The sequence below is a fragment of the Misgurnus anguillicaudatus genome, chromosome 23 (genome assembly GCF_027580225.2).
Source record: "Misgurnus anguillicaudatus chromosome 23, ASM2758022v2, whole genome shotgun sequence".
Classification (NCBI taxonomy): domain Eukaryota; kingdom Metazoa; phylum Chordata; class Actinopteri; order Cypriniformes; family Cobitidae; genus Misgurnus; species Misgurnus anguillicaudatus.
In genome coordinates, this window is record NC_073359.2 from 27,436,294 (window position 1) to 27,508,382 (window position 72,089).

Genomic DNA, 72,089 nt, shown 5'->3' on the forward strand with positions numbered 1-72,089 from the left:
CTGTTCGAGTTACGTTCAAATAATTTTCTTCAAAAGAATTATGCTCTGGCTCTGACTCGATTGAGGTTCATTACCTAATTCCGTCTTCGGGTTCGGACCTCTCGAGCGGTAAGTTAAGCAGGATCTTTCGCCACAAGTGTTGTATTGCCATGATGGGCTTACAAATGCTCAGACAGGTTGCTCATCGCGTTGTCAGCAGTTGAAAGACACTTGTCGTGTGGGCATAGTGTGCATTTCACACGAATATTTTTGTACTTTCAAGCAATACGCTGAAAGTAATGTGAATATCGCCCCAGTGGCTGAAACCCTCCGTCTTCATTTCCCGCTCCCCTTTGCACCAGCAGCTACGTCAAATCAATCTCTATGGCAACGGCACACGTACAGGGACACGCATGCACGCACCACTTAAACAGACAGAACTTTACACCCAGGCAAACACTGCTTGGGTAACGCAGGAAAGCGCGGTCCTATAGTCTAGTAAAGTAGTGTAGTTACCAATATTATTAGTGTAATGCGTTACTTTACTTCGTTACCCAAAAAAGTAATATAGTTACTGTAATCCGTTACTTTGTAACTCGTTACCCCCAACACTGTCCCCGTCCCCCGAGCGTTTCAGCCAATCACAGCACTGGTGCTAGATATTGAGCCTTCCACCAGCTTCTGGCAGTATGAGCTCACCGTTGGTCAGGTGAGTAGCGCAGATATGATAAGATAGGAATGTGACTGTGTTTTGATTCAGCTCGAAATGTTTAGAGTGTTTAAAGGACGTGTTACCGTGTTTTCATGTGTCCGTGGCAAAAAAAAATTTGTGGCAGTTTTCTTATGTTGTTGCTTGTGATTGGAGTTAGAACAACTTTCTGTTACATAAAATGACATCCTCACCTTAACCCCAACTTCTGGGTTATTCTGATAATTAAACATATAAGCCAATGATTAAAATGATATCCGCATTTATGCCAAACGCAACTTTATCCTCGTACGAAAGCCACAATTCTAAGCCCAAATCGACAATGGTAAGAAATAGGAAAAACAATTGCGCAACCAATACATGAAACCGGCACGAAAAAAATTTGCTACAGACACGTGAAAATGCGGTAACACGTCACTTAAAGGGGTCATAGCGTGAAAATCAGATTTTTTTCATTTTTAAGTGCTATAATTGGGTCCCCAGTGCTTCTATCAACCTAGAAAATGTGATAAAGATTAACCCAGTAACTTTGTTTGGGTAAGCCATTTACTGAAAGCATGTGAAAAATTAGGTCGTTCAGATTTTGCCTGTTTTGTGAGGTAGGTAGTAAGGCGAATTATAATAATACCGCCCCCTTTATCTGCAATATCCAACCACAGCACTGCCATAGTGCAGAGAGAAAGAGAGAAAGTAAAAAGTACTTGACAGCACAATTGAGTTTCAATTACAACAAATCACCATCATTGTGATCAGTGTTTGCACTTCATCCGCTCATTTGCATTTTAAACGACACACCCAAAAACGGCTCACTTTTGCTCAGACCTACAAATTATCAATTTTTACATGCTATAATAAATTAGCTGTGGAGTATTTTGAGCTAAAACTTCACATACACACTCAGGGGACAGCAAAGATGTATTTTACATCTTAAAAATATGTCATAATATGACCCCTTTAAGGCTAAAAGTAGCTCCTAACCGGCGAATTTAGGAGCAACTCCTAAAAAATAATGGGCGTGTCACTCCTAACTTTAGGACTCCTAATTTTTTTCACTAAAAGTAATTCACGAAGCATTTTAGCCCTAAAAGTAGCACCTAAGTCTGGGACAGCTTAAAAGAAGTCGAGAGGACTCCTAACTCACTAAGACCTATTCACAAAGGATCTTAAAATGGCTTAGGTGCTGATCCTCCTTAACATGGACAGTTTCACCAACTCAAAAGCATTGCCTAGACTTAAAAGCACTTTAATGTAAACATATTGTTTATGACATTTGTTTCATAATTCATTCATGACAAGCAGGAAGTTTTTAGAATTACATGAAACAATAATGATATTAAATATTTATAACCTGTTGCCATGCTTGCCCGTTTAAAGGCTGCAATCTCAACCCTTGACTGTGATTGCCTCTCGCAGTCGTCCGGGGTCCGCGACAAAAGCGGGAATGCTGCATTGATCTGCAAACAAATCCTCTCCCAGTGATACGCGGGGTTGATCCGAAATGAGCGGGTGCCTGCGGTTATGAGTCATCCAAAAATATTTTTCATGATATTCGGGTCGCGGTCGGTCGGGTCATTTGAAATAAACCCACCTCTGTCTACAAGTAAGATGAAAATGCCTCAGTGTTACTTTTTTAAAGGGGTCATATTATGACATATTTTTAAGATGTAAAATAAATCTTTGCTGTCCCCAGAGTGTGTATGTGAAGTTTTAGCTCAAAATACTCCACAGCTAATTTATTATAGCATGTAAAAATTGATAATTTGTAGGCCTGAGCAAAAGTGAGCCGTTTTTGGATGTGTCGTTTAAAATGCAAATGAGCGGATGAAGTGCAAACACTGATCACAATGATGGTGGTTTGTTGTAATTGAAACTCAATTGTGCTGTCAAGTATTTTTTTCTTTCTTTCTCTCTGCACTAAATGGCAGTGCTGTGGTTGGATATTGCAGATAAAGGGGGCAATAATATTGTAATTCGCCTTGCTCACACAACAAGCAAAATCTGAACCGAATTTTTCACACGCTTGCAGAAAATGGCTTACCCAAACAAAGTTACTGGGTTGATCTTTTTCACATTTTCTAGATTGATAAAGACACTGGTGACCCAATTATAGCACTTAAAAATGGAAAAAGTCTGATTTTCACGCTATGACCCCTTTAACACCCTGTAATGTGGATCTAAACACTGAACAGCAATAATTTAACTCTGGGGATTTTGCAGTGTACATTAGCTCCACCAAGAAATGTTGATTTATTTTTTGTAGTTGTTGTGGTTCTGCTGGTCTTTTGTCTTTATTCTCTTCTTGTTCATCTTTCTTTAGTGATTCTGTTTATTAACAGCAGGTGTTTCTCATTAATGGTCAATCATCACTTCATTCATCTCTTCATTATCTAATTAACTTCATCACTTCTTCAACCCAACCACACCCATACTTGACTTTGGTTTAGTCCACATTGGCTTTTGTTTCTACAGAAGGTTCATGTGGGCTAAGTCAGATGGGGCCAGCATGAAACCCGGGTGCAAGACCAACATGGGGCCCATATTGCAAAACCATATGGGCCCTACATTTGCCCCACCAAGCACTGCTGGCTGGGAGGTCAATGCCATGTTACTAAACTTCTACTGAAGTGCAATATAACATTCTAGCACATGTCACTTTTGGTCTCATTACACAATTTTTCCATTATTAAAGGGGTCATATCGTGAAAATGTTAGCATTGCCACTTTGTAGGTGTGAGCAAAAACAGGTCATTGAAATTTGGCTTTCCTTATGATGTCATAAGGATATCTTATTAGAATAATACCGCCCCCTTAATGTGCACTAGCCAACCACAGCACTGCCATTTGTGCAGAGAGAAAGAAAGAGAAAAAATAATTGACAGCACAATTGAGTTTGAATTGCATCAAACCACCATCATTGTGATCAGTGTTTGCACTTCATCAGCTCATTTGCATTTTAAAAGACACACCCAAAACAACACATTTTTGCTCAAACCTACAAAGTGGCAATGCCAACATCTTCACGATATGACCCCTTTAACATTTGGCATCTATGCTCCACTGTCAATTCCAACACACGCCACTTTGTGTTTCATTGCAAAATGAAACATAATGTTTACATCTATAAACATTTATGCTCTATGCTGCATTGTGTTGTGTTTTATACTATATTGGCTACTTCGTTGTGATATAGTGTAATAGTCTTGTGAATATTGTAAATTGTACAGTCATGCTTAGTGCTTCTAGTCTAGTGTATGAAGCTTATGTACAGTTTTAAACATAAAAACTGATATATTTGTATTTATTATAAAAGGCATCTGGAGCTTGCTCCACCAGAATGTGCACATGTACAGTGAAAATAAAGATCTTATATAATCTATCAAAACAAGTAATTTCTCTATTTAGTCTATATGTATGTATATTGTGTGAGCTATTGCATATTGATGAAGTGGAACAAATGTTTAGAAAATTAAATGAAAATAAACTCATGAAAATATGTTAAGCATTACATTTACAATACTAAAAATTAATGTCCACTTAAATGTAAACATTTAAAACTTGTTTTGGGTATGTTACAACTGATCGTATAAAATGGGAATTTATATCATTACATGCTGTAAAGGAATAAGGTAAAGCAAGCATACGTTATTGTTTATGAAATTAGCTCCGTTTATAATGTTTTTATCAAATTGGGTGAGGGTGGCCTAGATTTAATTTATGTCATACTAGTTTGGATATCGTTTACAAATATAAGAATACGTGTATTGTTAAAACGAAATATAACATTTTATTTAGATGATTCCAAGATTGCTTCAACATACTTCGATAAGATTAGCGGGTTTCCGTAAGGGGAACCACGCTTTGCCATATATGAGAGTCACGCGGTGACGTATTGGACATGGGCGTGGCATCTGGTGTGACACTTGGATGTGGGCGGGGTTGGATGTCCACCGCCGGCTGCTACGATTGATGGATCCGCCCCGTAGTCTACTGCTATCATGAGCACTGCTACAGTAACACTTTCACTTTGTGGTGAAGTTTTCTCCCTTTCTCCCCGTACTTTGACCTCATACTGCACGCCGTGCCTCTGCGCAACGCCGGGTGAAGTCTTGGGATGACACGACGCCCTTATCAACACGGAGACACTAACTTTAATTTATATACTTGGATTTTCTTCCAACGTTACATCAGTATGAAGAATTCATTTTTCTACGTTTTGCTTTTGCTGTTTAAGAAAGGTAAGAAGCGCTTACTTTCGTTTTCACAGAATTACCTTATGAAGCTTAACCATTAAGAAATGGCTTTTGTGGTTACCATTGTAGTAAACATGTTTTTTGGTGCCAACTGTAGACAGGAATGGCAACACAATGTCGTTTCTCAAATCGGAGGACGCATTTGTAGGCTACGTCTTATTTCAGAATATTAACAATAATTAAATTGACATATATTTTTAGTTAATCGTTGATTGTTGTAATATGCGTATTACTTGCGAATGTAATGCTTAACTTAAATAAACCAGACTTGTTGACGTGCAGCCTGCATTGGACCTCGGGAGCCTGCAGCCTTTCGATTGAGAAACGCCCAATACCCCAGCTAGAAATGAAAAGTTCTGGGAGCGTTCCCTGAAAGTTCCCGAATGTTCCCAAAAACATTCTGCCAACGTTAAAAGCGGCTAGTTTTTTTAAAGTTCTAGGAACGTTTCTGTTGTCTGAACGTTAGAGTAATGTTACATTTTACCATTTTTAAACGTTATGACAATGTCATGTTTTAATGTTCAAACAATGTTTAAAACAACAGCTGTTTATTATATTGACTTGTTTAATTGTTATGTAAATGATAGAGAAACATTGCATTTTATTATTTTATAAAACATTATTTCTGTATGCAGTAAATATATTGCTGTAGAAAACTCAATTCACTTACTAGGTTTAGATGTTGATGTTTGTTTCATTTTAAGTCACCCTTATTGTGATTAGTGTTTGTTTTAGTTGGTCTCTTGACACTTGACTTTTTGCTTGCTAGTTTTTTCCTGGTTGTGTTAACTTTGTGTTTATGCACCACATTTGTTATGAACATGCCAAGTTAATAGTGTTATTCTGTGGTTGTTGGTACATAATGGTAAAGATCATCACCTAATTCATTTACAAATCAAAACTTTATTTTCTGTCAAAAATGTAAATGAGATCCAGCAATTTCCCAGCATTTTGTCATTAAGGAGTTTTAGAAACTTTGGACAAAAAATATCTGCTGTATAACTGGGATGCACAAACATCAAGAATCAGACTATGAATCTCAATCATGGTGACAATTAAATGAAAAACTTCATGCTGCAATGCATGCTGGGTATTAACAAATTACAAACCTCATTCAGGACTCCCAGCATGCACTGCAGCATGGATAAATAAGGATTTTTTTTAACAATTTAATTGTCACCATGGTTGAGATTCATAGTCTGATTCTTGATGTTTGGGCATCCCAACTATACAGCGGATATTTTTTATCCAAAGTTTCTAAAACTCCTTAATGACAAACTGCCGTGAAAGAGTTGGATCTAATAAACAATATTGGCAGAAAATAAACTTTTGATTAGTAAATGAACTAGGTGATGATCTTTGCCATTGTGTACCAACAGCCACAGAAATACACTAATAACTTTTCATAACAAATGTGGTGCATTACCACAAAGTTAACACAACCAGGAAAAAACTAGTAGGCAAAAAGTCAAGTGTCAAGAGACCAACTAAAACAAACACGAATCACAATAAGGGTGACTTAAAATGAAACATCAACATCTAAACCTAGTAAGTGAATTGAGTTTTCTACAGCAATGTATTTACTGAACATTCAGAAATAATGTTTTATAAGGTAGTAGGGTGCAATGTTTCTCTGTCATTTGCATAGCAATCAAACAGGTCAATGGAATGGGCGGTTGTTGTTTTGAACATTGTGTGAACATTGAAACATGACATTGTCATAACGTTTAAAAATGGTAAAATGTAACATTACTCTAACGTTCAGACAACAGAAACGTTCCTAGAACTTAAAAAAAACTAGCCGCTTTTGACGTTGGCAGGGTGTTTTTGGGAACATTCGGGAACTTTCAGGGAACGTTCTTAGAACTTTTTATTTCTAGCTGGGACATTGGTTACATAACATTTTGTCTTCCGGTAAATATCCTTGTAAATAGCTTCTGAAGAGCAATGGCAAATAAAAAAGATCTTTAAACATAAATTTACACCAATCATTGTGTTAAGGTTTACAGCTGCCTCCTAATATAGATTTTTCTGGGCAGTAGCCCCTAGACCAGCTGGTAGCTGGCTTTAACTGATTTGGGGCGTGCACACCAAGCTTTTACGCCCACGGCCTGCGCATGTTCAATTGTTTCAAATGGAAGCTCTGCGTTTTTCAAATAAGCCAGCAACTAGCGTTTTTTTCCGCGATCGGCGCTGAACGTAGAGAGTTGAAAGAGTTTCAACTTTGGGATAAAGCTCTGCTCGTCAATAGGGTTGTTCGACTTCATGCGGCGCCGCAAGAACCGACAGCCGCATGACGTCATAGTACCGCCAGAATGATTTCAAAAATCATATTTCATCTCGCTCTCGCGATACTTTGACGTCATCCGGCTGTCGATTCTTGCGGCGACGCGTGAAGTCGAACAAGCCTAATGTCAGTTCTCACACGGCCGTCAAATTACAGTGGAGGAGGGGCGGGGCATTACCACAGCTACCAAAGCGCCCAGCTGAAGAAAGCTGGGACTCAGCTGAAATAACAGCTAGCATTCGGCATTGTCCAGGCGTTTTCAGCCGTGTTTAAAAGTTTTGGTAGCTGGTTTAAGCTGGTCCTCCCAGCCTGGCAAAGCTGGTCAAGCTGGTAGGTCAGCTGGTCTTCCAGCCTGACCAGCTAAGTCCAGCTAGTCCAGGTCACCAAAATAGACCAGCTTAAAATGATCAAAACAAAGCTAGACCAGCTTAAAAAGTGACCAACACACAGCTAGACCAGCTTGCTACACCAGCAAAACCAGCTAAAACCAAGCTGGTAAACCAGCTAAAACCACTTATCAGCTTATGCTTGGATTTTTCAGTAGGGGGCTACTAAACTAATAACAAACTGTGATTTATATGACCCGTCGTTATCTTAAATAGTAAAAATTGATGGATTCTGGAGGGTCCCAGCTAGAAATAAAAAGTTCTAAGAACGTTCCCTGAAAGTTCCCATGTTCCCAAAAACATTCTGCCAACGTTAAAAGTGTCCAGTCTTTTTAAGTTCTAAGAACGTTTCTGTGTTGTCTGAAAGTTAGAGGAATGTTACATTTTACACTGTAAAAAAAAATCCGTAGTTTTTACAGAGAAATACTGGCAGCTGTGGTTACAACAACAATTCTGTCCGTAAAAACAACAACACCACAGTTGTATGCATTACAGCGAACTTTTGTAAATTTTACAAATCTTACCTGTATAAAGAATTTCTTTGGTTTATTAACTGTTTGGAAACTCTTGTCTTTTGATGGTGAGGTGCGGATGTGATTGCCGGAAAACCACCTTAAAAATATATGAACATGTAAACAACTTTTTGTGTTTCATTGATTAGAATAATTTTGTTCATGTTTTAATATATGCAGAAAACCACTATAATCCAGGTGATGCAGACAGCTGCACAAAGAAACAAAGTTTGTTGTGAAATTACTACAGATTGTTTTCTAATTATTTGACAACAATTTAAAAAGAGACAGTGGTCATACACAAAGATTGTATCATACAAACAAATACAAAACAACATCAGGGTAAGTTATTAAATCGCTCAGTGTCTACATGAGTCCATTTTACAGAGTTAAAAAGTGACACTTAAAGGGGACATATTATGAAAATCTGACTTTTTCCATGTTTAAGTGCTATAATTGTGTCCCCAGTGCTTCTATCAACCTAGAAAATGTTAAAGGGGTCATATGATGAAAATGTTAGCATTGCCACTTTGTAGGTGTGAGCAAAAACAGGTCATTGAAATTTGGCTTACATTATGATGTCATAAGGATATCTTATTAGAATAATACCGCCTCCTTAATCTGAACTCTCCAACCACTGCACTGCCGTTTAGTGCAGAGAGAAAGAGAGAGAAAAGAAGGACTTGACAGCACAATAGAGTTTGAATTACAACAAACCACCATCATTGTGATCAGTGTTTGCACTTCATCCACTCATTTGCATTTTAAAAAACACACCCAAAACGACACATTTTTGCTCAAACCTACAAAGTGGCAATGCTAACATTTTCATCATATGACCCCTTTAAAAAGATCAACCCAATAACTTAGTTTTGGTAAACCATTTTCTGCAAGCATGTGAAAAATAGGTCATTGTAATTTGGCCCTTATTGTGATGTCAGAATAAGGTAATACCGCCCACTTTATCTGCATTATCCAACCACAGCACAACCATTTAGTATGGAGAGAAAGAGAGAGATAAAATATTTCACAGCACAATTGAGTTTCAATTGCAACAAACCACCATCATTGTGATCAGTGGTTGCACTTCATCCGCTCATTTGCATTTTAAATGACACACCCAAAATGGCACACTTTTGCTCAGACCTATTTTAGACTTAGTTTACATCTTAAAAAAAATCTCATAATATGTCCCCTTTAAGTGCTATAATTGTGTCCCCAGTGCTTCTATCAACCTAGAAAATGTGAAAAAGATCAACCCACTAACTTAGTTTTGGTAACTATTTTCTGCAAGCATGTGAAAAAATAGGTCATTGTAATTTGGCCCTTATTGTGATGTCAGAATAAGGTAATACCGCCCCCTTTATCTGCACTATCCAACCACAGCACAACCATTTAGTACAGAGAGAAAGAGAGAGAGAGAGAATAATTCATAGCACAATAGAGTTTCAATTGCAACAAACCACCATCATTGTGATCAGTGTTTGCACTTCATCCGCTCATTTGCATTTTGGATGACACACCCAAAACGGCACACTTTTGCTCAGACCCTTGATTAAGATTAAGTTTACATCTTAAAAAAATCTCATAATATGTCCCCTTTAAATAATGACATGATGAATGAACATTAAAGGGGTCATATGATGAAAATGTTAGCATTGCCACTTTGTAGGTTTGAGCAAAAATGTGTCGTTTTGGGTGTGTTTTTTAAAATGCAAATGAGCGGATGAAGTGCAAACACTGATCACAATGATGGTGGTTTGTTGTAATTCAAACTCAATTGTGCTGTCAAGTCCAAAAATGTGTCGTTTTGGGTGTGTTTTTTAAAATGCAAATGAGCGGATAAAGTTCAAACACTGATCACAATGATGGTGGTTTGTTGTAATTCAAACTCAATTGTGCTGTCAAGTCCTTCTTTTCTCTCTCTTTCAGAGTTCAGATTAAGGAGGCGGTATTATTCTAATAAGATATCCTTATGACATCATAATGAAAGCCAAATTTCAATGACCTGTTTTTGCTCACACCTACAAAGTGGCAATGCTAACATTTTCATCATATGACCCCTTTAATGATGAAATAGAGAGCAGTCAAAACACAAGTACAACTGAACTACAGACAAAATGAGACAAGATCTCCCCATAGGAGAATTAAACACAAACACCATTAACATCTACACTTATTACAAACCAGTTTGACTTATTTCTGTCATACATTTACATAATCTCTTATTGAGAATTAGTAGTGGGTTAGATGATGATTTATCAAAAATGTTGTGTTTGAAGTCACCATTATGGTGATCAGTGGTTGTTTTAGTTGGGGTCTTGAGCCTCAATGGTTAATTACTTCCTTTTTCTTTTTGTCAATTGTGTTAGTGGGTTACACAGAGCACTTATTGACAATGAAAGGGTTTGTAAAAACAATGCTCCAACAGTTTTTTGCTTTTAAAGGGGTCATAGTGTGAAAATCAGACTTTTTCCATTTTTAAGTACTGTAATTGGGTCTGCAGTGCTTCTATCAACCTAGAAAATGTAATCAAGATTAACCCAGTAACTTTGTTTGGGTAAGCCATTTTCTGCAAGCGTGTGAAAAATTTGGTCGTTCAGATTTTGCCTGTTTTGTGAGGTAGGTAGGTAGTAAGGCGAATTACAATAATACCGCCCCCTTTATCTGCAATATCCAACCACAGCACTGCCATAGTGCAGAGAGAAAGAGAGAAAGGAAAAAGTACTTGACAGCACAATTGAGTTTCAATTACAACAAATCACCATCATTGTGATCAGTGTTTGCACTTCATCCGCTCATTTGCATTTTAAACAACACACCCAAAAACGGCTCACTTTTGCTCAGACCTACAAATTATCAATTTTTACATGCTATAATAAATTAGCTGTGGAGTATTTTGAGCTAAAACTTCACATACACACTCTGGGGACAGCAAAGATTTATTTTACATCTTAAAAATATGTCATAATATGACCCCTTTAAGAGGTTTGATTTATCCACATGAAAGTTGTGATTGACTTTAGTTATTGTAGTTATAGTAAAATAGAAATGGTTTAATGTCTGGTCTTGTGGTCTTCTGCAAACATAGCTGTTGGGCTAGAAAGAGTTTTGTAAAGTAATGGTGTAGGGACTGGTTAAAAAAGTTTTTTGACACTTCATATTCATATCAAGATTCAACCTACAAATCTCAATAGTGGTGACCATCAAAAAACTAATTCAGATTAAGTGCAATGCATGCTATAAGTTTGTACTATGGTAATACCCAGCATGCATTGCAGCATGCAGCTTTCATGTTTTGGGTCACCGTTGTTGTGATTTGTATGCTGATTCTTGATTTCTAGACTGATTTTGTTTAGTCACGGAATTGTCTGACATAATTTTTACTGTTTTTAAGTCTAATTATCTAAATGCATTGCCACTCTGTAACATCGTCCTACAAGAAAACATTTGTATGGGGAAGAGAAAAAAATTTATGTTCATATTTAGAGTTTTTTTGAGAACACCTGCTTGGTAAACTTTAAGATGACTAGATCATCTTGAAAACTCTACTCAATATTACTTGATTTATTACATTATTTCAGCTTCTTAGACCATAGCTTTTGTGTATTGACACATTATTCAAACAGTCAGAGAAAGCTTGACCCAAAGACCTACGAGCCAAGTGCCCCATTTAAGGAAACAATGATCTCCATAATGGTGACTTCAAACAAACCAAATAAAGTCAAACTGGTTTGTAATAAGTGTAGATGTTAATGGTGTTTGTGTTTAAAGGGGCCATTCCATGAAAATGTTAGCATTGCCACTTTGTAGGTGTGAGCAAAAACAGGTCATTGAAATTTGGCTTTCATTATGATGTCATAAGGATATCTTATTAGAATAATACCGCCCCCTTAATCTGCACTATCCAACCACTGCACTGCTATTTAGTGCAGAGAGAAAGAGAGAGAAAAGAAGGACTTGAAAACACAATTGAGTTTGAATTACAACAAACCACCATCAATGTGATCAGTGTTTGCACTTCATCCGCTCATTTGCATTTTAAAAAACACACCCAAAACGACACATTTTTGCTTAAACCTACACTCTAAAAAAATAATCCGTAAAAAAAACAGATAATGTCCTGGCAGAAAATTACCGGTACTTTTTCCGTTATGTTTACAGAATTTCTGTTTATTCAAAAACTGAACATTCTGTAGATTTACAGAGAAACGTCCGTAGATTTACAGGACATTTTCCGTAGCCTTTAGGGACACTTCAATCTGCCTATGAAACACAACAATGGTGACAATCAACAACAAAGCTTCATGCCGCAATGCATGCTGGGTACCAGCATTGTAGAAAACTCTCTTAACATTTACTCTCACCATTGTTGAGATTTGTATCCAAAGTGTTGATATCTTTGAAGCAAAAACCGCACTGACAAATTTGCAGTAATTTTATTCAATACAGGATGTTTTTAGATCAGCATAGAGTGTCACTCTTATACATTTCTGTTCTTTATTCTTATTTTATCATTTTATATTGAAATGTTAGGCAGCAAAACATAAAAACAACCAAGCTTGTTTGACATCATAGACAATTCTCCTTCCTCAAGCAACAAACAAGTTGTAATTGCTACAAGCAAAAACACTGTTGCAATGTTAATAGAGCAGAGTCAGTTCTGTGAAGGTCACGGGACAAAAGCCTAACTAAAGGGAACACTAATCATCATAGTGGTGACTTCAAATGAACTAAAACAAACACAAACTGGAGATTTAATGTGATAAATGTTGTGGTAAATATCCATTTGACTTACACGTCACGTCAGAAAGAAGATTTGTCTACTAAATCACTTGTGTCGATGCTGGAATAGTTGAACACTTGTATCTTGTTCTGACAGCATTTGTTTAGAAGTTAAACATCATCCATGTTAGAAAATAACTCTGCAAGCAAGTTGTAATTTTAGGTTTCAAACAGAGATGGTGATAGAGAGGCAAAAGTGAAAGATTGCAGCAGGGGTTATTGCACCCATAATGCAACATGTTATTAAAAAAAAAACGGATAAATGCCTGCACTCTAAAAAAAATCCGTAAAAAAACGGACAAAGTACTGTGTAAATATGAAGGAATTTTCCGTATTTATGTTTTACAGGCATTTATCCGTTTTTTTTTTAATAACATGTTGCATTATGGGTGCAATAACCCCTGCTGCAATCTTTCACTTTTGCCTCTCTATCACCATCTCTGTTTGAAACCTAAAATTACAACTTGCTTGCAGAGTTATTTTCTAACATGGATGATGTTTAACTTCTAAACAAATGCTGTCAGAACAAGATACAAGTCTTAAACTATTCCAGCATCGACACACGTGATTTAGTAGACAAATCTTCTTTCTGACGTGATGTGTAAGTCAAATGGATATTTACCACAACATTTATCACATTAAATCTCCAGTTTGTGTTTGTTTTAGATTCATTTGAAGTCACCACTATGGTGATTAGTGTTCCCTTTAGTTAGGCTTTTGTCCCTTTACCTTCACAGAACTGACTCTGCTCTTTCAGCATTGCAATAGTGTTATTGCTTGTAGCAATTACAACTTGTTTGTTGTTTGAGGAAGGAGAATTGTCTATGATGTCATATAATCTTGGTTGTTTTTATGTTGTGCTGCCTTACATTTAAATATGAAATAATAAAATAAGAATAAAGAACTGAAATGTGTAAGAGTGACACTCTATGCTGATCCAAAAACACATACACGTATTGAATAAGATGGCTGCAAATTTGTTAGCTGTGGTTTTTGCTTCAGAGACATCATCACTTTGGATACAAATCTCAACAATGGTGAGAGTAAATGTTAAGAAAGAGTTTTCTACAATCCTGGTACCCAGCATGCATTGCGACATGAAGCTTTGTTGTCGATTGTCACCATTGTTGCGTTTCATAGGCAGATTGAAGTGTCCCTAAAGGTTACGGAAAATGTTCTGTAAATCTACGGACAGTGTTCTATAAATCTACAGAATGTTCAGTTTTTGAAGAAACGGAAATGTCTGTAAACATAACGGAAAAGGTACCGGTAATTTTCTGCCAGGACATTATCCGTTTTTTTACGGATTATTTTTTTAGAGTGTGTAAAACATAAATACGGAAAATTCCTTCACTCTAAAAAATATCCGTAAAAAACGGACAAAGTACTGTGTAAATATGAAGGAATTTTCCGTATTTATGTTTACTGGCATTTATCCGTTTTTTTAATAACATGTTGCATTATGGGTACAATAACCCCTGCTGCAATCTTTCACTTTTGCCTCTCTATCACCATCTCTGTTTGAAACCTAAAATTACAACTTGCTTGCAGAGTTATTGTCTAACATGGATGATGTTTAACTTCTAAACAAATGCTGTCAGAACAAGATACAAGTGTTCAACTATATGTGATTTAGTAGACAAATCTTCTTTTTGATGTGACGTGTAAGTCAAATGGATATTTACCACAACATTTATCACATTAAATCTACAGTTTGTGTTTGTTTTAGATTCATTTGAAGTCACCACTATGGTGATTAGTGTTCCCTTTAGTTAGGCTTTTGTCCCTTGACCTTCCAGAACTGACTCTGCTCTTTTAGCATTGCAATAGTGTTTTTGCTTTTAGCAGTTGCAAACTGTTTGTTGTTTGAGGAAGGAGAGATGTCTGCATTGTCATCTAAGCTTGGTTGTTTTTATGTTTTGCTGCCTAACATTTAAATATGAAATGATAAAATAAAAATAATGAACTGGAATGTGTAAGAGTGACACTCTGTGCTGATCTAAAAGCACACTGTATTGAAAAAGATTGCTGCAAATGCATCAGCTGTGTTTTTTGCTTCAGAGACATCAACACTTTGGATACAAATGTCAACAATGGTGAGAGTAAATGTTAAGAGAGTTTTCTACAATCCTGGTACCCAGCATGCATTGCAGCATGAAGCTTTGTTGTTGATTGTCGTAGATAGGAGTTTTCCTTACTCAAACATGTTCTGAGGGCAGAAAGAATGTGATTGGTTCACAAAAACGACCAATCAAAATGCTCGTTACTGGTTTAAGCCCTCAGCGGAGCCTCCAAGGCAGCTTCTGCAGTGAAGCAGTTTGAGCTCACCGTTGATCAGATGAGTAGCGCAGATATGGTAAGATAGGAATGAGACTGTTTTTGAATTCAGCTCGAAACGTTTCGAGTATTTCAGTGACGCGTTTTCACGTGTCCGTGGCACGACTTTCTTTTTCGTGCCAGTTTTACGGATTGGTTACTCAATTTTTTTTCCTTTTTTCAAACCATTGTCGATTGGGATTGGGGTTAGATTTGTGGTTTTCGTCACATTTTTAAACTTTTCTCGCGCGAGGATAAAGTTGGGTTTGGGTTAAAATGACATTGTTTATACATTTATTTGTCAGAAAATTAAATTATTCTTGCTTGGAGTTGGGGTTAGAGTTGGGTTAGGGTGAGGATGTCATTTTATGTAACAGAAAGTTGTTCTAACCCCAATCCCAATCGACAATGGTAAGAAAATAGGAAAAACAATTGAGTAACCAATACGTGAAACTGGCACGAAAACGCGTCACTTAAATTCTCGAAACGTTTCGAGCTGAATTCAAAAACAGTCTCATTCCTATCTTACCATATCTGCGCTACTCATCTGATCAACGGTGAGCTCGAACTGCTTCACTGCAGAAGCTGCCTTGGAGGCTCCGCTGAGGGCTTAAACCAGTAACGAGCATTTTGATTGGTCGTTTTTGTGAACCAATCACATTCTTTCTGCCCTCAGAACATGTTTGAGTAAGGAAAACTCCTACGTGCTTGATTGTCACCATTGTTGCGTTTCGATTAAAGTGTCCCTAAAGGTTACGGAAAATGTTCTGTAAATCTACGGACAGTGTTCTATAAATCTACAGAATGTTCAGTTGTTGAAAAAACGGAAGTGTCTGTAAACATAACGGAATAAGTGCCGGTAGTTTTCTCCCAGGACATTATCCGTTTTTTTACGGATTATTTTTTTAGAGTGTTCATTTTTACACAGTACTTTGTCCGTTTTTTTACGGATTTTTTTAGAGTGCAGCTGCCACACTCTAAAAAAATAATCCGTAAAAAAACGGATAATGTCCTGGCAGAAAATTACCGGTATCTTTTCCGTTATGTTTACAGACATTTCCGTTTATTCAAAAACTGAACATTCTGTAGATTTATAGAACATTGTCCGTAGATTTACAGAACATTTTCCGTAGTCTTTAGGGACACTTCAATCCGCCTATGAAACGCAACGATGGTGACAATCAACAACGAAGCTTCATGCCGCAATGCATGCTGGGTACCAGGATTGTAGAACACTCTTTCTTAAAGGGGACATATTATGAGATTTTTTTAAGATGTAAACTAAGTCTAAAATAGGTCTGCGCAAAAGTGTGCCGTTTTGGGTGTGTGATTTAAAATGCAAATGAGCGGATGAAGTGCAACCACTGATCACAATGATGGTGGTTTGTTGCAATTGAAACTCAATTGTGCTGTGAAATATTTTATCTCTCTTTTTCTCTCCATACTAAATGGTTGTGCTGTGGTTGGATAGTGCAGATAAAGGGGGCGGTATTACCTTATTCTGACATCACAATAAGGGCCAAATTACAATGACCTATTTTTTCACATGCTTGCAGAAAATGGTTTACCAAAACTAAATTATTGGGTTGATCTTTTTAACATTTTCTAGGTTGATAGAAGCACTGGGGCCACAATTATAGCACTTAAACATGGAAAAAGTCAGATTTTCATAATATGTCCCCTTGAACATTTACTCTCACCATTGTTGAGATTTGTATCCAAAGTGTTGATATCTCTGAAGCAAAAACCACAGCTGACACATTTGCAGCAATCTTATTCAATACAGTGTGTTTGTAGATCAGCATAGACTGTCACTCTTATACATTTCAGCTCATCATTTTTATTTTATCATTTCATATTTAAATGTTAGGCAGTATAACATAAAAAACAACTAAGCTTATATGACATCATAGAAAATTCTCCTTCCTCAAGCAACAAACAAGTTGTAATTGTTACAAGCAATAACACTGTTGCAATGCTAAAAGAGCAGAGTCAGCTCTGTGAAGGTCAAGGGACAAAAGCCTAACTAAAGGAAACACTAATCACCATAGTGGTGACTTCAAATGAATCAAAAACAAACACAAACTGTAGATTTAATGTGATAAATGTTGTGGTAAATATCCATTTGACTTACACGTCACGTCAGAAAGAAGATTTGTCTACTAAATCACATGTGTGGATGCTGGAATAGTTTAACACTTGTATCTTGTTCTGACAGCATTTGTTTAGAAGTTAAACATCATCCATGTTAGAAAATAACTCTGCAATTTGTAATTTTAGGTTTCAAACAGAGATGGTGATAGAGAGGCAAAAGTGAAAGATTGCAGCAGGGGTTATTACACCCATAATGTTATTAAAAAAACAGATAAATGCCTGTAAAACATAAATATGGAAAATTCCTTCATATTTACACAGTACTTTGTCCGTTTTTTTACGGATTTTTTTTAGAGTGCAGTATTTCTCCGTAAAAACTTCGGATTTTTTTTACAGTGTACCATTTTTAAACGTCATGACAATGTCATGTCTCAACGTTCACACAATGTTCAAAACAACAACTGTTTATTACATTGACTTTTGACTGTTATGTAAATGATAGAGAAACATTGCATTTTATTATTTTATAAAACATTATTTGTGAATGTTCAGTAAATACATTGCTGTAGAAAACTCAATTCACTTACTAGGTTTAGATGTTGATGTTTGTTTCATTTAAAGTCACCCTTATTGTGAGTAGTGTTTGTTTTAGTTGGACTCTTGACACTTGACTTTTTGCCTGCTAATTGTTTCCTGGTTGTGTTAATGTACCACGTTTGTTATGAAAAGTTTATAGTGTGATTCTGTGGTGCTTGGTGCAGAATGGTGGAGATCATCACTTAATTAATTTACTAATCAAAAGTTAATTTTTTGTCAAAAATGTAAATGAGATCCAGTGCTTTCACAGCAGTTTGTCATTAAGGAGTTTTAGAAACTTTGGACAAAAATATGTGCTGTATAACTGGGATGCACAAACATCAAGAATCAGAGTATGAATCTCAATCATGGTGACAATTAAATGAAAAACTCCATGCTGCAATGCATGCTGGGTATTAACAAATTACAAATCTCATTCAGGACTCCCAGCATGCACTGCAGCATGGATAAATAATGATTTTTTTAAACAATTTTATTTGTCACCATGGTGGAGATTCATAGTCTGATTCTTGATGTTTGTGCATTCTAGTTATACAACAGATATTTTTTGTCCAAAATTTCTAAAACTCCTTAATGACAAACTGCTGTGAAAGTGCTGGCTCTCATTTACATTACTGACAGAAAATAAACTTTTGATTAGTAAATGAATTAGTTGATGATCTTTATCATTATGTACCAACATCCACAGATTAACACTATTAACTTTGCATGTTCATAACAAATGTGGCGTATTAATACAAAGTTAACACATCCAGGGAAAAAAATTAGCTGGCAAAAAGTCAAGTGTCAAGAGACCAACTAAAACAAACACTAATCACAATAAGGGTGACTTAAAATTCAACATCAACATCTAAACCTAATAAGTGAATTGTGTTTTCTACAGCAATATATTTACTGAACATTCAGAAATAATGTTTTATAAAATAATAAAATGCAATGTTTCTCTATCATTTACATAACAATTAAACAGGGTCAATATAATAAACAGCTGTTGTTTTAAACATTGTTTGAACATTAAAACATGACATTGTCATAACGTTTAAAGGGGACATATTATGAGATTTTTTTTAAGATGTAAACTAAGTCTTAAACTAGGTCTGAGCAAAAGTGTGCCGTTTTGGGTGTGTCATTTAAAATGCAAATGAGCGGATGAAGTGCAACCACTGATCACAATGATGGTGGTTTGTTGCAATTGAAACTCAATTGTGCTGTGAAATATTTTATCTCTCTCTTTCTCTCCATACTAAATGGTTGTGCTGTGGTTGGATAGTGCAGATAAAGGGGGTGGTATTACCTTATTCTGACATCACAATAAGGGCCAAATTACAATGACCTATTTTTTCACATGCTTGCAGAAAATGGTTTACCAAAACTAAGTTATTGGGTTGATCTTTTTAACATTTTCTAGGTTGATAGAAGCACTGGGGACACAATTATAGCACTTAAACATGGAAAAAGTCAGATTTTCATAATATGTCCCCTTTAAAGGGGTCATATGATGAAAATGTCAGCATTGCCACTTTGTAGGTGTGAGCAAAAACAGGTCATTGAAATTTGGCTTTCATTATGATGTCATAAGGATATCTTATTAGAATAATACCGCCTCCTTAATCTGAACTCTGAAAGAGAGAGAAAAGAAGGACTTGACAGCACAATTGAGTTTGAACTACAACAAACCACCATCATTGTGATCAGTGTTTGCACTTTATCCGCTCATTTGCATTTTAAAAAACACACCCAAAACGACACATTTTTGGACTTGACAGCACAATAGAGTTTCAATTACAATAAACCACCATCATTGTGATCAGTGTTTGCACTTCATCCGCTCATTTGCATTTTAAAAAACACACCCAAAACGACACATTTTTGCTCAAACCTACAAAGTGGCAATGCTAACATTTTCATCATATGACCCCTTTAAAAATGGTAAAATGTAACATTACTCTAACGTTAGACAACAGAAACGTTCCTAGAACTTAAAAAAAACTAGTCACTTTTAACGTTGGCAGAATGTTTTTGGGAACATTGGGAACTTTCAGGGAACGTTCTTAGAACTTTTTATTTCTAGCTGGGGTGTTGTAAACGTAACAGCACAACTGTACTGTACATGTCGTCACAAAATGCCCTGCAATGTGAGCACTGCCTTTTTAAACATGTTGAAATGTATTAAATCTATTAACTGATCTACTGAAAATGAGATTGTAATTGAGTAACTACTCTACGTATGTTCTCCAGGAGTGTTTGATGAAGAGATCCAGGAACAGAGGAATGTTGATGTGACTCTATCAGTGATGGAGGGAGTAACTGTGACTCTTGAATCTGCTGTTACTGAAATACAGGGTGAAATGGTACTTTGGATATTTCAAGAATACACTCCCATAGCTAAGATGATTACAGAGTCAAGTATAATAACTTTAAATGATGGTGATAATGGGATGTTTCGAGGCAAACTACAGATGAACAATCAGACTGGATCTCTTACCATCAGAGACATCAGAACTGAACACTCTGGACTTTATCTTCTAGAGTTTCATGGTCTTGGGGTTACATCCAGGAAATTCCAAGTTACTGTCAGTGAGTAAGCTACTGTTGATATTGTTTTTTTATATTACAAATGAGGTGTTTCTACTACTGCCTGACTGAGATGATTGAAAGAAAAATTACACATGTCAGCGCCTGGACTCAGTAAACTTATGTGAGCATGCCAAACAGAATGATAGTCATAGATCCATGAACATATCAGACCCCTGCATCAAGATGTCTTAGAGTGAGAAAAACATTTAGATGTATTATCAAAAAAACTTTCTATTTTCTCATGTTTTCCAGCTCCTCTACCTGTTCCTGTCATCAGCAAAAACTCTTCATTATCATCAAGTTCAAAATGTGTGTTGTTGTGTTCATCAGTGAATATGAGAGATTTGAGTCTCTCTTGGTACAAAGGAAACAGTTTATTGTCCAGCATCAGTGTGTCTGATCTCAACATCAGTCTCTCTCTACATCTGGTGGTGGAATATCAGGATACAAACACATACAGATGTGTACTCAACAATACCATCACAAACCAAACTCAACATCTCAACATCACTGATGTCTGTGGCTTCATTCCTTTAGGTAACATTACCTGTGATATTACTATGAGTCTCTCTATTAAGTTTCAGTTACAATAATGTCTTTCTTTCTCTTTTATAGCTTCTGGTAAACAGCCAATTTATCATTGGGTAATACCTGTTTGTGTTGTGGCCTTGCTGGCAATAATTATGGCTGTGTATGGTGTCTGCTATTTCAAGTCTGGTGAAGCAGGTCAAAGAGGTATGTTTTTATATATAATACTTTAAAAGAATAGCTCAACATTATAAGACATTTAAATAAATATCATATAGTTTTATGTAAAGAAGATCTATTTATATTGAAAAAAGAGTTATACAAATATGAATTAAATTTCACTTGTATAAAGGTCACATCTTGTAATGGGAAGAAAATGACTGATTGGTGTTTTTTTTAAACAGACCAACCCACTCAAGAAGAGCTAATCCATCTAAATAATGGTAAGATATTGTACTTACTATTTTACTTGTATTGTAAAACACCCAAAAACCCAAGCAGATTCATTAATTATGAAAACAAAGGCTACTTACAGGCTGTGGATCATAAGCGGGTGGAATTATGATAATGACCGTCGTGTCCACGTCAACAGGCTTCAGAAGTAAACTTGCATACAATCCTCTTGTTCGTTGTAGTCCAAGAAAAGAGATTTCAGTTGGATTCGTAAATTTGCAAATGGTTAACATGTACTAACACACACTAACACACCAAAGGAAAAGTAAAATTGTAAATCGGATAATAAGTGCTCTTTTCTGTCTATTGCTGAATTAGATCTAGTAACCCAAATAATGGTAAGATATTGTACAACTGAATTTCGGTGTGCGCAATTAATTGTGTGTTTATTGCAAAACAGGTCAGAGATCAGTGAATGTAGTTGATGAGCCAAATAATGGTAAAATATGATACTACTGAATCTCTTGTGTGTTTGTGCAAATCAGCATTACCAACAGATTATGATGTGTGTTTGTTTTTAGTGACAGGTCAAAGGTCAACCCAGGAGGCAGATTTACAAAGCAGTAAGTTAGTGAACAACTATGTGTATACAAATGCAATATATTTCATTGAATTAAATCAGTGTTTATTGTTAAAACAGCTCTGATTCCTGAAGAAACTGATGATCAGCCAACAAGTGGGAAGATATTGTCCCAATGCCTAGCCCAGTTCATTCCTTAGGATCCAAACCAACATTTTATTTTGTGCCACCATACTTCCTCGTGTATCTACTCATGTAACAGTCTTTAAAGGGACTGTAAGTAGGGTTTTAAGTGTTTTATTAATCAAAATCAATGTCTTTATTCATAAATATGTCCTCATTGGTGTCAAATGTCATCTGTCAGTGATCTGACTTTTCTTTGTAAGCTTAGAATTTCTCCTCTTTACTTACAATGAATGGGTAAGTCCAAGAAGGCATCCATGTCGTTCCGCCGTATTGATAAACTATAATAGCAGAGGGGGATTAAAAGCACTAGCCGAACAACGCGTTTCCACAACGCATTTTCATTCAGAACACGTGAACTATCTGCAACGGACAAGGAGATCAGTGATTACATAATGACTACCATAGTTGCAACACACATTTGGAAAGGCGAGGCGCTAGAGACTACTATTCGTTTGAATGCAAATTACAATTTCACCACTACATGGGGGTAAATCCTACTTATTGTCCCTTTAAATAAAGAAAACATGTTTGGTGGCTTATAAATTCATCCATGTTTGGATCCATAAGAATGAATGGGGCTAGGCTAAATGCTAACACATTCACAACGCGCTGTACAAAGATTAAGTGCGCAAATTGAAAAAAGATAGTTATGTATTAATTTGTCTAATTTGAGGTAAGAACATAGTAAAATATTGAAAAACTGTGCTGTTTTCCTTTAATAATTCAAGAGTTTATCAGAGTTACGGTTGTTAAAGACACGGGTTATTAGTCAACATCCATTTCTCTGTTGCTCTACTGCATTTCACTTAATGTAATTACTATTAATTATATTTTTGTAATTTTCTAATGCAATTTGAGCTATGCATGCATAAAAAAAGTTGGGCGACTACACCACTTGTGACACACCGACTGGAAGTGATGTATTTTAGTGCGTTCCAATCAAAACACTGTGTGTATTAATCCATTTTTGTTCAGCTTTATTAGTAACACTTGAATCCTTTAAAAACAATTGATTACTATCAGTGGCGGCCGGTGACTTCTTTTTCGAGGGCGCAAAGTGAGGCTCATCAAAACATGTATTTGTGTAGCGCGTCAAATGCTTCAAAGGGGTTTATGATGAAAGAGATGCTGGTGTTTGTTAGATACTCAATCTTATGTGTAATCAGAGTTTAGTGTTAAGTTAGTGTCTTACGAGTATTTGTGAACTTGAGCCTCTCTTTTATCATAAACCCTTTATATGCGTGTGCAGCAGGCACTTTTTTATGCATATGGGTCAAATGAGGCAACGACCACATATTTTTACTGTTAAGTAAATTATTAAGTATAAATATATTCGTAGATGAAAGGCTCTTACACTGGAATGAGCTTCTCTATCATGTTGACAAAGATTTATGATTAAACTGAAATTTTATTACGACTGCCACTGGGGGCGAACTCCGACAATTGTGTCCAAATGTAGTGTACAATTAACAATTTGGTTAGGTAATGTTTACTAAAACATACAACCATGTCTGCATTTGTGGTTATAGCATTGACAAACAACAATTGCTTACATTACTCTGCACTGCTCAAAACTCATGTTTGAATCATGATTTGAAATTTGAAAGGGTTAATTGTGTGTTTATTGCAAAAACAGGCCAAATATCGGTGGATGTAGTTGATGAGCCAACTAATGGTAAAATACTATACTACTGAATCTCTCTCTGTTTGTGCAAATCAGCATTAACAACAGATTATGATGTGTTTGTTTTACTGACAGGTCAAATGTCAAATCAGGAAGCAGACTCACAAAGCAGTAAGTTACTGAACAACTGTGTGTTCTTCACTGTGCGTAGAAAGTCAAAATATTTTTTTGAATTAAATCAGTGTTTATTGTTAAAACAGCTCCGAACCCTGAGAAAGCTGGTGATCAGTCAACTGGTGGTAAGAATGTGTGCATTAAATGCTTATGATACAAATTAGCATTTACAACTATGTTTACAAAGTTTTACAAATATAATACTCTATTTATATTTACATAGTTTAGAGGTGAAATTGTGTAAATTAAATCTCCATAACAGTGTATGATGTTCTTGATTGTTCTCCAGGTGGGATTCGTGTGCATAAAGATTCAGTAAAGAAAATAAATAAGACAGAGGGAGACTCTATCATGCTAAAGCCTGATGATGCTATAACTGAGGAGGATGAGATATTTTGGAAGTTTGCTAAACATAAAGAATGTCACCATACAGTTCAGTTTGAGATCATAGCTGAATGGATGAAAACGAATGGGGAGAAATTAATAAGTAATAGATTCAAAGACAGATTCCAGCTAGACAATCGGACTGGATTACTAACCATCACTAACCTCAACACTGAAGACACAGGATATTATAAAGTGCAGATCTCCGACAAAAACACAAAGATATTCCATGTTGTTGTTCATGTAAGTATTTAATGTAATAATTGTCTTTTAAATATGTTTTTAATTTATATAAAGTTTTATGCAAATGTTTGTGCACCCCTCTGATTCTGCATAATACGCTCTTTCTTTATAAGAAAAGATTGTAGTGATATGCCATCTTGTTTCTAGACAACGTTATATGATATAATGTTTTTCTGACAAAAATTCTTCGTGTAGCTGTATTGAGTTGTATGAAGCAACATCGAATGTGGAAAATAGGTTGTTTAAAGATTTGGGTATCTTTTCAGTTGCAATGATTTTGTATACCATGTAGATTGATTGGGTGATATGAGGCTATGTGGCAAGCACAGGTATGGAAAACCTTTTAATAATTACATTTATCATAAAATTATCGTAATTACTTTATCAGATGTGCACAAACTTTTGCATTATCTCTTTATATATTAACTAATATTATCAATCTAACATGAACTATACAGTGCAGTTTAATTTATCAGATTGAGCCAAAAATTACAACCTTTTTTCTCAGGCAAGAGTGTCAATCCAGAGGATACATACCACTGATGACAAAACAATATGGGTAACTTTATAAACAGTGCAAGTGACAGGACACGTAAGCAACATTCATATCGTTTGACAAAAGATGTGACTCTGGAATTGTCAGTTTATAGATGTGCCTTGAATACTATTTCTATGAACAAATAGGTCAAGCCACTTGTGCAGTGCAAAATATCCCTCATTGTATGAGGTGACGCAATTAGTTGTCCAGCACGGTTCGGTTTCCGAAATACAGGTTTACAAATTTTTTACAGGTTTTACAGTGTATATCTAAATGGGGAACTTGACTCTTTCTGTTATTGTTACAAGGTTTTAAGATCTCAAGTTCATACACAGGAAAATCCCCAGTGTTAAATTAACTCTACCAGTGTTAAATCAACACTATTTGGTGTTTATATAATCCACACCAAGATCGGTGTTATAATAAAGAAAGACAAATTATTAAATGCAATAGATGAATACTGTTGGGTGCCTCCAAAAGCTGCAATCTTTCACGTGCAGAGTTATTTTCTAAATGGATAAGTTTAACTTCTAAACAGCTGTCAGAACAAAATACAAGTGCTCAACTATTCCAGCATCCACACGTGTGATTTAGTAGACAAATCTTCTTTCTGACCTGATGTCTCACAAGTCAAATAGACATTTATCACAAAATGTATCACATTAAAGGGGACATATTATGAAAATCTGACTTTTTCCATGTTTAAGTGCTATAATTGTGTCCCCAGTGCTTCTATCAACCTAGAAAATGTTAAGAAGATCAACCCAATAACTTAGTTTTGGTAAACCATTTTCTGCAAGCATGTGAAAAAATAGGTCATTGTAATTTGGCCCTTATTGTGATGTCAGAATAAGGTAATACCGCCCACTTTATCTGCACTATCCAACCACAGCACAACCATTTAGTATGGAGAGAAAAAGAGAGATAAAATATTTCACAGCACAATTGAGTTTCAATTGCAACAAACCACCATCATTGTGATCAGTGGTTGCACTTCATCCGCTCATTTGCATTTTAAATGACACACCCAAAACGGCACACTTTTGCTCAGACCTATTTTAGACTTAGTTTTCATCTTAAAAAAAATCTCATAATATGTCCCCTTTAAGTTTGTGTTTGTTATGAGTTCATTTGAAGTCACCATTGCTGTGATTAGTGTTTCCTTTAGTTAGGCATTTGTCCCTTGACCTTCACTCATCTAACTCTCCCCTTTTTAGCAATAGCAACAATGTTTTAGTAAGACCGCTTGCTCATTGCTTCATGTAGAGGGAAGCCCTTCCAGACATTCTCAGAATGATTATTATTATTATATTCTACTCTACAAATCATTGAAACATTTGATCACAAATTAAATATGAAGAAACAGGCATATAAAAAGCTCTATGCAAACGACATTGTATTGAATAAAACTGCCGTCATGCTTTAGTGTGTTTTGTTGTTGTTGTTTTTTGCTTAAGAGAGACTTCATGATTTCTGAAACAAATCTCAACAATGGTGACAGTTAATGGTAAGAAAGTTGCAAAATTTTTGTCATGTTGCAATGCATGATGGGATTTATGAATGAGTTTTCTACAATCCTGGTACCCAGCATGCATTGCGGCATGCCGTTTTGTTGTTGATTGTCACCATGATTGTGTTTTATAGGCTGATTGTTGATGTCTCAGTGTGTCTGACTAACACCACAGATTAGATTTGGGTAAACAATATTTAACTCTTCAGGGTATGTGGACTTTTACAGCACTGCTGGATTTCATGGGAGCTTCACAGGGTTGGCAGAACATAAATAAACACTTATAATCAGTGATTACTTTTTTATGATATCATTGAATCCCAAGACTTACACTTTCATAATAATTAACACAGTAACAGTTACAGACTTCATTTCTCTCATCTTCCTCTGCTTTAACAGATGTGTTTTATAAACACACTGCCACAATTAGCAGAAGAAAACTAACACTAAACTTCAAGACCCAGGTACCCAACTAAAGGAAACACTAAACGGAGCAATGGTGACTTACTTTATTAACCAGATTTTCAGCAGTTCTTTAGAAGTTAAACCTATCATCCATGTAACTCTGCAAGCAAGTTGTAATTTTAGTTTTCAAACAGAGATGATGATATTGTTCATTTAACTATGGGGATTTCATCTATTGCATTTAATAATTTGGCCTTCTTCCTCATTTTAGTATTACTTTCTACAGAAAAAGAGTCAACAAAATAAAAAATTTAAGACAGGAACAATTCCAAAATTGAGTTGATTTGACACGGAATGACCAGCAGGTGTTCACTACTAATGACTCAATCACTTCATTATCTTATTAACTTTAACACTGATTGAGTGTTTTTTTAACACCAATCTTGGTGTGGATTATATAAACACCGAGCAGTGTTAATTTAACACTGGGGATTTTGCTGTGTACAAACAGGTCGTAAATTTCGATTTTAAGTCAAAGTGTGTTTTAGAAAGTAATGACACAATCAACACTTGTTTGTGGTCATTATGTGACATGATTAATGTGAATAATTTTAGTGCTGCAATAATTCATTTTAAATGCAGCTACAAGAAGCTATGAAGGGACCAAGCACCCCGATAAGAAGAATGAAATAGCTATAATAAATTGTAAAGCTGTGAGTGTAATCCAAGCAACAATGTGATTTTGTTTTTACACTACATTGGTACTTATGAAAGGGAAACATAGACTAGCCAGTTTTTACACATTAAGTTATCCAATGTGTAAATCATGCTTTTTTAAAATAATTTCAATATGCGCCAGTATTGACACTATACAACCGTACTTCCCATTTGGAAGCTTTACCATTAGCTTTGTTAATTGATTTTTCTTGTCTTAAGAATATAAAAGGCATGATAACTGTGTGTGGTACGGTTTCACATGACTCACATTTGCTGAAGACTGGAACAAATTTTTACAGGGGGGCATTAAAAAATAAATTTCTACAAGAATTCATAAACAACTCAGGAAAAACAATGTTACAGAAGACCTGACCGAAATTGTGTCAAAATGTTTGCTCATTATCTGCCTTCAAAACATTTTATATAATGTTTTCATTTCTTGTAGAGTTGTTGTCTAAACTGTAATTTGAATTATTCACAATGGAAAATATGTGTATAAAATGTAACTGTATATCATGTTAACAATTACAGTATTTTCTTAATTCTACAAACAACTCAGATGGTGTACATGCATTCGTATGTGCCTTAATTTATAATTACAATATTTGGTTTTTACAATTTCCAAAGCCATATGAGATGAGGTTTATAGTTCCAAATGAATTCAAGCTGTTCATGTTTAACATTGAGAAATGTATTTTTAGTATGCAAATATGCTACGACAATGCACTGGTGTTTTATATTCATGTTTATAGTGTGCTATTGCTTTTTGTCGAATTGGGATTTTAGACTTAACTTGCATGAAAATAAAAAAATCTAATTTTTATGCATGTAGTTTGCCTTTTACTACCCACCACACAGATTATATAAAACTACTTATTAATGATGTTATGACAGATAATATATAGCTAATATATGGGTTTGACATTAAAAATAGCATTTTAGATTTCTGTGTGAGACATATTGTATGTGTAATGTATACTTCATCTGCTGTTTAAGAGCAGTGGTGCTATAAGTGGAAATTTGTGACTCAACACTGCAGTACAAAAAGTCTTATTGGATTACAGGACAGAAAAACTTCAATACTTTAATGTTAAAGTTTTGGATGATGGTTGAAGGTTATTGTGGTAACATCTCATGACAGTCTGCAAGTTAGGACATGGTCTGTGCTGTTGCAGAACAAGTTCTTTAAAGCATCTTCTTTAACCCAATAATTACTTTTTTTGCACATTAGCTTGAACATTATTCAAATTATTTTTTATATTTAGTAATGCTACACCAAAATGGAAAAATCATAAAAAAGAAATCTATACAGGTTTATAACAACATTAGAGTGAGAAAATAATGAGTTTTTTGAATTTTCATTTTTGGGTGAACTATCCCTTTAAGAATAAAAACTGCTGTGCTGTCACAGCGGCCATTTCTCAATCCGAAGGCTGCAGCCTACGGAGGTCGCATTTGTAGTCTGCATACGTCATCAAGACTCTCTTATTTTATAATATTAACAATTATTAGGTTTACTATTATTTTTAGTTAATTGTAAATTGTTGTAGTATGAATTGCGAATGTAATGCTCGGTAAACTTAAATAAACCAGGCATGATGACGTAGGCAGCCTGCATATGTGACTTCCGGAGGCTGCAGCCTTTCGAAATGAGAAACGGCCATCGACTCAAATCAGAAAGTACAACTCCTGAAGTTTGAATTCGTGACATTAAGTGATCGGTATTTTTTAAGTTGCAGGGTCTTTGTGTAAATTATGATCGATTTGCAAACGTTGAAGTTGAATCAGAAACCGCCTCCACAGTGGCACCTACCTGTGTCAGAGATGTGACTATAAACATGATTTGGTCTTATGACATGAACACATGTTAATTGTTTGAAGATTTGTATGTTTGCTGCACATTTTGCTAATCAAGGTTATAAAAACAAATAACCTAACAACAGTTGTCTGACAGTGAAGTGTGTGAATTATAAACTATATTTACCAATCTACTCTCAAATGTTTGTAGTGTTTCCTTAATATAAATCTCAGAGCATATAAATGTATATGAGCATTTATTTGAATATGTAACTCAGATGTGTGTACTTACACCCACATGAAATAATATTATGGCATAATTATAGTTCTTAATAATCAGGTTAAAAACACTATAGGATCTCATGAGAAATGAGTTTTAGCTAGATATTAATATTAAAGACATACCATGCGTCACTCTGCGCATGCGCACTGAAGACTTACGTCACGTCATAATGCATGTCACCGCACTACAGACTGCAGCGAGGAATACTTAGCTGGTGTAGCACTTCTTGTCAAGTTCTATAACCACTGGCGTTGTATGAGCACAGAACCGGAAGCGATCGTGTTTTGCGGTTTGGTTTGGTCAAGTGACGTTCGATATATATACCATATTCGTTATAACTTTACATTATACATTTGGATTTTATTCTAACTACATAAATATGAAGAATTTATATTTCTCTTTTTTGCTTTTACAGCTTATGGAAGGTAAGATGCGTTTACTTTCGTTTTCACATTTGAGTGCCGGTTTCAGAAGGGTGGTTACGTGTTAACGCTGAAATTAGTTTTCCGTTTCAAAAAATGATAGGTATGTTAAACCTGAGACAGGGTAAGTCTTAGTCAAGCCTGTTTAGGAAGGTAACCTGTAAGCTATAAGCAGGCATGGAAATTCCTTTCGGCGAAATTCGCCGTTTTGAAGCCAAAAAAGGGAGAAAGGTGACCCACGTGAATCGTGTAGATTCGATGAGAAAACATTTTTGGCGGGGAGAGGGGGTATGCGCGCGTTGTTTGTTTGTAGACGCGCCCTTTGCCGTCAACATGTATCTGGAGACATTATCTGTGTCTGAAACCGTTCACTCATTCACTATTCCCTATATGGGGAATGACAATTGAGTCCACTATAAGGGGAAGAAGCAAATGAAAATGAGTGAGCGATTTCGGACACTGACGTAAATATCATGCAGAGATTCATCATAAACACCTGTGTGACTTTATTGATTGTGCTGTGAAATGATAAAGTTTATTTTCTTACACATTTGTCATTCTAAAGAGAGCAAAACAACTGCTTATAATATTTATTTACTGCTGTTTATTTATTGTTTCATAAAAATTTGTATTAGATTTAAATAAAAGATAATGCAATTATTTTTCATTTGTTTATTTTCAAAAAGTAGAAAATAACTGACAACAAGAAGTAACAAAAGTGTATAAACCTAAATGTTTGGTGTTTACTGTCAGTATCCTTCAGCTGATTCAAGTTACGCGTTCGTTTCCCATTGCATCATGGGAAATATGAGTGAACGAGTGTGCATCGAATGTACCCTTAAAATCAGAATGCATTGTGGGTAAAAAGAAGTGAATGAATGTAGGAAATGAAGTAAGTGGACTGCGAAGTGGACTTCACAGGGCATTCTGCCATCTTAAGTGAGATTCCAATCCGAAGGGAGCGAACATTTTCATTTCGAAGGGCACTGCGCACGGCATAAGGAATCAGGAAACATCGATACATCACTTCACAGGAAGTGGAGAGCGATAATCACCCAACTGTCATTGTCATCACGTGATCACCAGTCAGAACGGTCAGACCGCTATGCAATTGTATGACAATCGTTTAAAAACACATAAATACACATAGTTAACCAAATAAAAGTTAACTTTCATATTTACGTGACAGTTACAGCAGGGCTTCAATTCTGTTAATAGTCAAGTAATAGCAGCAATAGTCAATTTAAAGGCGGAGTCCACGACGTTTGAAAAACGCTTTGGAAAAGAAGACGGGCCGACTACCAAAACACACGTATAGCCAATCAAATCAAATCATATGCCGGGTTGCGTATGTGTGGGACAGGTCTATCAACAGAAGGTCCAGATTCTATTGCACTCTAAAAAAATTATCCGTAAAAAAACGGATAATGTCCTGGCAGAAAATTACCGGTACCTTTTCCGTTATGTTTACAGACATTTCCGTTTATTCAAAAACTAAACATTCTGTAGATTTACAGAAAAATGTCTGTAGATTTACAGAACATTGTCCGTAACCTTTAGGGACACTTCAATCTGCCTATGAAACGCAACAATGGTGACAATCAACAACAAAGCTTCATGCCGCAATGCATGCTGGGTACCAGGATTGTAGAAAACTCTCTTAACATTTACTGTCACCATTGTTGAGATTTGTATCCAAAGTGTTGATATCTCTGAAGCAAAAACCACAGCTGTAGTGATGTTACGTTCGTGAACGAATCGTTCTTTTTGAACGAATCTTTTAGGTGAACGAATCATTCCCGTTCACGCCATCCATTGACTCATATTTCTCGTTCACTGCAATTTCCCTCCCTTCTTGAGGAGCACGGACAAATGAAGCGCGGCTTTCTTTCCGCCTTCAAAGAGTGACAAAACTACGAGCCAATGGCAATCGAGTATAAGCTGTGGCCGAGCATATGATTGGCTCAACGTACTGAATGAATACGCCCTTCACTGACCGAGCCGCTGTTTTGAGTCTGAACGAACGAGAGAGAGATCGCGTTCTTAAACAAACTGAATGACTGGTACAAGTTACAACCTAATGAATGAGAGGGATCGTATAGAAAGCGAGTGCAACGTAAACAATCTTGTGAAAGAATCATGTGGTTTTATTTTAGTAAAGTTATAGTAGCCATGCATGTTTAGGCGGACTATTTACCTTAATACAAATGATAATCAAGGTAATTACTGTTGAAAAATGTGGTATTTCTGTTTAATATAGTTTTATATATATAGTTTAATCCACCCTTTCACTGAACTTAAATCAGTCATCTGCGTCTGAACGAATTCTTGAACGACATGACCGAAATTATATGATTCGTGAACGAGGATCTGATGACTGACTGAACCAGAGGAGACATGCACGGGAGTCTTTATTTACAACAAATCCAGATTAGATGTACTATAAATGTACGTGTGTCTTAATATATTCTGTAGCTTGATAAAATTATGCTTAGTATTTCACAATTTGAGCTTTATTAAAAACTAATGAGTTTTTGCAAAAAGTCTTTCATTGTCTTATAACACATAATGACACACATCTTCGCCACCTATTGGCGTATTTATGTAAAATTAAGAAATGGTCACTGAACGAATCAGTGAACGAGTCTGAACGAATCATTTTGGTGAACGAACTGAAAATGAACGAGTCACCTAAATGAACGAAAATTTCCATCACTACACAGCTGACACATTTGCAGCCATCTTATTCAATGCAGTGTGTTTTTAGATCAGCATAGAGTGTCACTTTTATACATTTCAGTTCATTATTCTTATTTTATCATTTCATATTTAAATGTTAGGCAGTATAACATAAAAACAACTTATTTGCTATTTTGACATCATAGACAATTCTCCTTCCTCAAGCAACAAACAAGTTGTAATTGCGAGAAGCACAAACACTGTTGTAATGGTAAAAGAGCAGAGTCAGTTCTGTGAAGGTCAAGGGACAAAAGCCTAACTAAAGGGAACACTAATCACCATAGTGGTGACTTCAAATGAATCTGAAAGAAACACAAACTGGAGATTTAATGTGATAAATGTTGTGGTAAATATCCATTTGACTTAAACGTCACGTCAAAAAGAAGATTTGTCTACTAAATCACATTTGTTGATGCTGAAATAGTTGAGCATTTGTATCTTGTTCTGACAGCATTTGTTTAGAAGTTAAACATCATCCATGTTAGAAAATAACTCTGCAAGCAAGTTGTAATTTTAGGTTTCAAACAGAGATGGTGATAGAGAGGCAAAAGTGAAAGATTGCAGCAGGAGTTGTTGCGTTGTACCCATAATGCAACATGTTATTAAAAAAAACAGATAAATGCCTGTAAAACATAAATACGGAAAATTCCTTCATATTTACACAGTACTTTGTCCGTTTTTTAAAAGATTTTTTTTAGAGTGTGGGGTAGGGGCGTGTTTGTTTAGGTGATTTCAAATATCAACATTGGCTTTAGTACTCAATGTTTTTTTATTATTGTATAGTGTACATATTTTAAATGTGATAGTAAATAAAAATGTCGCCATTTTGTGCCGCCATGTTTCTACAGAAGCCATTAACGGACAAACGTTTTTTTTACTAAGTTGTCTCCAACGATGACATGTTTTTCCGGTGGCGGCTACCGTAGCTTCTCTATGCTTTTCAAAAGCGAGGGGTGAGCAGTGGACTGAGCCGTTGGTTGCAATTTGCAACCTTACCACTAGATGCCACTAAAATTTACACACTGCACCTTTAAAATAAATGTGTGTACAGCACTGATTTGTTGCAAATAGTGTTTACCATCAATATGAAAGACTTTATATGATGTAATGCTTTTATGTATATAATATGTTGTCTTTGAAGTATTCTTAAATCTGTGATTGAGATTTTTTTTCACCACCTATGTATATATGCATGTGTATACTAATATTAAGCATTAATGCTAAAACCATTGTTTTCTTTTTATATATAGATTTTGTTAAGAAAAAGGCCTTCTAGGGAACTGGGATGAAAATAGACATTGCATGTTTTTCTCTCCTTTTGCTACAATCATATTTCTCTGTACCTAGGTAAGCCGATATGTATTGAAGTTTAGTTAGGTATGTCAGTAGTAATGTTTTGAAAGTGTCAAGCAAGAGTGATGTTACATGAAATACATATTATTCCAGTTCAATAATAATAACCAGCTTTATTTAATTATTATTTTAGTTGTTTTCTAGTCCCGTATGCCAGAGAATATCTAATTAATATAATCAGACAAAAGCACACTAAAACAAAATGGATATAAGTTTGAGTTTATTACATTTGTATTTACGTACACAAATCTGTGTTTCATGATATCTAGGTCCCAGCAGCTGGATTGTCCTATCAGCAGTGGTGGTTGTGTTCTTAATTCTAGCAGTAGTAGCAGCTGTCAAATACTGGAAGACAAATAAACAAACAGTACAAGACCGTAAGTATTACAACAAGGATACTGGATACTGTTGACAGCCTCTTTACTGCAAGAGTTTTGTTATCATTCTCATGTTAGACTTAAATAACTCATAAAAGACTTTGGTTAACCTTGATGAAATCTGATTGAGTTCAACTAACTCAACACTGCAGAAAGATGGCGGTATAGAGCTGTTATGAGCACCTATACCTACAGCACATCAACAACAAATACTTGTCTTTTACATTTTTTCAATTGATGGTTTTATTGCATATATTTTTATTACTTTACAGATCAAGAAGCAGAAAAGAAACCAATGAATAACACAAACAATAATATGGTAAGGTATTGTGTGTGTGTGTGTGTGTGTGTGTGTGTGTGTGTGTGTGTGTGTGTGTGTGTGTGTGTGTACCCTATGTTTTATCCAAGTATGTTTTTAATGCTTTTATATGTAAATGTTATTAAAGCAATAAACCCCAAGAAGCAGTGGCTTACCAGTGCATTTTATAACAGCTAATGGTGCATTTACACCAACCGCGCTAGAGGCGTGAAGCGCGAGTGATTTCAATGTTAAGTCAATGTGCAGACGCGTTGACGCGCGTCAGGAGGTCCCGCGGCGCGGGAGAGGCGTTCGGCGCGGAGCGGAAGACGCGTTTCCGCCTCATTCGCGCGTGAAGCTCGCGCGAAAGGCGCGAATTGAGCGTTGTGCGCGGTATGCGCGAATGGTGCTATTGTGCATTTTGCGTTTCACGCGAATTTGCGGCTGACGCCCGAGTTGAAAAATTTGAACTTTGGCGGAATTTCACGCCGCGTTAACCAATCAGGAGCCTGCCTGCTGCTGTGGTGGCAGCCCCGCCCGGAGTCACTCACTCAAGCAGTCACTCGGAGCTATATGACACAAGTTGTTATTTCTATTAAGAGACAGGAATAAAAAGGACCTCGCTTGGAAGAGTGTCAGTAAGGACTTTTGGCAACCTGGTACGTTGTAATACACACTTCACTTTTGAGTCAAGTGACGTTTATTCGACCCGCGCCGTTTATTTACCCCCTATAGTAAGGTTACCCAATACAAACTGGTAACTCTCTTGATAAATGCACAATCAACATCAGTCATCTTGCAAACAGACACTCGCACAGCAGTTGCCCCTCCCACAAGAAGCGGATTTTGCCTCGGACGCGCGTCAAATGCTTGCTTTTCCGCGCGTCTACCCCGCTCTACACGCGCGAATGCATTCAAAGTGTTCAAGCGCCAAACTAGGCGCGGTAGACGCGATTTTGACGCCCAAAACGCGTTTGGTGTAAACCCTGCATAAGGGGTGTTGTTAGGCATGACGTGAAGCGAAGTGCCTAAAACCCCCTTAGCTGTTATAAAATGCACTGTAACACTGCTTCGTGGGGTTTATTGCTTTTATAAAACTGTTACTTCATAAGCATAGCAGGATTTCATAAAATAAAACACAAATAAGTTGTAATTATATTAGTACAAATATTACTCTTCCGCCGAACAAAGTAGTTCCTCAGAATCAAGTGTGGCTGCAATAGAGCGGAGAGCGCAAGTTCCCAACCAACACAGATGTAGCAAAGACACAATGAAAATATGATTAAAGACTGTGTTTATTTTTATAAATCAACATTTATCTAATTATATCGTGCAACTGTTGAAGTGATGATCAAATGCTTGGAAGCATGCTTAACTCTTTCCCTGTCAGAGTTTTTTTTTAAGCTGCCACCAAGTTTTAGTTGAATGACTTACAGAAAAATTATCTTCTTTTAATAAACATAAAATATCAAATTAAAAAACAGATGCTCCGCTTTAAAAAAAAAAGTTTCATCATACCGTCATTTGTTTTCTTATCACCTCTCAAATTTTCAGCTAAAAGTGGAGATAATTCCATTTTTGTGAAGAACTTTTGTATGAGATCAGATTCAAAGCCATCAAAACTTACACGCTGTGTTTTCAGTGTTGAGTGAATGCGTCAGTGTTTAAGTTGGGTAAGATCGCTATCTAGTGGATAATAGCAGACGTATGAACTTGAGTTGGAAACTTCTCAGACAACGTTTTCTCTTTATCGACGAGATGATTCAACAATATTTATTTACATTTATCTGGATATCGCCATAATTGTGCAATTGTAGAAAAAAAATATGATTAAAGACTGTGGTGTTTATTTTCATAAATCAGTACACGGCAACAGTGGCGCAGTGCTACTTATGTAATACGGTCTGAACCGTGGGTTTACCGGGGTATTTTATCACGGCATAGAACGTGTTTCAACCAATCAGAAAGAAGAACCAGAACGAGCCTTTTATAATATATGATTTAAAATAACATATTTAGATTAACAGTCCCTTACCTTTTTACCTTGTAACTGGTTCTGTGTTTTCTTTCAGGAACCTGCCATGACTGAAGTTATTGTGGAAGGACCGATTTCAAATGGAGTTGCTGTCCACGATATATGAGTATTATTTGAAAGATTTTACTTATCTTAAAATGCATCATGATCACGCAGTGCTTTGGTTTAAGTGCTACTTCTGAATTGCTATCTGTTTATCAAGTATTTAAATGTCATCTTATAGAAAGATTTGTTACTGTAGCGCACTAATGTGACTCATTTCAAGTCAACTTTATTTATATAGCACTTTTCTATACAATGCTGCATTGTTTCAAAGCAAGACATGAAGTCATGCAATGTCTTTTGGTACACACATAGTTGTTTTATATCAATGTTTGACTGTTGCAATATTACAGTTTAAGTTTTCTTGTTACAAGTGTTTTAAATGGCTTATTCTTGTTATTTTTAAATTATAGTTTATCTAGTCTATGCAATTGCACTGATGCTTGAAGGAAAAAGAAGAAAATTTAGCATTTTACCACATAGTATTGAAAGTAGTTATGCTTATGATTGATAGTCTTATATGCTGTGCATGATCAAAGCTTATATATGAATCCATTGCATAGGGCTTATAACATTTTACTTTTAAAGCTCATGTTTTGCATAAACAGGACTTGCACAGCCCACTACAGCTATTTCTGCAAAGGGACTTTGTATAACTTTCTGACCCCAACTCAACTCACATAAATATTTGAATTAGAGGATTTGTCGAGTTGTTACAGTTAGCTGTCGGCAGACTTGCATTTCTTTTTATATAATTGACAGGAAAACTGTGACCCAGAGGTCTGTAATACTTCATTTGAGATTTATTAAATAATTTGATTTGAGTTTTACGTTGTCTGATCTCCTCATTCAAAGAACATGCAGGACTAGAAAATAAACTCCAACATGCTTTACCAAAAAGAGAAAGATTATGATGGGCAGTGTTTGATATGTGAATATTATTAAAGCCTGAAAAGCTTCAAATCACTCGTACCACCTACTTACTGCCATTGAAAATTATCACATTGTTTTGTATATGCTTTAATTGCTTTTTTAAGAATTTCTTACTTTTATTACTGATGTAGTTTGAAATAATATAAGATGAAATAAATATCACATACGTAGTTCTGTGTATGAGTCATTCATTATATATCAGAAAGACTTAGTGTAAATCAATGTAATATACAGTATGAATGTATTTTGTTGGTGTTTTGATGTTGCTGTGTTTGTGAATTTAGGTGCCTTGTATAACTTTTAGAAGGATCTCTTGACAGAAATGCAATTTAATATACATAACTATATTGGTGTGTAAAGACCTTGCACACAATGATCTGTATGTTTTAATTACCTTAGAATGAGGCGTTTTTATCTACATACACTGGCTGCGTCCGAAATCTCAAAAATTCTAATTTAAAAAAAGTGGCAATAATACAATAAGAAATACCCTTTGTTTTGTCTTCCTTATTTGGTAGTATATACTGGGATAAAAAATGGAAACGTTTTGTGTCAGTTATATAATTAAAGAGGTGTCTTACTAAGTTCTACACAGAATTTATCCTTAAAACAAAAATATATTTTGGAAAGATGTAAACGTAATATTTCTTATGCTTTTGAATTCTGTGGTCAGGAAAATGAAACAATTTTGCATCTGTTTAATTATTGTATCTACTCAGTACTTTTTTGGGAAGATGTGAAAAATTATGTTTGTAGACAATTGGGTCCTGTGGTAGAGATTTGTGTATTTGATGTGTTTTTTATTTTTATTTTGAGAGAGAAAGTTTGCCAAATAATAAACAATATATTATACAGTTATTTATTGTATTAGGAAATTACCATATACACAAAAATGGGCCCTTTATAAACTAAATCTGTCATATTTTAAGAATTTCAAATTTTTTAAAAGTCCTCAATTTTCTGTATTTTTTTCTTCTTTTGTTGGTAACATATGTGAATAATATCTCTTGTTCATCTGTCAGTGAGCTTTTTTTTTGCATTGAGCAAAATATATGCTGGATCCCAAACCGCCTACTTCCATACTATATAGTACGTAAAAAGCGCTACTTTACGTACTATATAGTATGGAAGTAGGCGGTTTGGGACCCAGCAATTGTGTGAACTTTGTATCTAATGTCTTCCTGGTAGTGACGTCACTTGCAGTTATGATCTGGACTCGTAAGGTGAGCTAGTCAGTTTCTTGTGCACGAAGAGCTTGTGCGTAATGAAATAAGCATTTTGTTTCTCTTAATTTGCATACGACTGCATAAGCATCTATTTCTTTTTAGATATATTAATAAAAATGGCGTTACCACACTCTGCTGTCACATATCGATTTGTTAAGTTCTTGATAAAACTCTTTAGCAACTAAAAAGCGATGTAATAGCAGTTTTATCTTCAGGGTATCACAGTATGCGTTAATAAAACGCGTTTTCTTTACTGAACTAAAGACAGTCAGACAGCAGGACCGCAACATGGACAATCGGAGTTTTTGCAGAAACAGGAAGAGGACTGCGCAACACCGCCATCTTTATTCTCCGACTAAAACAAAATGATTCAACAAACAGGTATGTACATGTCAATATTTTATATGTGCAGGTGATCACACACCAGTGCTTACTACGCAAATCGATAAAAAGGTTTAGTTTGAGATCGTGACTAGACATTGAAGATGTTTGTTTGATTGGTGGGCTATTTTAAATTGAAGTTGCAGGATCCTGTCTTTCTACATTATGCAGCTTTGCAAGCGGTTGGGGAATAGCCCAGCCCATGTGAAGTAGTGATGACGCATTTGAAGCACTTCTTCATGAGACTTCGAAACTTTTACGAATCTTTTGTTTCGAATCATTGGTTCGGAGCGTGTTTCAATTTCAAAACTGGCCAAGTCACGTGATTTTAGCAGACAAGACTTAATTACGTCATGGCTGTAGTGTATTGCATACACTCGTGTTGCTAGCGCATGTTAATGTCACTAGTGGGCGCTCTAAGACCGTGTATGTGCAATGTTGTTGTTACTTCCTGGTGCAGCCGGTCTCTTGGGGCTGCGAGCGCTGCGAGCAGTTCAGTATTGAACGTGAGCTAAAAGACATCTCTCTGTGTCTGCGGGTTATTGAAAGTGCTCCGTGCATGAACAGAAACACTACAATAACTGTTTCGAAAATCTGATGATTAACCACTAGGGGGAGTTGTAAACAAGCGTAGAAAGGTTTGGACAGAACTGCTTTTACACAATTTTTTACCAGCAGGTGTCGCCAGCGTTTGTAGTGTTTCTAACGCTTCGGAAAAACTCAACTTTTTGGTTCAATTGATTTACTAGTGTGAATTAAACCTTTTCACTTCTCTGATGCTACTGTTGAAAATAAAAAGCCTTGTTGCTTTTGACCTTTTATACCTCGTATGCTGCTACTTGACCATTTAAAGTGTGTAAATGTTTAATTATTTCATAAATATATAAACAAATCGCTCTCAAATAATAAATAAAATACAGTAGATCTCAGTAGATGGCAGTATATAGGGTACCAATGAATTTGAAATCCAAGAAGCCATTTCAGTGTCTATTCCTAAAAACCCGAAAGCTCAAAATTTATCACATGAGTAGACAGAGCAGACATTCCCATTTACAAAGATACCTGGATTGTAAACATCCGTTGATGATTGAGAAAGTTATTCAGACCCATGGTTTTTAGAAGGATGCCTGCAAATTTTGATGTTCTGACAGGACTTTCGCTAATCTACCACCACAAACATGACTACCAAATCGCCACAATTTATTTAAATACCTTCTCCTTCCTATGTTTCAATGAAATTTCATCAGTACCAAGATAAAAGATTGTAAACATTTTGTCAACCCCACTTTTCAGTTATCAATAGTTGTTGTCTTTGTAAAGTAATGCCACAAGCATAGAGCTTCATTGAAGGGCTCTTTGTGATCTCTACATTAGGCTATTATATAGACAATGGACTTAATGTAACTACAGTCAGCCATTCTTGGTCCAATTTCCAGGATCTTTTTGTGTGAAGTGAACAAATCCCTCACACTAAATTTTTCATAACACACATGTTTGTACTTATAATCCAATAAAAACATTTGGGTACTGGCGCGAGGTCACTGCGTTTGGGTTCGCCATCTCTTGTGTTTTTCAATTCAGTTTTATTTATATAGTACTTTTCACAATTAGTTTTAGTTTCAAAGCAGCTTTACATAGAAGCAGGGGAAACACTGAAAAATCGATAGACAACATAAGTAGCAAAATACAGCTGCTAAGATTAAACTCAACAAGCGAGCGTATTAATATGTAATGTATAGAAGGGAGTGCTACATTAAGTCGAATAGAAAAAAATCCTAGGAGAAAAACCTAGTAGGAAAAGTCATAGGAGTAAAAACCCGTTGAAAGATATATATATATATGTAAACAGATAAGAAGATTAGACAGGTTCAATTGGTGGTTGTTTGGCAGGCATCACGTTCGAAAGACAGCCAGTAGATCAGTGGGGTGTTGACCTTCACGGCAGCTGGAACTGGATCTGTTAGTCTCATTGAGGCTGTTTACACTTGGCATTAACATGCGTTTTCGTCGTTCGGATCACAAGTGGACGACCTTAATGCCAGGTGTAAACGGTGTTCAAAACGTTTTGAACGCGTCCACTTTCGACCACTTTCAACCACATCCAGAGGTAGGGGTGGAACGGTACACACAAGTCCCGGTTCGACATAGGTGTCCTTATCAGTGTTATTTTGAGATGTCATGAATATGAACTGAAATGCATTTAACATACAATCTCGTATTTCAAAAATACATACCACTTTAAGTAATCTTGTACTCATCTTTCATACAAATAGGGGTTCAAATGTATTACAAGTGTTACCTAAATACATTTTTAAATTACATTTTTGGCCTTATTTCATATTAATGTACTAAAGAACAAAAAATAGGCTTGTAGGATGAATTAATAGGTGTGTACGACTTCACGAGGCGCTGCAAGAAACGACAAGTGGATGACGTCAGAGTAACGCGAGAGCGATTTGAAATCAGCCTCCTCCGCAAGATTTCTCGCGGTACTCTGACGCTGATGGCGCTGCGTAAAGTTTAGCACGCTTAAAAAACTGAAAGCAGCTGAACTTGACAGAACTGCCCTGCGTATGCCTGTTGTATAGACGGTTTCAGCAGTAACAACATAAACAAGCGGCTGTCGCGGTCCGCACGTAACTTCCGGTAAACTCGGCTAATAATAAATAACAACAAAGTACTTTAAACGTAGTTTATTTATAAAACAAGCAAAAAAAACAACACAAAGATTACCTAGGAAACCAAAATATTTGTTATTTTCGACGAGGCATTTGTTCAAGAGGTCAGTTTAGTAACTAGACCATAAAAAAACAAAACCGGAAGAAAGGTTCGGATCCAGACGTGTGTGCATCCGATGAAACCGTCTATATAGCAGGACAATTTATCTCCTACTTCTCAGCGTGAGAAATACAAAGTGTGGCATTTGAACTGACTGAAATGCGTGTTTGTCAAGGTGAATGCGTGAGACTTGAGAGCCCTGATTAGATGTATTTCCACTCACATACCTAACAACTGCTGAACAACGCCGACGCACAGTCCTCGTCTTTTCCACCACTCTCTCGCCTGTACTATTGTAACTGACTGGAAAACTGAAGTTTTGCCAAACTTGCGATCTTAAAGGGGCCGGCGGATCCTCACCACCATTTGCCATACTCGCTGTCGCTGCTATTTCACTCACTGGACCGTGAACCTGACAAAAAACTGCAGAGTGCCAGAATGTAGACAGTCTCTGATAGAGCGCATACATAGGCGGAGCTCGGCTGCATCGGCGCCAATCAGAGCTTCAGAGCTAAAGCGGGGCAACAGATTAGCTGTCCATAAAGAACCCGCGGATCTAACACTAGTTCCGCATTACATTAATTATTTTGCACGCAAGTTTTTTTTTATTTTCATACCGTGTATTCTCCGTTTAAATTCATGCACCGAACCGTGACCCCCCTACCGATTCGGTTCGAAATGAATACATGTATTGTTCCACCCCTATCCAGAGGTGGTCGAAACCACTTTCGATCGGATCGCTTTGGAGTTGCGGAACGCATATGTGGTTGTATGCGTTCGAACACCCACACGCGACTGCCTTCTCTCCGCCCATTTATCTAATCTGAGGTATTAAACACAAGTTTTTCGTCTTTTTTTTACTTCTGGCGTGAACATACGGTGAACAGCGCTATTTTTAGCCTTTCATTGATTAAACTACTGCGGGTGTTCTCTGAAGTTTCGTTTTGAAAGCGTGAAAGTTGCGCGATCCTATTTCATCAATTGCGCTAAAAATTCAGAGGAAGCTTCAACATATAAACGTACAAAACACTGTGCAGCATGTTTACTTGCTAAACAAGCAGTGGACTCCGACATAATATTAGTTGCCGTCCATATAAACTCATCATTACTCCCGCTCGCGTTTGAATGACAGCAGAGAGACTCGCCCACCGTCTCACAGACCACCCCCTCACAGTATTCAGGACAGATGCGGTCGAAAGTGGACAAAAGAGACGGATTTAAATACCAGGTGTAAACGTAATGTGTCTCTCTCATCCACTTGTGATCCGATCGATGAAAACACATCTTAATACCAAGTGTAAACAGCCCTATTGTCATCGGGATCAAGGACAAGACAGGGAGAGAGAGACAAAATCCTATTTGCATAGGGGCCATTCACATGATATGTAAAGCCGAAAGTATACGAGGGACGTCCGCGTACGCGCGCCGTCCGCATGACGTCATGTTCGTCATCAAGAGGGTCCGCGGCCGGCCGCGCGGACCGTCTGCGTGCAGCCCAAAATTTGAGACCGCGTGGACAGTGCGCGTACAGTCCGCGTACAACAGCGCATGCGCGTGAAAATATTTAGACAGGGCACTCCACTATAAACAAGTATACAAAGGAAATAGACAGCATTTGCACACAGACTGTCGTTTTTCTTCTTTAACTTTTACTTCTTCCAAGAACAGAAAGCCCTGGAGCATGTTTGTTTGATTCCTGTTCTTTGTTGTCTTCTTGTTTGTTCTAAACTGTGTTTGCAATTGTGGATCAGTTACTTTTCTTCACCTATCCTAATGTTTTAATGTACTGTAAATGTCGCCAAATCAGTGCTGCCCTGACAGCCTGTTACTGTGCATTCAGACCGCCACCGGCGAGAGCGTCAATAAAAGCCCTGGCTGCCCTGCCAACGACGCTAAAGAAAAGGTAGAGTGGACGCTCTGACGCTCGAATGCATTCTCTGAACTCCTCTCAGGTGGAGGTTTCCGCCTTCCGATTGGTTGCCGCCGAACATTTCCACCTTCCGATTGGTTGCCGCCGAACCGCGTCATATCTCATTACCATAAAGTTGAGCTGATTTCAACTCTCCTCGACGCTCACGCTGTACATGACGCGCCGCGCCGCTGCTCACCGGAGCTCGCCGCCGGCTCTCGTTGAAAATGAATGACTTCCGGCCACTTTGACGCTCTTGCCGGTGGCGGTCTGAATGCACAGTTAGACTAATAATTTGAATAAGAAATCATATGTATTGCGTATAGTGTCGAACGCGGCCATCCGCGTGTAGCCGCGGGGAGTATACTCGAAAAGCTGCGCAGACGCGTGTGCGCGCGCGCGAGCCGGACGCGGACGCGGAAAAAAGGTATACCCCGGCCTTAAGTGTCACAAAGTGTTGTGGTTTAATATCTGCTTGGTTCCAGACAAGATAGCTAGTGCGGCATTAGTAAATTATCCAGACGAGTTATGTGAATGCTTTTTTCCATACAAGCTAACTATTGCAAGATAAGTATGTTTTCTAGACAAATTATGTGAATGCTTTGTTAAAGAAAAAAGTCTTAAGTTTAGACTTAAAGTGATCCACTGTGTCTGATTCTCGGACATCTGATGGCAAATCATTCCAGAGCTTAGGGGCTAAGTAGGAAAAGGATTGACCACCTTTAGACACTTTTGATATTCTAGGGATAATAACGAGACTAGAATTTTGTTTAGAAATAAGATTTGAGATGCATAGAAGGGCATCTTCAGTACTGCGTTCATGTTTATAGGCAAATTGACATGTGTCCAACATTGGCTCAACCTCTGCCTTAACTCTTTCACCGCCATTGACGAGATATCTCGTCAATTAAGAGAAAACGCTTCCCCGCCAATGACGAGAATTTCTGTATTTCCGCAATACCGCTATTATCCACCAGGTGGCGCACTTCCGCAACTTATGCAACCCAGAAGTAGCGCATCACGTGAAAGAGAAAGAACTCCGTGTATGTTTTAAAGATCGCTCTGCATCTGATCTCTATCAAAAGGCCTTCGCAAAAATTGAATTATCTCAGCTTTTTGCTCAAAATTGGGTGTTTATGAAGAAACCTACATATATTTGAGAGGTGATTACAAGAGAACTAATGAAGGTAGGATGAAACGGTTTTCTTGTTTGAAAGCAGAGGGTCTGTTCTTTCATCTGATATATTGTATGTTTATATATTTAAAGAAGAACATTTTCTGGAAGGCATGCACTGCAAAATCCCTGGTGTTAAATTAACACCGGCTCAGTGTTTATATGGGTACCACCAGCAGGGTGTTAAAAGTAACACCGTAGCAGTGTTAGAGTTAATTAGACCATTAAGCAATCATTTGAGTGATTATTTGATTATTGAAGACACCTGATGATAATGAGCCGAACTACATCTACAACTTCCAGTCACTGCCTTAGATAAAATCAACTGAAAAGACATCTCTCTTATTACAAACCAGACTGACTTTTGTCTACTTTGAAATTGTTTGGTCACCATTATGGTGATCTGTGGTTCTTTTAGTTGGGCAGTTTGACTCTTGTTTTCCTTTTAATGTCTTTGCAACAGTGTTTACTGAACATATTATTTGTTGTAAAGGTTGTTAAAGCAAAGTTTATAAAGTTTTTATAACAGAGATTGTAGATTTAAGTATATTGTTTAAACAGTCAAAAAATTCAGTTTTAATGGAAAATAAAATGTTGATCAAATATATATTCTCTATTGGTTTTAACTTACAGAGCTTTTCAAATTTTATTGTTAACAATACTTGCCGGAGAGTTTATATTGTGCCTCATGTGCAGATATCATGAATCATCCCATTAATCACAACAAGTGTGACATAATTTATGTTGCAATGCATGATGGGAGTCATGAGTTTTATACTATGGTGGATCCCAGCATGCTTTGCAACATTATGTTTGTCCCCATGATTCCGATTAGTGGGGTGATTCATGATATCTGCACGTGAGGCAAAAAAGTCTTTCCAGCAAGTATTTAACAATGAAATTTGAAAAGCTAGATCCGAGTAAAGCTATGTTACTGAAGTCCAATAGAGAATATATATTTGATCAACATCTAATTTTCTATGAACACTGAATTTTTTGACTGTGTAAACAACTTACTTAAATCTATAATCACTGTTATAAAAACTATATAAACTTTGCTTTAACAACCTTTACAACAAATAATGTGTTCAGTAAACACTGTTGCAAAGACCTCGAAGACAGAAACAAGAGTCAACCCACCCAATTAAAGGCACCACTGATCACCATAATGGTGACCAAACAATTTCAAAGTAGACAAAAGTCAGTCTGGTTTGTAATAAGAGTGATGTCTTTTCAGTTGATTTTATCTTAAGCCCGGAATACACTGCACGATTTTTGTCCTCTTATAAGATCATTAACTTATCACACTGTGCGACATGTATCGTTTAAACTCGGGTACGACAGGCATGTAGACTGAACGATGATGACACGGAAGCTTCGGCGGCTGTGTCACACGTTGCGCAACGTCACCAGCATGCGCTCGTGGTAAACAAATACCGGTGCGCAGGTCGTAGCAGCAAACACACTGTGCGGTGATCATGGCGAATTTCTGACACTGCCAGAAAACTATCGTAGGCTATCTTTGGACGCAAGACCGGGAAAACGGCCGTCTTTGAACCTCTCTCACTGTACGACATAGGACCACCGATGGAGAGCCACGATCACAGAAATCGCGACGATAGTTTCACGATGGCAATCTTTCGTCTGGGACAGCCAATTATCGTGCAGTGTATCCCGGCCTTAAGGCAGTGACTGGAAGTTGTAGATGTAGTTCTGCTCATTATCATCAGGTGTCTTCAATAATCAAATAATAACTCAAATGATTGCTTAATTATCTAATTAACTCTAACACTGCTTCGGTGTTACTTTTAACACCCTGCTGGTGGTACCCATATAAACACCGAGCCGGTGTTAATTTAACACCGGTTAATTTAACGCCAGCATTTTTCATGATTTTCACAAAAGTTTAATGCATTAAACTTTTGTGAAAATCATGAAAAATGCTGGCGCTGGCTGGCAACTTTTTTTAAAAATGGTGGCGGGGAAAGAGTTAAGCTGGGACACTACAAATTTCTCAAGGCATTTCATTACAATAGAGGTCATGGCTATGGGCTGAAAGTCACTATTCACTGATGCGGAGGACTTTTTAGGAAATGTGTTATGATGGTCTTCTTCCATAAAGCTGGAACGGTGTGGGTGTCCAGAGACTGTTGAAATATGGGACACCACGCTGACGTTAATTCCTCTGCACATTTTTTTTGTGAGCAGAAAAGCTGGTATTCCATCTGGGCCTGTTGACTTGTTGGTACACACTTTTTTAAAGAGGCACTGAACTCTGGGAGGATCGACTTCCAACCAGCCGTTGTAATCATTATCAGGCAGAGATTGCCAAACACTGTTCAGCTTCTGGGAGAAATTCTCTGATTCGAACCTCAGGAAAAGTCATTTTAGCTCATTTGACCTTTGTAATTAATTCCCTGCGATGGTTGGTTTTGGGGAGGGGTTCATGTTAATGACTGATGTCATAGTAGTCCACATTTTTTTTATATTTGATGTTTGTATATTGTTTTCCATGGTTTGCCTATGTTTTTCTTTTGTATTTCTGATGAGCTGTTTGAGCTCTCTTTGGACAACACAGTCATTGTTTCAGTAGCCTCATCAAGCTCTAGTGCATGAAATATAGACCAGTCTGTACACTAGGGGTGGGCGGTATGAGCAAAAATTCATATCAAGGTATTTTTCACTCTTCAGCCGGTATAGCGGTATAACGGTATGTTGCCATATGAGGTAAAACATTTTGGAGTCACACTGTAGTAAACCTTAGTTAAATTACGGACAAAATTTGTACTTTTAACCTTATGTTACTAATAAGTGAGGGATTGGACATAGACATGATTTTTTATCTTTTCCCATTTTTTCCTTTAAAAGTGCCATTGTGTGGATGGGTGGACTCATCTTCTTATATTGTCACTAATATGGGAGGTATGAAAGTATGGAAATTAGTATGGTCATTTGCTGGTAGGCTATGTGCCTTATTACAATTACGCTACATCCAACAACTTTAAAGCTGTGTGCTGTGTATATATTGTGTCTGCAAAGAACAAGATTTTCTTTTTGTTGTTAATATGAACATCTGATGGGAGATGCCATCTCACTTTAAATAATTATTAATCCCTGACCGCATTAATGAATGCAGTTTATTAATACAAGTTAGTTATATTAATACATTTATTTATTGCATTTAATTTAATTAACCAGCAGATTCACATTGCCAAAAACACTCCACTCATACGTTTTTATGCGTAAATATGCACTATGTATTGTTTAATAGCCTCTCTAATTAATAAATCTGCATTAAGAAAATGAAATTTACCATTAAAGGCTGTTTTTAATGTGTTTGGTACGTTGCTTACGTTATCCGCTAAAGCAGTGGTTCTCAAACTTTTTGGGCTGAAGTACCCCTTTTTATGATTTTTTCGAGCCGAGTACCCCTTAACCAGACAACAACATTTAGCTTTAAAATACAGTGAAATGAGAGTGAAACAGTTATTATATGTGATGCCCCAGAGCAGGTTTATTGCTTAAAGTCGCAATGAAATTGACATGAAAAACTACATATATTTTTTTAATATTGTGGTATTATTAACAAATGACTTATCTGTGAGCTTCATTGCTTTTAAAAAAATTTGTGTGTGCTTATAATCTTTAATCAAAAGTGCAAATCCCCCCCCCCCTCCTCAAAACGATCTCTCTTCACTTCCGGTCAAAAGTATGGCAGGTAGGCGGGGTCCGGGAGAAGATCGCAGCGATTAGCAATTAGCAACACGACCCAACTTCAAACGATCCAATCAGATCTCGATGGACAAATTCAAATCCAGCCCTGCCTTATTTCATATCAAAAGCCGTTTCATTCGGATATACGTCACAACGGGGAAAATAAGGCAATCGCTACTTCCGTTTCATGGCGACTTTAATAGTATTCATCACGAATACTCTGATCCTAACTTAAATTTAAATACATCTCCTAACTTAAATTATTTCGTGCAGACCCTGCTCTTGATTCTGGATTCAGGTCTCAATAAATACTGTTAATGATCTTAGTACTGAACATATATTAATTAACAAAATGTTTAAACTTTTAGCATTAAGCAACAATATAGCAAAGTAGGCTATAAACTGCAAGCTACTAGTTGAATATGGTAGTATTAAAGATTATTTTGCTGGCCTTTGCTATGCAGCTGGTTAGCGGTGTCAGGTTACAAATGAGTGTGCGTCAAGCTTTCTTTATACTCGCGCTTTGGTCCGCAACGCAAGCCTCCGCGGATCGCGCGCGGGTCTCACCAAACGGACGAGGCATTTAGTCGAAGCACCGCGATGCGCTAATATCAGATTTGCAAAGATGCAATTAAACATACATTTGAAATATGGCATTAAGATATATTTAAATAGATTGACATTAATATTAAATTGAAAATAAACCTTTGAATTATCGATTTTGTGTGGATTACAGCTGCTTCCCCAAGGTTATTATGGAAGCTTTAATGAATATATACAGTACGCACAGCAACACCACAAAAGAAAGTAAACTTTAAGTATGAAAGATAACAGGAGCAGACTCTGTGTATCTCCGTTGCGAAAGCTGCTGAACTGAAACCTTAGCGCATGCGCCAGACAAGATCAACAGGTTGACTCGGACATGCATTTTGTACAATGTGCTTTAAATTTATGATTTTTTAAATGCATATTTGTGTAGCCCTAATGTCATATAAAAATACTATTATCATGATTTACTGATTTTATTGATGTATTCCTAAATGTCATTTTCCACTTTCTCTCACGTACCCCCTGCAGTACCCCAAAGTACCCCTAGGGGTATGCGTACCCCCATTTGAGAACCACTGCGCTAAAGCACTCTGAAAGCGCTATTCATTTAACCGTAACTCCTCAACCATTTGCGCTATCAAAAAAGGAATGGTTCCTAAAAGAAGATAAATTGCACTTTTTGGCAAATTATGGTTTATTACGGTAATTTCTTGCTTTCCGTCCTCCAATCGCGAGCGCGTGCAGGGCGCAGTAGAGAGAGCAGATCTGAGTGAAAAGCGAGTAACACCGTTAAACGACCTTGAAGCAGTGAGGTAAAAAAAGGCTCCTAAATGTATAACACTGTTGACGCGCTGTTGGTGCCTTGGGACCCGACAGCCCGACTGTTTAAGTTGATTTTCAATCAAGCAGTGTTGATTTTGTTCGCTTCTGGGTCCTGTTATCTTTCAGAACCTGGTAATGCTTAGGTAAGCCACGGGCTTGTTTCTCGCCAAACTCGCTGTATACAGATCACAACACCTGAAATATAGTCTTTGGCAGGATTTGCGTGCACTATTATGTGCATCCTCTTAAAAAATGGATTGAAGTGCGATCGGAGCTTTTTTTTGTGTGTTTCTGTGGACAGCGCATCTCGGGAACGGAGGTATGACTTTTAAGACTTGGGTAAACTCCCGCGGGGTCTTAAAAAAATAACATTCATAAAGTTAAATTTAAGTCCTAGGATGAAGATCTGGGCGTTTTAAGGCCATAGATATAACTTTCTGAAGGTTAGTTTTTTAACACCCTGCGGGAACCCTGATAAGTGCAAAAATAGAATTTAAAATATGTAACGCCGGTATCAACGGTTTTGCAAAATCCATATCATGGCGTGACACAATACCCGTAATTACTATCATACCGGTTTATTGCCCACCCCTACTGTACACATAAAACACCCATTTAGTGTCTCAATGGAATCGTCTGTCTACATATTAATGGCCTTATGTTCTGGTTTATTTGATTTAAAACAGATTTATAAAATGGGATTAGATGTATTGTATTGTAGTGTTGGGCGATATGCCCCATTTTGAGATTGTCCTATCGTCAGCCTGTGAGATTGCGATACATGATTGTACCTGGGGCGTGGCAGTAGTTTACGCATTTATTTATTTGAGCTAGGGATGGGCAATATAAACGATATGCAATATAAACGATAGAAAATTGGCATACGATAGAGATTTAAAATCTATTGCACTATCGCGATAATGCGTGTTGATGAATCTACCCGCGAACTTAAGAGCCACGAGCTGCAGCCGAATAAACATGGATGAAAGCGTCAGTGAAACAGAGGAACTCATGAAAAAGACCGATGCAACATCTATTTTTTGGATTTAAGCCATAAGTTACATAAGTTAACTGCTGCTCCACGTGCGAAATTGGCATTATGGTAATATACAATAATATATATGCTGTAGAGTGTGTCAGGCAAAAGTTCCAGCTAAGAGAGGTAACAAGACTAATCTGGCCATAACAGTTTACTTTTACTTAATTTTTAGCAGTTTGGCTTTTGTAAGGGTCTATATAACCTGTTCTGAAACGTGTCTATTGAAAGTATTATATCGCAATACATATCGCTATCGCAAGAGGCTGCAATGTATAACGCAATATGGATTTTAGGCCATATCGCCCATCCCTAATTTGAGCGTGAAAAAGCTTAGGTGCTCTAAAATTCCTGCATGCCAGGATGCAGGAACAACCTCTCTAGTGCAAGGAAGCCGCTGTATTTCAAGCTCATGTGCGAGGAATAGTCTGAGTCATGCGAATTGCAGAAGGAGTTCATGCCGCAGGCATTCAGGTCTGAACATTCAGTGAAACCCATAAAGTCTCTAATGCAAGGAAAAGCAGAGGCTATTCTAGCTATTGTTTGTCTGCTGGGAGATGAGTTGTCTTGTTTGCAATGTGTCATGAACACATGTTCGTATTGCTAACAAACAAACAAAGCGAATTTGCAACACTTAATACTCACTTAAAACACTTAATAGGGCGAAAACACTTAATAAAAACAATAAACAATAAAAACAAACAAACAAAGGTGACAGTAGCACGAGCCCAGGTTGCTACAGAGCTGCACCCCGGAAGATAATGGTTAAATAGATGTGAGGATATCCAGGGCCGTCACTAGTGGGGTAAAAGGTGGTGACAATTGTAGGGTCTCCCACTGCCCAGAGGCCCCAGAAAATCCAGAAATTACAAACAGGCCCCCATTTTGTTAATTAAGCTCTATTCCTAAGATTTTGTAGAAAAAGCAGAAAAAAAGCAAATTTGGTGAAACAAAGGTTTACAAATATATTATCCTATCATCTATATTAAAATGGTTTAATCTGATCTTTTACAGATCAGTCAGTGACAAACATTAGAAAAGCCAGCGAAATAATAAGTCCCACCCTTAGCTTGTGAACAGAGGTTTGTTATTGAAGTTTACTGCTTCGCGTCGGGTCCTGATCACACTGTCGGGGCTTATTTCGCGATAACTAACGCTGCCTCTACATTATCCCTTACTTATGAATACCCAGGGTTATCTCTTAACCCCTGGTTAAGTACGAACAGTGTGACACATGAAACAAATAACCCAGGATTCCATTAACCCAGGGTTTAGAATAATGTATAATGTGTGGCAACAGTGGCTAAAACAAGTGGGGTCAGGGAATGAAATCACAGACTCAATCAGTATGTTTACATGGACAACAACATTCTAGTATTACACAAATAAAACTACTGTGAAACCATGATGTAAACAGTGGTTTTTAATGACTTATTTGGCTAAAGTCATAATCAAAGTAAACACAAATCAAATTAAGATTCATATCTTCAATCACAATACTAAAGTTGTGTGGGAGGTTTGTGACAGGACACATACACACAGACCTCCCATGTCCTGTTTTTGACTGCTACGTTGATCTAAACAGTGACTGATACAACAGGCTTGCTCGACTTCATGTGGCTCCACAACAACTGAGAAGCATGATGACAACAAAATCCCATAAGAGTGATTTGAGAATTCAGACAAAGTGGACTGCTATCGAAATGCTTTCGAAGTACTTTGATGTCATCCGCCTGTCTGTTCTTGCGGCACCACATGAAGTCAAACAAGTAGCAAGCAGTGCTGATCACAACACTTGAGAATAATCTCAAACACAATCAGTATATATACTGATTGTATATATACTGATTGTATACGCTAAAGGGGGTCATATAAAATGATTTCAGGTTTTCCTTTACAGTAAGTTATTATTTGTGCATGTATTAGATCTGCATAATTAAAATGCTCAGTCTCAATTATAAAGAGATCACTGTCCAGACCTGCGTAATAAAACGCCTCGATCTGAAATCCCCCAAGAACACATTTCCAACTTTGCTTGGACATTCTCACACTTCTGATTCACATCCTATAAGTGTGTTTTAATTAAAGTATTTAATGTTGACGCTGCAAAACTACAGCTAACAGAATCTTTGAATCTATGTTAGTTTTAGTTTGTCACATGTAAGATTAACATGAAGGGGAACACGTTTAATTACCCTTAAGGCAGGAGTCACAAGTGTTTTGTCTTATGATGCATTTACACCAACCGCGGTAGAGGCGTGAAGCGCGAGTGATTTCAATGTTAAGTCAATGTGCAGACGCGTTGACGCGCGTCAGAAGGTCCCGCGGCGCGGAAGAGGCGTTCGGCGTGGAGCGGAAGACGCGTTTCCGCCTCATTCGCGCGTGAAGCTCGCGCGAATTGAGCGTTGTGCGCGGTACGTTCGAATGATGCCTTTGTGCATTTTGCGGTTCACGCGAATTTGCGGCTGACGCCCGAGTTGAAAAATTTGAACTTTGGCGGAATTTCGCGCCGCGTTAACCAATCAGGAGCCTGCCTGCTGCTGTGGTGGCAGCCCCGCCCGGAGTCACTCACTCAAGCGGTCACTCGAAGCTATATGACACAAGTTGTTATTTCTATAGAGGAGACAGGAATAAAAAGGACCTCGCTTGGAAGAGTGTCAGTAAGGACTTTGGGCAACCTGGTAAATTGTAATACACACTTCACTTTTGAGTCACGTGACGTTTATCGACCCGCGACGTTTATTTTCCCCCTATAGTAAGGTTACCCAATACAAACTGGTAACTCTCTTGATAAATGCACAAGTAACATCAGTCATCTGGCAAACAGACACTCGCACAGCAGTTGCCCCTCCCACTAGAAGCGGATTTTGCTTCGGACGCGCGTCAAATGCTTGCTTTTTCCGCGCGTCTACTCCGCTCTACACGCGCGAATGCGTTCAAAGTGTTCAAGCGGCAAACTAGGCGCAGTAGACGCGATTTTGACACCCAAAACGCGTTTGGTGTAAACCCTGCATAAGACAGATAGTAAAGGTAATGGTTGAATTTAAGGACTGTGTTAAAGGGGTCATATGATGAAAATGTTAGCATTGCCACTTTGTAGGTTTGAGCAAAAATGTGACGTTTTGGGTGTGTTTTTTAAAATGCAAATGAGGGAAGAAGTGCAAACACTGATCACAATGATGGTGGTTTGTTGTAATTCAAACTCTATTGTGCTGTCAAGTCCAAAAATGTGTCGTTTTGGGTGTGTTTTTTAAAATGCAAATGAGCGGATAAAGTGCAAACACTGATCACAATGATGGTGGTTTGTTGTAATTCAACTCAATTGTGCTGTCAAGTCCTTCTTTTCTCTCTCTTTCTCTCTGCACTAAACGGCAGAGCAGTTCAGATTAAGGAGGCGGTATTATTCTAATAAGATATCCTTATGACATCATAATGAAAGCCAAATTTCAATGACCTGTTTTTGCTCACACCTACAAAGTGGCAATGCTAACATTTTCACCACATGACCCCTCCAAAAGTACCTGTTGTACCAACAAACTGTTAATAAACGTATTGTATGTTGTCCAGGCATAAGAGTTATTAATATTTAGAGAGATTATCTGTCATTTAAACAAAATACACTGTATTCACACAAAACCATGCCTGCACTGCTGCAGCAGACCACCTTTTGTCCTGTATTTGGTTAGGGTGACAAAGTTGGCAACCCTACATCTAATACATTTAACAAATAATTAACTGCACTTGAAGCTTTCGTAATATTTAAAATAAAAAATGAATATGGTATCACAACAAAGATGAACTTTATGTTGTTCAGGAGTAACATGGGGATGTAATGATGTCTGCAATTGATGAATTTATTCTATAACATGTAAAAGGTCAATAATTAGATTACTACTGTACTGTCCATAATCAATGACTGACACACTGCTAACTTTACTTCAATGGACTGCAGCTTTTCAACTAAACAATAAAGTTCTGTAAACAAACAGCTTATATGACTTCTGAATGAGTATTGTGTTGTAAAGTCGAAGGGTGGCTCAGACATGTGGAGGAAAGGGCATGAAATCACTGGAGCCCTTTTCACACAGACATTCCTTAAATTACAAGGGACAGGCATCCTGGATTTTTCCAGAATAGTAGGAGTTTTTGGTCATTCACACTGCCAAGATTACACGGCATCTGATGGTCCTGGAAAGACACGTGAGCCAGACAAAGGAGCACGTGAACGCACAGTTCTATTCTGGTGAATGATCTCAGCTTCATAGTGGATATTTGACGAGCTCCCTGATCTCTGCTTTGATACAGTTTTCAGACATTTCTCATCGTGATTGTTTATATGCATTTAAAACCCGCATTTTGAGGAGCTGAACGATATATCTTGTTGGGATGACGCGCGTATTTTTTGTTTATTATAGCTCAAATGAGCACGTGACGCGATATTCTTTTATGCTGCTGAATGATCTCCGTTTCAATGCAGTAAGTGCGGGTATTTGACGAGCTACCCAGCTAACAGAAAAAAGTTCTAAGAACGTTCCCTGAAAGTTCTTTACGTTCCCAAAAACGTTCTGCCAACGTTAAAACTGTCCAGTTTTCTTGACGTTCTAAGAACGTTTTTGTGTTGTCTCAACGTTAGAGGAATGTTACATTTTACCATTTTTAAACGTTATGACAATGTCACGTTTTAATGTTCACACAATGTTTAAAACAACAACTGTTTATTATATTGACTTATATGATCGTTATGTAAATGATAGAGAAACATTGCATTTTATTATATTTATTTTTTATATTTATATTATTTTATTATATTTATTATATATTATATATTTATTATATATTATATATCTATTATATATAAGTTTAGATGTTGATGTTTTGTTTCATTTTAAGTCACCATTATTGTGATTAGTGTTCATTTTAGTTGGGCTCTTGAGCCTTGTCTTTTGCTTGCTAGTTTTTTCCCTGGTTGTATTAACTTTTTGTTAATACACCACATTTGTTATGAACATGTTAAGTTAGTAGTGTAATTCTGTGGTGTGGTGGTTGGTACATAATGGTAAAAAATCATCCCTAATTAATTTACTAATCAAAAGTTTATTTTCTGTCAATAATGTAAATGAGATCCATCCAGCTCTTTCACAGCAGTTTGTCATTAAAGAGTTTAAGAAACTTTGGACAAAAAATATCCGCTATTTAATTGGGATGCACAAACATCAAGAATCAGACTATGAATCTCAACCATGGTGACAATTAAATAAAAAACTTCATGCTGCAATGCATGCTGGGTATTAACAAATTACAAATCTCATTCAGGGCACCCAGCATGCACTGCAGCATGGATAAATAATAATTTTTTTTACAATTTTGTTTGTCGCCGTGGTTGGGATTCATGGTCTGATTCTTGATGTTTGTGCATCCCAATTTTACGGCGGATATTTTTTGTCCAAAGTTTCTTGAACTCCTTAATCACAAACTGCTGTGAAAGTGCCGGATCTCATTTACATTATTGACAGAAAATAAACTTTTGATTAGTAAATTAATTAGGGATGATTTTTTCCCATTGTGTACCAACCACCACACCACAGAACCACACCACCAACCCAACATGTTCACAACAAATGTGGTGCACCAACAACAAGTCAACACAACCAGGGAAACAACCAGCAAGCAAAAGACAAGGCTCAAGAGCCCAACCAAAACGAACACCAACCACAACAATGGTGACTTAAAATGAAACAAAACATCAACATCTAAACCCATACACAATAGATATATAATATATAACAAATATATAATATATAATAAATATAATAAAATAATATAAATATAAAAAATAAATACAATAAAATGCAATGTTTCTCTATCATTTACATAACAATTAAACAAGTCAATATAATTAACAGTTGTTGTTTTAAACATTGTGTGAACATTAAAACATGACATTGTCATAACGTTTAAAAATGGTAAAATGTAACGTTACTCTAACGTTCAGACAACAGAAACGTTCCTAGAACTTAAAAAAAACTAGCCGCTTTTAACGTTGGCAGAATGTTTTTGGGAACATTCGGGAACTTTCAGGGAACGTTCTTAGAACTTTTTATTTCTAGCTGGGTGATCATCATGTTTATATTTCACGCAGATAATGTTGATGAAAAACTTGCATATCAAATATCCAGGTGAAAGTCAAGTTTCCAGTCAGTCATAAAAATAAAGCCACCGCGGCGCTACATTGCAACTCTCTCATATGCGTTGTGGACTCTGTAGATGCACATATGGTTTTAATGTTGCTAAACAAGCAGCTGTATTATGGCACTTTCGTGTTGATCAGTTATTTTAAACTTTAAAACTGCATTTAGAACCAGACGACACTAATTCTGTCATCTCAGCTAGTTTCACTTTGCGGTTGAATTCCAGTTGATGCTCCAAAAACCAAAGAAGCATCACACAGCCCTTTTAATACGTATTCTGTCCGACTCGTAATCCCCACTGTCTTTTATTGCTATTTTTTAAATGAATAACGCTGGCTTGCTCCGCATAGTTGGCTGAGCCGCTAACGCTCTGTATAACAATCCGCGTCAGTTACGTCATCATAACGTTGCGTGAGCTTCCTGACACAGGTAAAATTCGAATGCAAAGTTTTACGTTCGAATATGCATATTTTTTTTACATTCGACGAATATTCGAAATTCGAATTAAAATTTGACAGCCCTAGTGCGTTGTGGGGGAAAGGAGAATCATTGCAAACCGCTGTACTTTTTCATACTTTTTCGGGTTTTGTGATACCCAACAACATAAAATACAATGGATAACAGTTTAAATGTTTATTATCAACAAGCAAATTGCACAAATTCGTTGAAAAATTCTACCTGCAAAACGCCCTTTAATTTTCGTAAGGGTTTTGTCATATATATATTTGATTAGAAAACAAAATGCATTGTAATGCAACAACTGCATTAAATGTAAACATACCCCTCTACTTTTAGAAATAAATGTTTCATTTAAAGTCTTATGTCCGTCTCCCCTGTATTAAACGGTTCCTGCACCATTAATAAACAACTGTTTTTTATTTTATACAGCGCTGCACATATTGGTCCAGCTATGAAATCAAACTACCGCGAGCACAGACGGCTAAGTGTGCTTTTGAATCGCTTTTGCCATACTGTAATGTCACAAACAGATCGATCTGCGAAGCACAAACAAAGTTGCTCATTAAGTATAAAATTGGCATTAGGTACAGAAATTGAATCAAATGAGTAATAACACTGTATTTGTTGTATTTTATTTATTTTTTTATTTTTTTAAACCTTTATTTAACCAGGTAAGTCAATTGAGAACCAGTTCTCATTTACAATGACGACCTGGCCAAGAGGCAGCATACCCTGCAAGTAAGCCTACAATGGCCCTTTATGGGCCCACTTAGGGCTAGTCTAAGGGCCCCGCGCAGGTTTGCTCATTGGCAAAACGTTGGCCCTTTAGCGCTGGCCCTGCGCAGGCAGCCCTCACTTAGCCCCCAGGAAGCCCTCATACAGAAAAATCCCCAGAGTTAAATAAACACTGCTGGATGTATATACTGTCCCATCTTACAGAGTGTCAAAAAGCAACAATGAAGCAGAATTAAAAGCCCTGTTGTCCTCTTTCTCAACATCTCTGTCTGAAATATAAAATTGCATTTTACATCTTACTTGTAGAGTCATTTTCTTAACTTATGTTAAGATGTTGGCTGTTTCATTTAAAGTCACCATAATTGTGATCAGTGGTTGTTTTAATTGGACTTTGACTCTTGACCGTTGGCTTGTTAGTGTTTTCTAACCGCTACATCTAAGTGTGTTTAAAACACATGTTATAGCAAAGAAAAGGCAGTAGTAGTTGAATATTGCTGGTTGATACATAAACATTGTCAAACATAATCATTTAATGAACAGATTTATTAAAATAGTTTTCCCCACTCATCAGAAGCATCATTTTCTGTTAATAATGAAATACAACAGTGTAAGGTCCAGAACTCTCGTGGCGGTTTGTCATTCTGAAGGATTTTGATAGTTTGCACATAAGCATTGGCCGCTGAACAATGTGGATGCACGGACGTCGGGAGTCGGAGTGTGGGTCTCAGCAGTGGTGACAAAGAAAATGGTAAAAAAAGGTCATTATTTATTCATGCCGCAGTGCATTCTGGGAGTTCTGGATGAGATTTGTAATTTGTTGATACCCAGCATGCATTGCAGCATGAAGCTTTTCGTTTTATTGTCACCATCATTGTGATTCATACTCTGATTCTTGATATCTGCGCGTCCACATTGTGGAGCAGCCAATTTTAAGTGTCAGTGTTTCAAAATTCTTCAGAAAGACAAACTGCCAAGAGAGAGCTGGATCTCACACTGCAGTATCACATTGTCAGAGAAAGATCCTTCTGTTAAGCGTGCAAACAATAAATTAATACATAAGTTTTTATATGATGATGTTCAGACTTTATTTACTGAACTGACCACCACCAAAGGATCGCATGCTGCTATAACAAACATGTTTTAAACACACAAAGTTATAGCAATCAAAAGACTGAACAAGGCAAGATTCAAGAGTCAAGTTAAACTAAATCAAACACTGATCACAATAGTGGTGACTATAAATGAAACAAAATCTCAACCTAAAGTAAGAAAATGACTCTACAAGCAAGATGCAAAATGCAATCCCAGATTCCAGACAGAGATGTTGAGAGAGAGGACAACAGCGGTCCCAACTCTGCTCCACTGTCACTCTCCAACACCCTGCAAGATTGGGACAATATACACACCCAGCAGTGTTCATTTGGCTCTGGGGATTTCTCTGTGTGGGGGCTTCCTGGGGGCTAAGTGAGGGCTGCCCATGCGGGGCCAGCGCTAAGGGGCCAACGTTTCGCCGGTGGGCGAACCTGTGCGGGGCCCTTGGGCTATGCCCATACAGGCCCATCGTAGGCTTACTTGCAGGGTAAGAAACCAGTGGGCTACAATACAGAGCATTAGAAATACAGATAACACAGCTATAAACAGTGACATATAAAAACAACAAAATACTAAAAACACGTACATTGATCATATGTTATTGATTGAACTAAGTTTTTAAAAGAAGAAAGCGAAATAAATGAGCCAAGCTTTAGCGTCTGCTGCAGTTGATTCCTTTCATGTGCAGCAGAAAACTTAAAAGAACAACGACCAAAAGAGGTACGGACTTTGGGTATGCGAAGGTTAAAAAAACTGCTAGACCGCAGATTACGACCGATATCATTAACATTTAAAAGGGACTGTAAATATGATGGAGTTTTACCAATAATGGTTTTATAAATAAACAAAAACCAATGAAGTTGCCTATACGTGAATGAAGAGATGACCAATTCAGTAAAGAATACAGGTCACAATGATGAGTATTAAATGAGGCTCCAGTGGCAAAACGGATTGCAGCGTTTTTGAAGCAGACCTGTAAACTACATCCCCATAATCCAGAATCGGAAGCACTGTTGTTTTAACCAAAAGCTGTTTTGAAGAATGTGTAAAAGAAGATTTATTACGATAAAGAAAACCAATACGAGATTTGACCTTTCCGAGCAATAGGTTTATGTGAGTTTCAAATGATAATTTGCTGTCAAGCCAGATACCAAGGTATTTATAGCAATCAACATAGTCGATTGCAGAGCCATCCAGCGATAAGATTTTAGGCAAATGTTCAATGTCTGGTAGATTTCTATTAAAAACCATGCATTTGGTTTTTTTTTGTATTTAAAACCAAATGAAGACTGGAGAAGGCATGTTGGATACGAGTGAAACTGGCCTGCAATAAAGACAGTGCGATTGTTAAGGAAGAATTAAATGCATAAATAATGGTGTCATCAGCATATAAATGTATGTGAGAATCACCTGCAGCAGAAGCAATATCGTTAACATAAATATTAAAAAGTATAGGCCCCAGTATGCTTCCTTGTGGAACCCCTTTAGATAGAGGCAGATGATCTGACCGGAACCCCTCCCCCCTAACTATTTGTGAACGACCAGAGCAGTAGTTATTGAACCAAGCCAGACAGCTCTCAGAAAGTCCAATGCCTCGTAGTCTATCCTGCAATATATCATGGTCCACCGAGTCAAAGGCCTTGGCCAGATCAACGAATGCAGCTACACAATTTTCTTTATTGTCAATGGCGCATATATGCACAGGAAAATCCCCAGTGTTAAATTAACTCTATCAGTGTTAAATCAACACTATTTGGTGTTTATATAATCCACACCAAGATCGGTGTTAAAAAAGACTGGTGTTAAAAATATAACTCCGAATCAGTGTTAAAGTTAATGAGATAATTAAGTGATGATTAAGACATTAATGATGAACACCTGCTGGTCATTCAAATCAATTACATTTTGGACATTTTCCTGTTTCTAAATTTTTATTTTGATGACTCGTTTTCTGGAGAAAATACTAAAATAATAAAGAAAGACAAATTATTAAATGCAATAAATGAATACTGTTGGGTGTATGACTCCTAAAGCTTTCACGTTTGCCTCTCTATCAGCATCTCTGTTGAAAATAAAAAGATAACTTGCTGAGTTATTTTCTAATTGGATAAGTTTAACTTCTATCAGCTGTCAGAACAAAATACAAGTGCTCAACTATTCCAGCATCCACACGCGTGATTTAGTAGACAAATCTTCTTTCTGACGCGATGTCTCACAAGTCAAATAGACATTTATCACAAAATGTATAACATTAAATCTTAAGTTTGTGTTTGTTATGAGTTCATTTGAAGTCACCATTACTGTGATTAGTGTTCCCTTTAGTTAGGCATTTGTCCCTTGACCTTCACTGATCTAACTCTCCTCTTTTAGCAATAGCAACAATGATTTAGTAAAACCATTTGTTCATTGCTTCATGTAGAGGGAAAACCTTCCAGACCTTCTCAGCTTATTTTTAATATATTCTACTCTACAAATCATTGAAACATTTGATCACAAATTAATTATAAAGAAACAGGCATATAGAAAAGCTCTATGCAAATGACATTGTATTGAATGAGACTGCTGTAATGCTTCAGTGTTTTTTTTTGTTGTTGTTGTTGTTGTTGTTGATGTTGTTGTTTTGCTTAAGAGAGACTTCATGATTTCTGATACAAATCTCAACAATGGTGACAGTTAATGTTAAGAAAGTTGCTAAATTTTTGTCATGTTGCAATGCATGATGGGATTTATGAATGAGTTTTCTACAATCCTGGTACCCAGCATGCATTGCGCCATGAAGCTTTGTTGTTGATTGTCACCATGATTGTGTTTTATAGGCTGATTGTTGATGTCTCAGTGTGTCTGACTTACACCACAGATTAGATTTGGGTAAACATTATTTAACTCTTCAGGGTATGTGGACTTTTACAGCACTGTTGGATTTCATGGGAGCCTCACAGGGTTGGCAGAACATAAATTAAACAGTATTTAGTTATTACTTTTTTATGATATCATTGAATCCCAAGACTTATACTTTCATACTAATAAACATAGTATGAGTTATAGACTTAATTTCTCTCATCTTCCTCTGCTTTAACAGATGTGTTTTATAAACACACTGCCACAATTAACAGAAGAAAACTAACACCAAACTTCAAGACCCAGGTACCCAACTAAAGGAAACACTAATCGGAGCAATGGTGACTTACTTTATTAACCATATTTTCAGCAGTTCTTTAGAAGTTCAACCTATCATCCATGTAACTCTGCAAGCAAGTTGTAATTTTAGTTTTCAAACAGAGATGATGATAGTGTTCATTTAACTATGGTGATTTCATCTATTGCATTTCATAATTTGGCTTTCTTCCTCGTTTTGGTATTACTTTCTCCAGAGGAGGAGTCAACAAAGTGGAAATTTTAGGACAGGAACAATTCCAAGGTTGAGTTGATTTGACACGGAATGACCAGCAGGTGTTCACTATTGATGACTCGATCACTTCATTGTCTTATTAACTTTAACACTGATTTAGTGTTTTTTTTAACACCGATCTTGGTGTGGATTATATAGGCACCGAGCAGTGTTAATTTAACACTGGGGATTTTACTGTGTGTCATTGGCAACCTTAAGTGTAGCAGTGATACAACTATGACTGGGTCTGAAACCAGACTGAAACTGATTAAAAACATTAAGAGTTTCTAAATGGTACGTAAGCTGCTTATTGACCAACTTCTCTAATATTTTAGAGAGAGAGGGCAAAATGGAAATAGGTCTATAGCAGTTTAAATCTGAGTTATCACCCCCTTTGAAAAGTGGGGTTACAGCAGCAGATTTCCAATCCCTCGGGAAAACACCAGTTTGGAGTGAAAGATTAAAAATGCAAGTAATAGGTGCTACAATAATATATGCTGATTTCTTTAAAAATAATGAATCTAATTCATCCAATCCAGCGGATTTATAAATATCCAGGCTGAGCAGTTCCTCAAGTTCATCAATCTCTTGTATAAACTTAAAGAAAAAGGAAGGGGAATCTGAGACAAATGAATGCCTAGCAGTTGACAAATTAGCAGAGGAGCAAGTAGAGATATCGGAACTATTCTCATAAGTACAGCCAGCATTAACAAAATGTTGATTAAACTGATTAACCATTTTGGATTTATCTGTGATAACAACACCATCATGTTTAATTACAATGGGCAAACAGGAGGTGATGTTCTCATTTTCCATTGTTTTGATGGTATTCCAAAATTTTCGGGGATCAGAACCATTAACATTCAGATGGTGCTTGAAATAACTCAGTTTTGCCTGTCTAATAGACTGAGTGCATTTATTTCGCATAGCCCTGTATGATTGCCAGTCAGAGATATTCTTAGAGGTCTTTGCTCTGCGCCATAAGGTGTGTTTTTGGCGAATAAGCTCGGACAAATCTGGACTGAACCAAGGGCTGAGACGATTTTTTACTCTAAACTTTTTAAAAGGGGCATGTTTGTTCAGAACACTACTGAACATGGATTTAAAGTATGCCCATGCCTCATCAACATCAGGAATAAGCCCAATTCTGTACCAGTCCATAACAACCAGGTCATCCAAAAAAGCCTGTTCATTAAACTTTTTCAAACAGCGTTTAAAAACAAGCACCGGGGGATTTCTTATGGTGGAGCCCTTGCGGACACAGGCTATAGTACAGTGATCACTAAAGCTTTGACAGAATACTCCAGATGTATACCTCTCTGGCCTATTAGTAAGAATTATATCAATTAATGAGCCAGATTCCATAGACTTAGAATTAAATCTTGTAGGGGCCTGCACAATCTGGGACAAGTTTAGTGCATCTAGCTGTAATTTTAAGGATGATGGAGGATCAAACATATTCCAGTTCAGGTCCCCTAACAAAATAAATTCAGAAGAGATGTGGGGAGCAATTATTTCACTTAAAACAGTCAAAGCACATACAGGAGCAGAGGGTGGTCTATAACAACCAGCAACAGTGATACATACATTCTTAGATAAGACAATTTTTAAAAGTATTAACTCAAACTGTTTAGCAACAAATTTTGAGGTAATTACTGAACACTGTAAGTTATCCTTACAATAGACAGCAACTCCACCACCTTTAGAAATTCTATCTTGACGAAAAATATTGTAACCAGGAATTGAAACAGCAGAATTTAAAATTGATTTCTTAAGCCATGATTCAGAAATGACAAGAATATCAGGATTTGCTGTATGAAGTGAACATATGCAGTGAGCTCAGCAACTTTAGGGAGAAGACTACGAATGTTCAAATGCATTAATCCAAGACCTTTTTGAGTACAAAAACAGTCAAAAGTTAATGAATGTATAGATTTGTTGCCTAAATTATCCAAAAATGAACAATCAAATGGCCCAGGATTTGGTTGAATATTCCCTGACATCATTAACAAAATGATGGTAAGACATCTCTGTCTGAATGATTTGATGGTAAAGTCCTTATTAACAGTCCTGCTAGGATAAAGAGGCACAGAGAAATTGTCCTGAAGGGCCATAACACTGATGGTCCGAACAAAATAAACTGAGCTAGAAATTGCTGGAAATAACAAAGGCAAAGACTTTCTCCATAATAAGCAGCTGGTTGGGCATGTACTTTTGCCTGATGTGCAAGGGATAGACAGAACTGCAACAGGGGTTTGATCATTAGAAACTTCAACAGAGCTACACAAATAAAACAAACATAGTGCAGGAAAAATTAAAAAGAATCTCCCTTTAAAAGTCAATAAGCAATCTGGTACAAAGCAGTTCTGAAACCGTGGCATGTTGAAATCCAGTCAGAGTTTACAAACCACCGAATAAGAAAAGCAGTACATCAAAAACAGCTCAGAATCTGCAGCATAAAATCCAGTCCGAGTTTATGGTCCACTGAGTTCGCTGAGGAGTGACGTTGTTATGTAAACAAGAAGCCGATGCTATCAGCTAACGCTATCGCAGCTTCATTCAAACAATACTTGCAGCAGAAACTGGAAGCGGGCGACGGGCAACACAGGACCAGCAATTAACGTGCGGCTTGCACGCCACACAAAAACGGGTCCACCGTGTTAGCAAAAGAACAGCAGATACCTCAATTTGCCGTCAAAAGCACTCAGTCCACACCCGCAGTCCAGCAATAGTCACAAGTAGACGATAGAATGTTCAAAAACCGATGAAATTAGCGAAGTTTTTATCAAAGTTTTGCTAACACCGTCCAGACCATTAAATAATTAAAACAACACAGGAACAGAGTACAAAGAATAATGTAGCACATAACATGTAGCACATAACCATCTTGCTGCCATCTTGAAATTACTAGTTATAGTTATAAATTAAATGTAATTATTATTTTTAGAGCTTCAGAATTGATTTTTCCAGATAAATCCAGATAATATACTCACCACCATGTCATCCAAAATGTTGATGTCTTTCTTTGTTCAGTCGAGAAGAAATTATGTTTTTTGAGGAAAACATTGCAGGATTCGACGAGAAGTTGTTGTTTAAAAGTGCATATTTTTTATTTTTCTTGTCAAAAATGACAATCATTTCACTAGATAAGACCCTTAGCCTCTTTTGGGATTGTTTAGAGTCCTTTGAAACTCCGTTGAAAAAAACTGTTAAAGGAATAGTCTACTCATTTTCAATATTAAAATATGTTATTACCTTAACTAAGAATTGTTGATACATCCCTCTATCATCTGTGTGCGTGCACGTAAGCGCTGGAGCGCGCTGCGACACTTCGATAGCATTTAGCTTAGCCCCATTCATTCAATGTTTTCCAATCAGAGATAAAGTTAGAAGTGACCAAACACATCAACGTTTTTCCTATTCAAGACGAGCAGCTACACGAGCAAGTTTGGTGGTACAAAATAAAACGTAGCGCTTTTCTAAGCGGATTTAAAAGAGGAACTATATTTTATGGCGTAATAGCACTTTTGGGAGTACTTCGACTCACCTGAAAAGTCCGCTACGCTTCTCACTCTCATAATGGGAGAGGGAGGGTGTTACTGCGCCGAGTCGAAGTGCTCCCAAAAGTGCTGTTGCGCCATGAGATGTGGTTCCTCTTTTGGATCCGCTTGGAGGAGCGCTGCGTTTTGTTTTGTACCACCGAACTTGCTCGTGTGACTGCTCGTCTTGAATGGGAGGGGCGTTGATGTGTTTGGTCACTTCTAGCTTTGTCTCTGGGTGGTGCAGTTGAATGAATGGGGCTAAGCTAAATGCTATCGTAGTGTCGCAGCGCGCTCCAGCGCTTACGTGCACGCACACAGATGATAGAGGGATGTATAAACAATTCTTAGTTAAGGTAATAACATATTTTAATATTGAAAATGAGTAGACTATTCCTTTAAGTGTTGAGTTAAGTATTAAATGTTGGGCTCTATTAAAGTCCATTAAAATGATAAAAATCCTGCAATGTTTTCCTCAAAAACCATAATTTCTTCTCGACTGAACAAAGAAAGACATCAACATTTTGGATGACATGGTGGTGAGTAAATTATCTAGATTTTTCTTTTAAGAAAATTTACTATTCCTTTAGGTAGGTCAATTGAGGTTACTGTCTCTTTAAGATAAGCATAGATAAGCATAGACCTGGTTTCTGCCTTTTTTTTACCACTGTGGTTTTTCAGGTCATTTTGTTTGTATGTGTCCTGTCAAAAACAGAATGATTATATGTTCACTTGCTTTTTGAAACAGGTCTCTGTGTGCATGTGTGCAATGAGTGCACTCAAACACCGCACCCATCGACAGAAGGGGAATCCCAAAAAGCGCCTTAGGAAACTAAAAAACCTGGGGGGTATGGGTATACTCATATATGGGTATATGTAAACACAAATATATTGCTCATTCATTGTCTGTCAATGTTAGTTAAAACTAGTAAAATTTTTAAATGATGCCCCAGCTAGAAATAAAAAGTTCTAAGAACGTTCCCTGAAAGTTCCCGAATGTTCCCAAAAACATTCTGCCAACGTTAAAAGCGGCTAGTTTTTTTTAAGTTCTAGGAACGTTTCTGTTGTCTGAACGTTAGAGTAACGTTACATTTTACCATTTTTAAATGTTATGACAATGTCATGTTTTAATGTTCACACAATGTTTAAAACAACAACTGTTTATTATATTGACTTGTTTAATTGTTATATTGTTAAATGATAGAGAAACATTGCATTTTATTATTTTATAAAACATTATTTCTGTATGCAGTAAATATATTGCTGTAGAAAACTCAATTCACTTACTAGGTTTAGATGTTGATGTTTCATTTTAAGTCACCCTTATTGTGATTAGTGTTTGTTTTAGTTGGTCTCTTGACACTTGACTTTTTGCCTACTAGTTTTTTCCTGGTTGTGTTAACTTTGTGGTAATGCACCACATTTGTTATGAAAAGTTATTAATGTATTTCTGTGGTTGTTGGTACATAATGGTAAAGATCATCACCTAATTCATTTACTAATCAAAAGTTTATTTCCTGCCAATATTGTATATTAGATCCAACTCTTTCACAGCAGTTTGTCATTAAGGAGTTTTAGAAACTTTGGACAAAAAATATCCACTGTATAGTTGGGATGCCCAAACATCAAGAATCAGACTATGAATCTCAACCATGGTGACAATTAAAATTGTCAAAAACATCCTTATTTATCCATGCCGCAGTGCATGCTGGGAGTCCTGAATGAGGTTTGTAATTTGTTAATACCCAGCATGCATTGCAGCATGAAGTTTTTCATTTAATTGTCACCATGATTGAGATTCATAGTCTGATTCTTGATGTTTGTCCATCCCAGTTATACAGCAGATTTTTTTGTCCAAAGTTTCTAAAACTCCTTAATGACAAAATGCTGTGAAAGTGCTGGATCTCGTTTACATTATTGACAGAAAGTGAACGTTTGATTGGTGGATGAATTGGGTGATGATCTTTGCCATTGTGTGCCGGCAACCACAGAATTACACTATTAACTTGGCATGTTCATAACACATGTGGTGCATTAACACAAAGTTAACACAACCAGGAAAAAACTAGCGAGCAAAAAGTCAAGTGTCAAGAGACCAACTAAAACAAACACTAATCACAATAAGGGTGCCTTAAAATGAAACAAACATCAACATCTAAACCTAGTAAGTGAATTGTGTTTTCTACAGCAGTGTGTTTGCTGAACATTCGGAAATAATGTTTTCTAAAATAATAAAATGCAATGTTTCTCTATCATTTACATAACAATTAAGCAAGTCAATATAATAAACAGCTGGTGTTTTAAACATTGTTTGAACATTAAAACATGACATTGTCATAACGTTTAAAAATGGTAAAATGTAACATTACTCTAACGTTCAGACAACAGAAACGTTCCTAGAACTTAAAAAAAACTAGCCGCTTTTAACGTTGGCAGAATGTTTTTGGGAACATTCGGGAACTTTTAGGGAACGTTCTTAGAACTTTTTATTTCTAGCTGGGGCATTTGTTGGAGAGAATAATCCTGTTTTTTTTTTTTTTTACATATTATCCATTAAATATTTTAAAGGTAGACTAACACGTTTTTGAGGGCCAGAATTCTAGCTGACAGACAGGTGTTCAAATATTTATTACATTGTGATTTTTGGATTTTTGTTTTAGATTATGTCTCTCACAGTGGACATGCACCTACGATGACAATAACAGACCCTTCCATGATTTCTAAGTGGGAGAACTTGCAAAATAGCACGGTGTTCAAATTCTTATTTTCCTCAATGTATGTATGTATGTATGTATATGTATGTATGTATATGTATGTATGTATAGTAGTGCTGCACAATTAATCGCATCGCAATCGCAATGTCAGCCTGTGCAATTATATGACAGCAAAATTTTGCAATTATATTAAATAAATAAATGTGTGGACTTGTTAACACAAACTTTCTGGTTTGATGATTTTCCTTGCTGTTTAAAGGGGCGGTGAATTTGTCGATTTTATTGTTTTATACTGTTGTCTGATGTCTACTTATGATGTTCGCATGGTTTTTACATTCAAAAACATCAAAAGCAATAAGTAATACGCTATTTTGTAACATGGATTAGTGGCTGTCTTGAGAAATGGTTCGTTTGAATGGGCGGGCCGCATTGAAGACCTGAACGTAAACACCCACTGCTATGATTGGACAGCTTCGTTCCCCGTCATTACATGTAGGGAAATGTTTTAAAAACATTAATGTGATAAAAATAGCAGCCGAACACAAATATGTTTGAGACACAAAAGATTCTGGGTGCTAAACATGATACACATAAATGACAATACGTATATTAAAGTAGAAACAAAACTCGACGTGACTAAATTACCGTATAAAACACAGTAAGCGTGCACCCGAATCTAAACTGCGGCTAATAAATCCTTATCAGTAACTTTGTATATTTCTTGTGTGCTTGTGAGGTTGCTTTTACATTCACGTAATGTTAAATACCACAGTTATATGATAAAAAATAAGCTTTGTTGAGTGTTTGACCTTTCAAACGCAACTTGCCTAAATTACCGTATACAACACAGTAAACGGGCATCAGAATCTAAACTGCGGCTGATAAATCCTTCCTTATAACTAACTTTGTATATTTCTACCTTTAAATTACAGTCGTATTGTTAAGTGTTGTACCTTTATTGATCGTTTAATGTTTTTAGTAAATTAAAACAGTCAAACAAACCTATTTAGACACGGATGTTACAACAGGACATATCAAGTAATCTCTTTTAACAAAGCAATAGTGAAACGCAGTAACTTAATAAAGTAAAATGTCTTACTGTGAATTATACTGCTGTGTCATTGTTGTCAGATCCAATATAAGTGGTGCTTCTGAGTCTCTCTGCAAATCCAGCATCGACTTCTTTACAAATGAATCCTTGTACACAACGTTAACAACACTCCCCACACGAGCTGGAACTTCTTCAAAAGCAAACTTTATCCACGCATATTGCTAATGTTATGTTTCAAGCCTCCGAATTGAAGTATTTAGCTTCTGTGTTGTTCCCACGCGGTTCTTCCACACCGAAAATGCGTTTCCATGGTATCATAACAGATCACCGCGTCAAAATAAAAGTCTCTCAGAAAAAATGTATTTAAAAGTCATTTTGGTTACATTTGTCAATCTTAAAGACATGTTTACTCGTTAAGACACACGTGTGTCACGCGAAGCTGTGGGCGTGGCTACAAAAGTAGACTTGTCCTTTTGGTTATGGGGAGGTGTTTCAATTCTACTTTGACGTCATAGATTTCCGAATTTTTCACTGGAGTGTTTAGCTGGCTTGGTGCCAAAAACGGTTATATTTCAGTAGCACAGACGTTTTCAGTTCTGAAACTTGCAGGATGTTCATTTATGTATGATGACCTCTAATATAACAAATTATCAAGTTAAAATTGAGTTTTTGATTCACCGCTCCTTTAAAAAAAAAGAAAAACGAACAAAAAAGGCAGTGCACGTGTGGCATGCACGTGTGTGGTGTGCGTCGTCACTTACACCAGAGCGAAGATGGATGCAGAGCAGGTTGACAGTGTTCTGGTAGCTAAAAAAAAAACTATGTCTGTTGTATGGCGGTATTTTGGATTTAGGATTACTGACACTGAGCAGTTGCTACATCACGTGGCAATACGAAAACATTTCGAGTTTTACAAATACACATTTTAGCTAAACTGTGTGTGGATTTCCTTAAAACCCATCAAGTTGACTCATAATACCATTTAGTATAATCGCAATCGCACATCGCAATATTAGCAGCAATAACCGCAATGGGAAAAATTACCCAAATCGTGCAGCCCTAATGTATAGCATTACTAATTTAGGTAGTTTTTTCTGACTCCAAAGATAAAATCTCGTTGTTTTTAATACGATTTGGATTAATCATTATATTTTAACAATTACAGAATTTGGGTGGATGTTTGGTTATTCTGATTTAGCCCTACTTGCTATTGCATCCGTTCGTTCGGACACACATGTTGCTTTGGACTCACGCACCGGCCGTTTATTAATATTAAATAAT

General features: G+C 36.8%; 1 protein-coding gene across 5 annotated transcripts; it reads left to right on the top strand.

The window, feature by feature from the left end:
- The first annotated feature begins 4,698 nt into the window (after positions 1-4,698).
- LOC129452617 (uncharacterized) lies at positions 4,699-28,567 on the top strand. Of its 5 annotated transcripts, XM_073861411.1 has the most exons (12): positions 4,699-4,923; positions 20,154-20,492; positions 20,745-21,029; positions 21,108-21,227; positions 21,425-21,463; positions 21,874-21,912; positions 21,995-22,036; positions 23,816-23,854; positions 23,939-23,974; positions 24,064-24,102; positions 24,267-24,604; positions 25,113-28,567. In XM_073861411.1, the coding sequence occupies exons 1-12, from the start codon at positions 4,800-4,802 to the stop codon at positions 25,173-25,175; spliced, it is 1,503 nt and encodes a 500-aa protein (XP_073717512.1). In that variant the 5' UTR covers positions 4,699-4,799; the 3' UTR covers positions 25,176-28,567. The 5 variants fall into 5 exon arrangements, with proteins under 5 accessions (XP_073717512.1, XP_073717513.1, XP_073717514.1 ...); XM_073861412.1 differs by lacking the exon at positions 23,816-23,854; XM_073861413.1 differs by lacking the exon at positions 21,874-21,912.
- The last annotated feature ends 43,522 nt before the right edge of the window (positions 28,568-72,089 follow it).

Bases quoted from the DNA above. Each gene is read 5' to 3' on its own strand.
- LOC129452617 (XM_073861411.1), top strand. From the start codon at position 4,800: ATGACACGACGCCCTTATCAACACGGAGACACTAACTTTAATTTATAT. The intron at 21,228-21,424 runs GTATGTTTTTAT...TTTTTTAAACAG, and splicing joins TGGTGAAGCAGGTCAAAGAG to ACCAACCCACTCAAGAAGAG. The intron at 21,913-21,994 runs GTAAAATATGAT...GTTTGTTTTTAG, and splicing joins AGTTGATGAGCCAAATAATG to TGACAGGTCAAAGGTCAACC.